General features: G+C 34.0%; 1 pseudogene; it reads right to left on the bottom strand.

Moving 5' to 3' along the window:
• Positions 1 to 71,419: 71,419 nt before the first annotated feature.
• The window catches only part of LOC114891007, a 2,797-nt pseudogene continuing 2,127 nt past the window's right edge, over positions 71,420 to 72,089 (bottom strand).

Genomic DNA, 72,089 nt, shown 5'->3' with positions numbered 1-72,089 from the left:
TTTTTAATTTGATAAATTTATTATATTTTACTTTATTTTATTTTACTTTATCTTCTTTCTTTCTTTCTGTTTTCCTTCCTTCCCTCCTTCCTTCCTTCCTTCCTCCCACCATCTCTCCCACCCTCCCTCCTTTCTTTCTTTCTTTCTTTCTTTCTTTAATTCTTTCTTCCTTCATTCCTTCCTTTCTTCCTTTCTTTCTTTTTTTTCTTTCTTTCTTCCTACTTCTACTAATTCTTTCTCTCTACTTTTTCTCCCTTTTATTCTGAGCCGTGTGGATGAAAGGCTCTTGGTGCTGCAACTAGGAGTCAGTGCTGTGCCTCTGAGGTGCGAGAGCCAACTTCAGGACACTGGTCCACAAGAGACCTCCCAGCTCCACATAATATAAAATGGTGAAAATCTCCCAGAGATCTCCATCTCAACTCCAGCACCCAGCTTCACTCAATGACCAGCAAACTAGAGTGCTGGACACCCTATGCCAAACAACTAGCAAAACAGGAACACAACACCACCCATTAGCAGAGAGGCTGCCTAAAATCATAATAAGTCCACAGACATCCAAAAACGCACCACCAAACGTGGACCTGTCCACCAGAGAGACAAGGTCCAGCCTCATCCACCAGAACACAGGCACTAGTCCCCTCCACCAGGAAACCTACATAACCCACTGAACCAAACTTAGCCACTGGAGACAGACACCAAAAACAACGGGAACTATGAACCTGCAGCCTGCAAAAAAGAAACACCCAGCAGAGTAAGATAAGCAAAATGAGAAGACAGAAAAACACACCGCAGATGAAGGAGCAAGATAAAAACCCACCAGACCTAACAAATGGAGAGGAAATCAGCAGTCTACCTGAAAAAGAATTCAGAATAATGATAGTAAAGATGATCCAAAATCGTGGAAGGAGAATAGACAAAATGCAAGAAACATTTAACAAGGACCTAGAAGAACTGAAGAGCAAACAAACAATGATGAACAACACAATAAATGAAATTAAAAATTCTCTAGATGGGATCAATAGCAGAATAACTGAGGCAGAAGAACGGAAAAGTGACCTGGAAGATAAAATAGTGGAAATAACTACAGCAGAGCAGAATAAAGAGAAAAGAATGAAAAGAACTGAGGACAGTCTCAGAGACATCTGGGACAATATTAAATGCACCAACTTTCAAATTATAGGGGTTCCAGGAGAAGAAGAGAAAAAGAAAGGGACTGAGAAAATATTTGAAGAGATTATAGTTGAAAACTTCCCTAATACGGGAAAGGAAATAGTTAATCAAGTCCAGGAACTACAGAGAGTCCCATACAGGATAAATCCAAGGAGAAATACACCAAGACACATATTAATCAAACTGTCAAAAATTAAATACAAAGAAAGCATATTAAAAGCAGCAACAGAAAAACAACAAATAACACAAAAGGCAATCCCCATAAGGTTAACAGCTGATCTTTCAGCAGAAACACTGCAAGCCAGAAGGGAGTGGCAGGACATATTTAAAGTGATGAAGGAGAAAAACCTGCAACCAAGATTACTCTACCTAGCAAGGATCTCATTCAGATTTGATGGATAAATTACAGACAAGCAAAAGCTGAGAGAGTTCAGCACCACAAAACCAGCTTTACAACAAACGCTAAAGGAACTTCTCTAGGCAAGAAACACAAAAGAAAGAAAAGACCTACAATAATGAACACAAAACAATTTAGAAAATGGGAATAGGAACACACATATCAATAATTACCTTAAATGTGAATGGATTAAATGCTCCCACCAAAAGACACAGATTGGCTGAATGGATACAAAAAAAAGACCCATATATATGCTGTCTACAAGTGACCCACTTCAGACCTAGAGACACATACAGACTGAAAGTAAGGGGATGGAAAAAGATATTCCATGCAAATGGAAACCAAAAGAAAGCTGGAGTAGAAAATCTCATATCAGACAAAATAGACTTTAAAATAAAGACTATTAGAAGAGACAAAGAAGGACACTACATAATGATCAAGGGATCGACCCAAGAAGAAGATATAACAATAGTAAATATGTATACACCCAACATAGGAGCACCTCAATACATAAGGCAAAAACTAACAGCCATAAAAGGGGAAATCGACAGTAACACATTCATAGTAGGGGACATTAACACCCCACTTTCACCAAAGGACAGATCATCCAAAATGAAAATAAATAAGGAAACACAAGCTTTAAGTGATACATTAAACAAGATGGGCTCAATTGATATTTATAGGACACTCCATCCCAAAACAACAGAATACACTTTTTTCTCAAGTGCTCATGGAACATTCTCCAGGATAGATCATATCTTGGGTCACAAATCAAGCCTTGGTAAATTTAAGAAAATTGAAATTGTATCAAGTATCTTTTCTGACCACAACGCCATGAGACTAGATATCAATTACAGGAAAAGATCTGTAAAAAATACAAACACATGGAGGCTAAACAATACACTACTTAATAACGAAGTAATCATTGAAGAAATCAAAGAAGAAATAAAAAAAACCTAGAAACAAATGACAATGGAGACACGATGACCCAAAACCTATGGGATGCAGCAAAAGCAGTTCTAAGAGGGAAGTTTTTAGCAATACAATTCTACATTATGAAACAGGAAACATCTCTAACAAACAACCTAAACTTGCACCTAAAGCAATTAGAGAAAGAAGAACAAAAAATACCTAAAGTTAGCAGAAGGAAAGAAATCATAAAAATCAGATCAGAAATAAATGAAAAAGAAATGAAGGAAACAATAGCAAAGATCAATAAAACTAAAAGCTGGTTCTTTGAGAAGACAAACAAAATACATAAATCTTTAGCCAGACTCATCAAGAAAAAAGGGAGAAGACTCAAATCAACAGAATTAGAAATGAAAATGGAGAAGTAACAACTGACACTGCACAAATACAAAGGATCATGAGAGATTAGTACAAGCAACTCTATGCCAATAAAATGGATAACCTGGAAAAAATGGACAAATTCTTAGAAATGCACAACCTGCCAAGACTGAATCAGAAAGGAATAGAAAATATGAACAGACCAATCACAAGCACTGAAATGGAAACTGTAATTAAAAATCTTCCAGCAAACAAAGCTCAGGACCAGATGGCTTCACAGGCGAACTCTATCAAACATTTAGGGAACAGCTAACACCTATCCTTCTCAAACTCTTCCAAAATATTGCAGAGAGAGGAACACTCCCAAATTATTTCTACAAGGCCACCATCACCTTGATACCAAAACCAGACAAGGATGTCACAGAGAAAGAAAACTACAGGCCAATATCACTGATGAACATAGATGCAAAAATCCTCAACAAAATACTAGCAAACAGAATCCAACAGCACATTAAAAGGATCATACACCATGATCAAGTGGGGTTTATTCCAGGAATGCAAGGATTCTTCAATATACGCAAATGAATCAATGAGATAAACCATATTAACAAATTGAAGGAGAAAAACAATATGATCATCTCAATAGATGCAGAGAAACCTTTCGACAAAATTCAACACCCATTTATGATAAAACCCTGCTGAAAGTAGGCATAGAGGGAACTTTCCTCAACATAATAAAGACCATATATGACAAACCCACAGCCAACATCATCCTCAAGGGTCAAAAGCTGAAAGCATTTCCACAAAGATCAGGAACAAGACAAGGTTGCCCACTCTCACCACTCTTATTCAACATAGTTTTGGAAGTTTTAGCCACAGCAATCAGAGTAGAAAAGGAAATAAAAGGAATCCAAATCGGAAAAGAAGAAGTAAAGCTGTCACTGTTTGTAGATGACATGATACTATACATAGAGAACCCTAAAGATGCTACCAGAAAACTACTAGAGATAATCAATGAATTTGGTAGTTTCAGGATACAAAATAAATGCACAGAAATCTCTTGCATTCCTATACACTAATGATGAAAAATCTGAAAGTTAAATCAAGAAAACACTCCCATTTACCATTGCAACACAAAGAATAAAATATCTAGGAATAAACCTACCTAAGGAGACAAAAGACCTGCATGCAGAAAATTATAAGACACTGATGAAAGAAATTAAAGATGATACAAATAGTTGGAGAGATATACCATGTTCTTGGATTTGAATAATCAACATTGTGAAAATGACTCTACTACCCAAAGGAATCTACAGATTCAATGCAATCCCTATCAAACTACCACTGGCATTTTTCACAGAACTAGAACAAAAAAATTCGCAATTTGTATGGAAACACTAAAGACCCTGAATAGCCAAAGCAAACTTGAGAACGAAAAACGGAGCTTTAGGAATCAGGCTCCCTGACTTCAGTCTATACTACAAAGCTACATAATCAAAACAGTATGGTACTGGCACAAAAATAGAAAGATAGATCAATGGAAAAGGATAGAAAGCCCAGAGATAAACCCACGCACATATGGTCACCTTATCTTTGATAAAGGAGGCAGGAATGTATAGTGCTGAAAGGACAGCCTCTTCAATAAGTGGTGCTGGTAGAACTGGACGGGTACATGTAAAAGCATGAGATTAGATCACTCCCTAACACAACACACAAAAATAAGCTCAAAATGGATTAAAAACCTAAATGTAAGGCCAGAAACTATCAAACTCTTAGAGGAAAACATAGGCAGAACACTCTATGGCATAAATCACAGCAAGAACCTTTTTGACCCACCTCCTAGAGAAATGGAAAGAAAAACAAAGTAAACAAATGGGACCTAATGAAACTCCAAAGCTTTTGCACAGCAAAGGAAACCATAAACAAGACCAAAAGACAACACTCAGAATGGGAGAAAATATTTGCAAATGAAGCAACTGACAAAGGATTAATCTCCAAAATTTACAAGCAGCTCATGCAGCTCAGTAACAAAAAAACAAATAACCAACTCCAAAAATGGGCAGAAGACCTAAATAGACATTTCTCCAAAGAAGATATAAAGACTGCCAACAAACATATGAAAGAATGCTCAACATCATTAATTAGAGAAATGAAAATCAAAACTACAATGATATATCATCTCACACCAGTCAAAATGGCCATCATCAAAAAAATCTAGAAACAATAAATGCTGGAGAGGGTGTGGAGAAGATGGAGCACTCTTGCACTGCTGGTGGGAATGTGAATTGATACAGCCACTATGGAGAACAGTATGGAGGTTCCTTAAAAAACTGCAAATAGAACTACCATATGACCCAGCAATCCCACTACTGGGCATATACCCTAAGAAAACCATAATTCAAAAAGAGTCATGTACCAAAATGTTCATTGCAGCTCTATTTACAATAGCCTTGAGATGGAAACAACCTAAGTGCCCATCAATGGATGAATGGATAAAGAAGATGTTGCACATATAAACAATGGAATATTACTCAGCCATAAAAAGAAACGAAATTGTGCTATTTGTAATGAGGTGGATAGACCTAGTCTGTCATACAGAGTGAAGTAAGTCAGAAAGAGAAAGATAAATACCATATGCTAACACATATATATGGAATTTAAGAAAACAAAACGTCATGAAGAACCTAGGGTTAAGACAGGAATAAAGACACAGATCTACTAGAGAATGGACTTGAGTATATGGGGAGGGGGAAGTGTGAGCTGTGACAAAGCAAGAGAGGCATGGACATATATACACTACCAAACGTAAGGTAGATAGCTAGTGGGAAGCAGCCGCATAGCACAGGGAGATCAGATCGGTGCTTTGTGACCACCTAGAGGGATTGGATAAGGAAGGTGGCAGGGAGGGCGATGCAAGAGGGAAGAGATATGGGAACATATGTATATGTATAACTGATTCACTTTGTTATAAAGCAGAAACTAACACACCATTGTAAAGCAATTATACCCCAATAATGATGCTAAAAAAAGAAAAACATGATGAAGATTTGTTCTATTACTGATGATGTTAACCTTCATAACTTGGGTTAGGTAGATTTCTGCTAGATTTCTCCATTGTAAAGTTACTATTTTTCCCTTTAGGTTTCTTGTTTGGAGATAATTTTTGACAATATATCCTCATGTTTATCATTCTTTGCCCACAATACACAGATGATTAATGCCTGAAATATTTATGAATATTCATTATGATATTGCCTAAAAAATTATAATGACAGTGCCAAATGGTAATTTTATAATTCCATCTTTTTTTTTACATTTATTACTTGGAAATTAGTCATAAGTTAGTCTTTCCTTCTAACTTACCCAACTATTTGTCTATCTAATATACCTATCAACAATTTATTATTCATAATTGTATGATTACATTTGTTCTTATTTTATTCAGTGGGTTATAAAATATTTTGAGTCATATAGTAAGACTATAGAAGAACACATTGAATTTTCTCTTTTTTTAATATTTCGTTTTTTACATTAGGCACCTCATACATTTGGAAATGGATGGTGAGATATATGTGTTTTTTTGAGATATATGGTTTTATTAATTATCTTCTATTTGTCCAAAACACTGTCCAGTTGTCTTAGCATCAATATTTAAAAGTTTATATTTCTCACAGTGATTAGATATTCCACTTTTAAGATACTTTCTCTGTTATGAAAGCATAATATTGTCTCTATATTCATAAAACCTGACATTATTTATGTTGTGTATGTTTTCTATGTTTTATTATTATTTTGTCTACTTAAACAGTCTTGTAGTGAGAGTCCTTGAAGTTCCTTTTGCTTAGTAGAAGTGGATTCTGTGTCATTTGGTTGAAGGATAACCATCAAAATTGTGAATTATTACTCTCAGCATTAAAATATGTATCCTTTGTATGAGTAAGCTATTTCCATTTGAATTACACTTTGTCTGGCACAAGATAACTAACCCTGCATCTTTATTGTTTCCATTTCCCTGGTATGTCTTTGGCAGCCTTTTTGTTCTTAGCTCTCTCTTAATCACTTTAAGTGTATCTCTTGTATAAAGCAGATAATTGCATCTTTTTTCTCAACCAAATTTGAAATATTTGTCTTAAAATGGATGACTTGCACATTTATTATGTCTGCTATGTTTTGTCTCAATTTTGTCATATAATATTCTTTTTCTAATTGAATTATAGTTGATTTACAATGTTGTGCTAGTTTCAGGTATACAGCAAAGTGATTCAGATATGTATATATGTAACATATATATTCCTTTTCAGATCCTCTTCCATTATAGATTATTACAAGATATTGAATATAGTTCCCTGTGCTATACAGTAGGTCCTTGTTGTTTATATATTTATATATAGTAGTTTGTATCTGCTAATCCCAAACTCCTAATTTATCCCTCCCCCTCTTTCCCCTTTGGTAACCATAAGTGTGTTTTCTATGTCTGTGGTTCTGTTTCTATTTTGTATATAAGTTATATAAGTTTATTTGTATCATTTTTTAGATCCCACATATAAGTGATATCATATGACATTTGTCTTTGTCTGACCTACTTTGCCTAATATGATAATCTCTAGGTCCATCCATATTGCTGCAAATGGCATTATTTCATTCTCTGTATGGCTGAGTAATATTCCATTGTATATATGTACCACATCTTCTTTATCCATTCATCTGTTGATGGACATTTAGGTTGCTTCCATGTCTTGTCTATTGTAAATAGTGCTGCTCTGAGCATTGGGGTCCATGTATCTTCCCAAATTAGAGTTTTCTGTAGATATATGTCCAGGAGTGGGATTGTAGAATCACAGGATAACTCTACTTTTAGTTTTTTAAGGAACCTCCATACTGTCTTCCATAGTGGCTGCAGCAATTTACATTCTCACCAACAGTGTATGAGGGTTCCTTTTTTTCCAAACCCTTTCCGGCATTCATTATTTGTAGACTTTTTGGTGATAGCCATTCTGACTGGTGTGAGGTGATACTTCATTGTAGTTTTGATCTGCATCTCTCTAATAATTAGTGATATTGAGTATCTTTTTCATGTGCCTGTTTGCTATCTGTATATATTCTTTGGAGAAATGTCTATTTAGATCTTCAGTTCATTTTTTGAATGGGTGGTTTATGTTTTTGATATTATAAGTGGTTGAACTGTTTGTGTATTTTGGAAATTAATCCTTTGTTGGTCGTTTCATTTGCAAATATTTTCTTCCATTCTGTAGGTTGTCTCTTCATTTTGTTTATGGTTTCCTAAAGCAAAAGCTTTTAAGTTTAAGTCCCATTTCTTTGTTTTTGTTTTTATTTCCATTACTCTAGGAGACGGACCCCAAAGGTATTGCTGCAACTTGTGTCAAAGAGTGTTCTGCCTATGTTTTCCTCTAAAACACTTAGAGTATCAGGTGTTACATTTAGGTCTTTAATCCATTCTGAGTTTACTTTTGTGCATGGTGTTAGAGAATGTTTTAATTTCATTCTTTTAACTGTAGCTGCACAGTTTTCTCAGAACCACTTATTGAAGGGACTGTCCTTTCTTCATTGTATATTCTTGCCTCCTTTGTCAAGATTAATTGGCCACAAGTGCTTGAGTTTATTTTTCGCCTTTCTCTCCTGTTCTGTTGATCTATGTGTCTGGTTTTTGTGCCATACCATAATGTTTTGATTACTGTAGCTTTGTAGTATAGTCTGAAGTCAGGGTACATGATTCCTCCAGCTCCATTCTTCTTTCTCAAGATTGTTTTCACTGTTCATGGTTCATGGTTTTTTTGTTTCCATACAAATTTAAGAAATTTGTGTTCTTGTTCTGTGAAAAATGCTATTGGTGATTTGATAGGGATTGCAATGAATCTGTAGATTGTCTTGGGTGGGATGACCATTTTAACAATATTGATTCTTCCAATCCAAGAACACAATATATCTTTCCATCTGTTTGGTTCGTCTTCTATTTTTTCATCAGTGTCTTACAGTTTTCTGAGTGCCAGTCTTTTGCCTCCTTAGGTAGGTTTATTCCTAGGTATTTTATTCCAAAAATACATTAAAAGGATCATACACCATGATCAAGTGGGATTTATCCCAGGGATGCAAGGATTTTTCAATATTCACAAATCAATCAATATGTTAATCAACATTAACAAATTGAAGAATAAAAACCATATGATCATCCCAATAGATGCAGAAAAAGCTTTTGATAAAATTCAACATCCATTTATGGTAGAAACTCTCCAGAGAGTGGGAATAGAGGGAACATATCTCAACATAATAAAGGCCATATATGACACACCCACAGCTAACATCATACTCAAAGAATGGTGAAAAGCTGAAGGCTTTCCTCTAAGCTCATTAACAAGACAAGGATGCCTGCTCTCTCCACTTTTACTCAACATAATTTTGGAAGGCCTAGACACAATAATCAGAGAAGAAAAAGGAAATAAAAGGAATCCAAATTGGAAAAGAAGTAAAACTGTCACAGTTTACATGATACTATACACAGAAAATCCTAAAGATGCTACCAGAAAACTATTAGAGATCAATGAATTCAGTAAAGTTACAGAATCAAAGTTAATATACAGAAATATGTTGCATTTCTATATACTAACAATGAAATATCAGAAAAGTAATGAAGGAAACAATCCCATTTACTATTACGTCAAAAAGAATAAAATATCTAAGAGTTAACCTGCCATATAATTTTAATCATATGTGATATATTATATTTCTACATAATATATTATATTTATATTTCTATTATATTATATTTCTATTTTTTTGCCCCCATGATATATTTTCATTTCTCTTTCACTTTATTTTACTTTTGTTTACTGCAATAATTACCTTTATTTTTTTCATTTTTTAAATTGAAGTATGGTTGATTTACAACTGTATTTTACTTTGTAAGGAGTACTTGCGTTTTATTTTACTGTTTACCTTTGTACTCATTCCTTTTTCTGTGCAATTACTTTCCTATTTTCTTGTTTAACATTTTACTATCTGGTTTACTAGCTTTCTGTGGTATCATCTGACTCCCATATTTTACCTATTCAACAGGCAGTAAATGAATTCTACTTTCCCATTTCCTTCTCCCATCTGTTCTCATATCTAATTAATTTTTCTACTTTGTCAGAATGTACAAATTTGCATATGATTCTTCTACTTGTGTCCTCAGTTTGTTTAGTCTTAGGTAGAAAATTAAAAATATTAAATGGTCCCCATAATTTATTTACTCATATTTTCCCTGTCATTTTCTTTTTGGATGAAGAGTGTTCTCTAGTGAATTCCTCAAGGAGGACTCAAAAGTAGCAAATTTCCTGAGAACTTATATGTTTAACATTGTTTTCCTATAACTTTGATACTTAATGAACAGCTTGGAGGGATATAAAATCTTTGTTTCACGCTTCCTCTTTTTGAATCTTTTGAAAATGTTATTCAATTTTTTCTGTTTTTTTACATTGTTTTTGAGAACTCTGATATTAGTGAAATTCTTCTATCCATATAAAATACTGTTTCTCTTTTGCCTGGAAGCATTATGGAATTTATTTATCTTTGAAGCAAAATAATCTTACTAGAATTTGTCTTACATTTGATCATTCTGTGTCAAAGTCAAGAACCTTTTGTTTAGCTTCAATATATAGATTTTCTGTCTTTTACTTAGAGAAAGCTTATATATATATATATTAATTGTTTCATACTTTTAAAAATATTTTTCACTTATTTCCTCTTTGCCTATCTTCTCTTTCAGCAGTTTTCTTTCTGATACATTTTCAATGTTTTGTCATTGCCTTCATTGTTTTTCTGCTTTTTCTTTTCTTTAATGCTCCTTACTAAATAACACTCTTGTTAGTAAAACCCTGAGAACTTTGTAAGTCAGTCGTCATTTCTGAGAAAACATTGTAATATTTTTCACTTATTTTCTCATTTCAATAAAATCCCTTTTCATTTTATATTTTTGTCCATTTGTTTCAATTTTAGAGTGTATACTACACTTCTTTTTTACTATCTCCAATTGTGTGAATGAGGTTATGTATTTTATTTTGGAATATCATATTACATTTCTCTTTTAATTCATTATTTTGAAGGGAAAAGAAATATCATCAGCTAATGTGTTTTCAGTGTTATATTCTGTCTTCTTATAGTAGCATTGTATAAACTTATTGTGTGTGTGTGTATGTGTGTATGTGTGGCATTATAGCAGTTGACCACATTCTTAGTTGAATGGTACTCTATTCTTTGAGTAGCAAGATACAATGTCTTCAGTGCCTCAGTGTGTATGTTTGTTTTTTTTTTTTTTTCTGTAGAGGGAGAGGCTTTGTGTCCTCTGACTTTTTGAATCCTATTTCTTACAAACAGAATATTTTTTTCATTTGCTACTTAAATTCTAATGGTAGTCTCATCCTTCCTGGTTAAAGTTTACTCTTACAGAAGTAATGGCTTTAGAAGATGCAACCTTGGATTGTGCTTAGCTTTAAGTTGCTTCACTGTGGTCAGTATATCTACCATAATGTTTTTTGGTATGGACTTTCTCTTTTGGGAAATAGCTTTATAGTAATTTTTCAAAGGCTACTGCCTTCCTTCTGCTCCCTTCTGTGCATTTTTCCCCCAAACTATCCTTATTTGGCACTCACTACAAAGGTTTATCATGGAAATGTAATAGAGAGCTCACTAATATTTGTTCTTTATATATTTCAATATATTTTAATTTTTACTTAAAGGTAATTTGAAGTATGAGCATTTTTTTATGTTCAGGTTGTGATGAGAAAATGCTTTTGTATGATTTCATTTTTTTTCTTATTTTTCTCTATTGTTTTTAGAGTTTATATGTGTATAAATGATTTTAGGCAGCAATCATTTTCCTCAGCTATGTGGAAGATCTTGGCACTGCATTTTTACTCTCTAATCTTTATCTTGGTCATGGTGCTTGAAATTATCCAAGACTCCTCTTTTAGCCTGATCAATCATCCATGGCCTTATTTTATATAGTTTTATTATTTTAATCACATTGTTTCATTTTAAAATATTTTATATGATGGTGTTTTATAATGACTTACAAGACATTTTCATGAAAGACAATGGTACAAATATACAAATAAGTATTTGAAGAAGTAAAATATATCTTAATGAACATGTTTCTTTGTTATGTGACTTAATATATATTTTCTGCTAAAGTAATAAAATATGAGTACATATTCTAAAAAGAACTGACATGGTACATAAGTTGCAATACTACTGTAACAATTCTTAGAGACTATTACTTTTTTTCTAGTATACTTTTGCTTTATTATCAGTGACTGTGTTTGAATACATGATGTTTTTTAGGAAGAGAGAATTTATGTAAGTAAAAGCCAGTCCATTCCAGTGGTTGAGAATTTCAGAAATATGTCATTGAAATGAATAATTCTTGAGTAAAATGGGATAGTTTAGTACTTTGGTGACAACTATTTAAAATAAATGAAAAGAGAATGGATAAATACATACAGAAGACAGAGGATAAAATGTTGATGGGAATTACAGCCCTGTTATTGGAAGTGAAGGATCTGAGGAGCGATCATAGCTGGTAGCTACACAGTCATGTCTATATACCCACAGGACTGTCATGTTGAACATTAGATTAGGTATATATGCGAGTAAAGGTTGTAAAAGGTTAATTGGTGAAGACCTAAAAGAAAATCACTGTCTAATTAAAAAAAAAACCTCAAAATGTGATAGATTCAAAAACAAAGCTACAGTATTTTGTAGCTCCTTCTGAAGTGTTGAACTCTATTTCCCAACACTATGAAACTATGCTGGCCTTGTGATTTGCATTGGCCATAGTATATGGTAGAGATTATGTTGTGCAAGTTCCAGAGCTTAGGTTTAAAAAGGCCTTATAGCTTCCACACCTGACTTCCATGTGATATTGTCCTGAGACTGACAAAGTAAAGGAGCTACTCTTGTTTACTGCAGATTAAGAGGTCACTGGGGATTTGGATTAGAACAAACATGTCACAGCTGACAGCCACTCTCTCTGCACATTTATGAGTGGGGCCATCTCAGATATTCTAGACACGCTGTTCCTCTTGCTGACAGCAGCCACATGAGTGAGTCTAAGCACATTCAATAGATAGTGGATCCAGCCAGCCAGCCAACCCACATAATTTTGAGAAATATTCCACTGTTCTTGTTTTAAGACAACAGTTTTGAGGGAATCTGTATGTCAGCAATAGTTAATTCATGCAAAAAATTTGAGATATTCACAGACAAAATGAAGCATTAAACTTTCAAATACTATTCTCAAGATAGTCTTAAATTAGATACATGCATAGAGAATATAGTTGGATTAAATTACTGTAAGATCACTTCCAAATCTGTAATTCTTTCATAGTGTGAAGAATAGCTTCAAATCATAAGGATTACTTTCTGTAAGTGTTAGCATCAGCTGAAGCTGAAAACATTAAGATTTTACCCCAAATAATACCTTTTTAGGTCCCAAACACCTCGCTTGTCAAAGGAAAGTCTACCTTAGTGATATGAGTAGTGGCCAGTATGGAGAGTGCCAAGTTGTGAAGTAATTAAAACCATGTGCTACTCAGGCCATACCTTTCCTGCAAATATTGTTTCTTTGACAGGAATTGTCTCTCTGGCATAAACTGCAGCCTAAAATGCATTAATTCTTGATTTCTAGTTTAGATCTTTAAAGTGAAGGTAGGTCTTCTTCATGGTTCTTGACACTTACAAAGCAAATTTAGTGGGAAAAAATATCTGAATTATAATATTTACCTTCCCAAACACTTAGTGTTTGCACTCACACTAAGTACGTCAGAATATTATCCAACTTCTCAACTTTGTAAATCATTTCTAAGAACTCAACTAAGTTTGCATAAAACCAATGTTCTCTTCCTCTTCACACTCATATTTAATGGATTTACATAATATTTATTTGAATTAAGTAATTACAGTAACAGTATGCCTGATAAAATCATTTTTTTGGAATAGATACAACTATTGGTATGTAACAACTAATAGGTGTGAGTAGAAGTGTGGATTATAGTAGAGAGTAGTCTAATTCCCATCAGTGTGTTTACCTTACATTTTAGTTAGTAGTTTAAAGAGGGAATGTAATAATCAGTTAATAGGGGAGCTTCCCTGGTGACGCAGTGGTTAAGAATCTGCTTGCCAATGCAGGGGACACGAGTTTGAGCCCTGGTCCGGGAAGATCCCACATGCTGCAGAGCAACTAAGCCTGTGTGCCACAGCTACTGAGCCTACAGACTTAGAGCCCATATTCTGCAACAAGAGAAGCCTCAGTGATGAGAAGCCTGCACACCACAACAAAGAGTAGCCCCCACCCACGACAACTAGAGAAAGCCCACATGCAGCAACAAAGACCCAAAGCAGCCAAAAATAAATTAAATAAATTAATTATAAACAAATTCAGTTAATAGGGCAAAACATTTAAGTGGAGGCCAGGTAAGAAATCTCCTATTGTATTTTTTGTGAAATAGGATAATGTAATTTTTAAAATATAATGTTAATGCTTATAAAGATATAATGTTAAGAACTAAAAAATTGGAGGGGGAACTTACTTAGTGTAAATAGTAATTACATACTAACAAGATTCTTATGTTGACTTAACTACAAGAAACTTAAAAAAATTGACTCCAAATCAACAAAACACTTTATTTTAATAAAGGAAACTATTATAAATGTAGTTAAATAGAAATTGAAAGAACAGTATTTAAAACACTCTGCAAATTGACCAAAGGGAATCTGTCATGGAACAATTAAATTATTGGTTCAATAACTTCTTAAAATACATTTAGGAAAAAACATTTGAAAATTAATATGCCTTATTCTAAAACTTGACTGTGGGAAAGCATATGGACTAACAATAGATATATCTCTAAACAATAGGCTTGGATCATTTATAGATGATATTGTATTAACACTTTACTAATTATATAGTTTAAAAGCTAAATGGGATGTTAATGAAATGTATAGTTGTAACAAAACCCGGAAAATGTTTTATTTTGAAAAGATAGAGCAATAAATTTTAATATAATTGAAAAACACAAAATTACCATCTTGGAAGAAAAAAAAGAAATGAAAGCTATTCAAAAAAATATAATCTTTAAGTAGATGTGTTTAATCATGTGGGGAGTTTAGATTGAGATTAAGCACAAATCAAGTCAGTATTTACAATTGTTTGATGAGACCCACCACCACAATCACACACACACACACAAACACACACTTACACACACATCACAGATGTCACAAAATTCCATTTAACATACTGGTAGTTAGGACACTGAAAGACAAACCCAATTATCTGTGTTACTACATTTTCCTAAACTTAGAAACTATAAAATTCTACTATTTTTTCACAAATTTTGTTATCTTGCACCCTTAAATGTATTATCACAAGGTTCCTTTAAAAGAGTTTTTTTATTTTAATTATAGCTACAATTTAGAGATTATGTAAAATGTGAAATCTGTACTAATTATGCTGTCTTTGATTAAAAGAAAACACAAAAACCTCAATAATACACTTAAACAGTGTAGAAATAGAATAGTTAACTGACATGATGATGGGTATAGGAAGAAATCTAAGAGATATGAAATGAAATGGAATGAATAAATTAAAGGCAAAGTACCAAACAGCATTAAAACTTATCACTAATCTATTATTAAAGTTCTCCTTTGAGAAGAAATAAAACTTTTATTACTGGCTAGATATCTAAAGGCTGACAGGTATAAAGAAATGTAGTGACAGGACTAGCTTGTCTCTTGTCCAATCATTTGCAGTAAAAAGGGAACTTTATAATCTGAAGCATATTTTGCATTTCTGATTTGGGCAATTATTTGCTACAAATGACTTGATTACAATTTTCATATAAAATGTAATATGATATACAAATGCAGGCATGCTGTGACAAAGTGTTTGAAATATCTGAATATGTCAGAAGGTAGGCTGAGTCATTTTGTGAGAAAAGAATTCCACATCATTCATCTGTTAAAGGAAACCATGTATTAAAAAAATTTATAGGGCTTCCCTGGTGGCGCAGTGGTTGGGAGTCTGCCTGCCGATGCAGGGGACATGGGTTCGTGCTCCCGTCTGGGAGGATCCCACATGCTGTGGAGTGGCTAGGCCTGTGAGCCATGGCCACTGAGCCTGCACGTCCGGAGCCTGTGCTCCGCAACGGGAGAAGCCACAACAGTGAGAGGCCCACATACCGCAAAAAAAAAAAAATTAAAAAATAAAATAATTTATAGGGCTTCTTGATTATGATACTCCCTTATTTATATATCACCATAATATGTATTACTTGTATCCAGTTTAACATAAGAACAAACTCAAAGAATGGAAACATGGCAAATTCAGGTAATAAAAAATACAGCTTGAACAGAAAAGTTATCCTCAAATGAATGATACAAATTAATTTACCTGGAATATCATAGTGAGCAGATAAAGAACTTAGTCTTTACGTAAAAAATAAATTATAAAACTTCTATAGAGAAAAAGAACTACAAAGATCTGAATGAAAATTACAGAGTTAAAAAGATAAGGAACAATGCTCTAAAACTGAACCAGTGATGTTTTATAAAAAAAATAAATAAATATTGAACAAGGTTACTTTGTGAAGATGTCACCTCTTTAGAAGTCAAATTTTTTACCATATTTAAATGTCAGTTAAAATATATGCTTTAAGGAATGAAACAGAAGATGAAAACTTCATCACAACATCCAAAATATAGCCTGTTAATGAATCCATTTGAAATATTGGTGAATTTTTACTGATAAAAATAAATTCAAATTTGAATCTCCCATGGCATCTGACACTAGCATATGCTGTTAATGATGTTCCTTTCTAACGACTCACTCCTCTTTTTGTTGTTTACTGTATTTAGTTCTGTGACTCTGAATCTAATTACTTATTGACACGGTCTAGCTATTCAATCTTTTGTATATATCACTTTTTACTCTTCCTCGTGCTCCTCAAATCCCTGCTTTCTTTAACTGGTTTAGGTTCCACTTTCCATCATTATAATCACCCAATCAACAGCGTTTTTGTCTGTTGCTCAAACATTTTACTTAACTGTCAAAAAACCCAACCTAATTAAATAAATTACTCCTCTTAATCCAGGCCTAGAGAAAAATATAAATCCCTATTGATGTCTAATAGAAATTTATGCTTAAATATACCCAAGTAGGCTAAGAGAGTAGAAGTTTGTTCATATTTCTAGTTCCTAAGTTCTTTTACTCCTTTATCTGACTCTTGAAAAAGTCCTCTTTCTCCTTCAGCCTCCAATATATATCTTCCCTGATTACTCTCAAGTATTTACCTTTATTCTTGATTCACTAAAAGAGTAGAAAGAATAAATCATAAAAAGTAGAAATGATCATTATTCCTATATTGTCATAATTTTAAGTCTACCAGCATACCTGTGCCTGCCACCCATATACTTGTCTTCTGTTAAAGCAATGAACGTTCCTTATTTTAACCAAAACCTACTCCTCAATGTTTCCCCCTTTTCTGTATTATTCCCATAAACTTATACAACATGGTATCAGTCACATTTAAATAAAAACATTCCTTGAAACTACTTCCTCCCCCAAAATCTGTCCTCTTCCTCTGTTCAACTTAGCACTAAAATTTTTCAAAAGAATAGTATCAACCGATGATTGTTCTCTCTATTTTCTTTATTCTCATTATTTTATCAATGAATACCCATCAGGCTTTCACCCCACCATTCTATCAAAACAACTTTTGTCAATATCACTAATGACCTTCAGAAGCTAAATTTATGATAAACTCTTCATTTATTGGCAGCATTTGATACTGTTGACATACCTTAAAAAAATACCTCTTCTTTCTTTGAATGCTGAGATTGTCACTCAATCTTGTACCTCCTTCAACCTCACTTGCCTCTTTTTCTCAGATATATGGCTTATTTATAGTCAAATCTTTATGTGTCAAAGCTGTCATGCATCCCATGGCTCAATACTTTGCTCTCTTCTGTATCTAGATACACTCTCTAAATGATATCATCTAGCTTTTTGGCATTAAATGAACTCTCTATATGAATGGCTCTTGCACTTTTATCTCCAGCTCAGACCTCTCCACTGAACTCCTAACTTATATGTTTAAACCCCTATTCAATATTTTATCTAGGTTTTGTATTATTTTGAGTAAAGTCCAAACTTTTGTAATAGTTGGTACCTCAAAATGGAGTTGTGTAAGTATATAAAGTTTACTGTTACTCACATTGCAGTCTAAAGGTGAACAATCAGACTATGCTCCACAATCAAATAAGGATTCTGTTTCCTTCAAAATCATCTGAAGTGTAATTCCCATGTGCATGGTCAAAGCTCTGTTTCTGCCCTGTATAACTGCAAGCATGCAAGATATAAAAAAAGGAAGGACTATGATGAGAGCATCTGTATTTTAATACACAGCCTGGAAGTCCCACAAATCATTTCTTCATACATCTCTGTGGTTATGTGATATCACCTATACTGAAGAGAGGATGGGAAAATTAGCTAAAATATGTGTGTTTCAGGAATTCTGTTACCTAATAATCGTATTAGTTAATTTGAATAAAACTCTCACTGACAACAACTGGAAAAGCTAATAAAGATTTTGAAAATATCTAACCAAAGGAATCAGAAAGTCAAGAAGGCAGTGAAGAATATTATATCAGGATTTAGAAAAAATATATAGGCTCACAAATGTGAACTTGTAGCATTGAGTCTGTGTTTCTTATATGGGGGTATAACAATTCAAAAATAAGGTGACCAGATGCTAAGAAGATATTTGAAACTTTTGAGAGTCTTGTAGGAATAGGAGGAATACAATTAACTGGAGTACAGTAACACCAAATGTGGAAAATTATGAAACTCTCCATGTCTAGTAGAGAACTTAAGTCTAAAACTTAGTATCAAGGGCAAAGGAAACATAGAGAAGTTCATGGAGAGACCAATACCTTGTTTCAATTAATTTCAATCCTGAAACTGCTTTCACGTGATGTTGAATACCAGTGCTTAAGCAACTTGCAACATAAAAATGTAAATTATTAAAATAAAAATATCATAAAAAACCTCTATTTTATCTGTAATTTTAACACCATAACTGGTAAGGAATCAAACCAGGCCCAAGAGGAGAAAGATCATATGAATAAAAAAGAAAGATTTCACAGATAAAAGAGATTCAGAGACAGAGGCTTTAGGAAATGTTGTTAATATGTTCAAGGATATAAAAGATTGAGAAAGTTGGTAGAGGACTAAAATCTATGAAAGAGTAAAACAGAATTCTAGAAATGAAAATATAAGAATTCAGTGAACATGTTTGACAGCCAGGCAGAGCTGGCTGAAGAAAATATTGTTGAACTCGAAAAAATCAGAAGGAAATAACCATAATAAAATCTAGAAACACAAAAAGATGAAAAGTACAAATCAGAATATAATAAATGGAAAATATGTGAATAATAGACTCAGAGAACATGTGGACTAAAAAAAAAGATGAGAGAATAAAACTGATCAAAGAGATAATAGTTGAGAATTTTTTAAAAAATATGAAAAATATAAAGCCATAAATTCAGGCACAGTGAGGAAATAAAATGAGAATTAGAAAATATTTTGGCCTAATGACAGTTAAATATTTTCTTAAAGGCTGATGATACCTTCTAAAGTTAACCTTGGAGGAAAATTGATACCCTTAAATGTATATATATATATATATATATTTTTTTTTTTTTTTTTGCAGTACGCGGGCCTCTCACTGCTGTGGCTTCTCCCGTTGTGGAGCACAGGCTCTGGAAGCACAGGCTCAGCGGCTGTGGCTCACAGGCCAAGCCGCTCCGCGGTACGTGGGATCCTTCCAGACCAGGGCACGAACCCGCATCCCCTGCATCGACAGGTGGACTCTCAACCACTGCACCACCAAGGAAGCCCTAAATGTACATTTTTTTTTAATGTTGAAAGAATGAAATAAACTAATGATTCTCTCAAAAAGAATTAAGAGCAAATTTAACCTAAATAAAAAAATACTAGAATAATATAAGAAAGAGAATAATACAAAAAATTAATGAAAGAGAATATGACAATGTAATAAAGTCAAAAAACCCCAAAAGTTAGTACTTTCAAAACACTAATAAAATTGGTGAGTGAAACTGTGACAAAAAGAGTGGGAATAAATGAAAAATATCAAAAACAAAAAAGGTGACTTTCTACATATTTTTTTGATATTAAGAAGACCACACGAAAATACTAAAGGAAATTTGTGTAAATATCAATGAAAATTCAGATTAAATGAATGTATTACTGGAGAAATACCAAAACCAACATAAAAATATAAATATGTCTGTGTATTTCAAAATTTCAAAATGAAACATTAAATTGAAAATATTTCACAAAGAAAACATAAGGCCTAGGTGGTTTCACTGATGAATTCTATAAAGGAGTAAAAATTCATTATTGTCAATGTTATGCAAATATATCCAAATAAGGAAGAATATATGGAACCCTCCCTTGTTTCCTTTATGAGGCCAGAACAGCATTGATTTAAAAAATTGACAGGAATATCTGGAAAAAAGAATTATATATGAGTCTCATGAAAAAATATTAGATAATATTTAATACATTATAATTTTTATAATATTTAACTATATATATATAATACCTCATGACTAGATTGGTTTTATTCTATTAAAATATTTAAAAATATCAATAGATCTAATTTATCACATTTACAGAATAAAGCAAAAATAGCATATATTCATGTTTATTTTTAAAAATTATATATAGGAAAGATGGACCTGAACTAGGATTAAATAAGGACAAACTGGAATCAATGGTGGCAAACTGGAACTCACTATGGTCTCCCACCACATCAAATATCCAATTTTGACAATATGAGTAACCTTCAGTAGATAGTGGTATTCTTCATCATGGAGCTAAAAATGCACTGGGCAAAAAAGTAAGGCTTGTTATATGCCATGGTGCTCATTTGCACCTGAGGTCAATATCCAAATACTAGAGCTGTCATTGACTATTGCTTTTGAATTCATATATACTATTTTTATTTTCTCTAATGGTACTTAATCCCAGACTCATCATCTTCCCTAGTTTCCACACTAAGTTTGGTTATCAAAGCATTCTTGACTTTTAGTAGAATTTATTGAAGATGAGAAGGATATACTGGGAGGGCATATGCGGAACAAATTGATTTAGAGTTGTACCGTCTTATACTTAATTTTAAAATAAGGAGATTAAAATGATAAAACCTACCTGGAAAAGAAAACAGGAATATATATTAACAAATTAATGTAAGATAGAAAACAGGAGGAGTAGGTAAAAGTTGAAATAGGATTGAGAAATCTACAGCTCAGCATATACTGTGATAAAAATACTATTAAACATGAAGTTATTCTGACTGATGTATCTGAACTAAAATACCAACTATGAGGAGTGATACATGGGAATGAAAAATGTAGAATTAATTTAAAATCTACATTAATATCAGTCAAACACCAAACTGATTTCTCTCCTCTACACGCAGTGCAACTATATATTTTTCTCCAAGCCAGAACTTTTAAAAAATTTTATTTGTTCAAGAGAAAAGCCTGCACTGTGCTGAAAACCAGGGGCCCTCCAGTGTTAAGAATAATTTCCTATCTTGTCACTTGAAAGAGATTTCAGAACAAGGTTAGGGCTCGACTGAGGCAATGAAGCACCTAAGGTACAAAATTTAATAAGATAATCACTTTCAGGTTCACACAAGTGCAACTTTCTTATGATTAGTATTTACATGTTATTACTTTTTACATCCTTTTGTTTATATGTCATATGCTTGGGTTTTCCTTATTTATTCAGTATTACTGTCTCTCCCTTTTATTATTATTATTATTTTAATTAATTAATTAATTTAGTTTTGGCTGCATCATGTCTTCTCTGCTCTGCACAAGCTTTCTCTAGTTGCAGTGAACAGGGACTATTCTTCATTGCGGTGTGTGGGCTTCTCATTGCGGAGCACGGACTCTAGGCACATGGGCTTCAGTAGTTGTGATGCACGGCCTTCATTAGTTGTGGTGCATAGGCCTAGTTGCTCTGCGGCATGTGGCATCTTCCCTCCACATCGATTCCCAGGGATCGAACTCATGTCCCCTGCACTTGCAGGCGGATTCTTAACCACTGCACCAACAGGGAAGCCCTGTCTTTCCTTTTTTTTTTTTTTTTTTTTTGCGGTACGCGGGCCTCTCACTGCTGTGACCTCTCCCATTACAGAGCACAGACTCCGGACGCACAGGCTCAGAGGCAATGGCGCATGGGCCAGCTGCTCAGAGGCATGTGGGATCTTCCCGGACCGGGACATGAACCCGTGTCCCCTGCGTGGGCAGGCAGACTCTCAACCACTGCACAACCAGGGAAGCCCAGTGTCTCTCCCTTTTAATTGAAGTATTTAGTATGTAACTACTGATGGTTGGATTTAAGATGCAATTGCTCTCTTCTGTCTTTTGTTGGTTTTTTTTGTGCTTTCTCTCCTTCTTATGGCTAATAGAATATTTTTAAAGTATCCAATATATATTCATAGGTTGTTAAAATTCTGACAGGCACTTTCTGGATACTTAGAAAAGGAAATATAGTCAAAATGCGGTCTCTACAATTGAAAAGTTTTCAGACTATATCAGAAGTATAATTCATAGAGTGGTATGCCACTATAGGAAGGAGGCATGTTTGCATGGAGGAGTGAAAGGTAAGAAAAACAAAAACAAAACAAACAGAAAAATGTTGCACAGTGATGTCTGACGGAATCTTGAAGTTTAATGTAAATAGTTAGAAAAAGATCCTTAAAAGTATAACAACCCAGGCTTCCCTGGTGGTGCAGTGGTTGAGAGTCCACCTGCCGATGCAGGGGACACGGGTTCGTGCCTCTGTCTGGGAAGATCCCACATTCCACGGAGCAGCTAGGCCTGTGAGCCATGGCCGCTGAGCCTGCGTGTCCGGAGCCTGTGCTGCACAACGGGAGAGGCCACAACAGTGAGAGACCTGCGTACTGAAAAAAATAAATAAATAAAATAAAAAATAAAAGTATAACAACCCACCTGAGTAAGCATTGCTTATTTTTTGTCCTTCTTTATGCTTTCAGAGGATTTTTTTTTTTCTGAATGAGTTTCCATGGTTTTAATATTGAATATTTTCTGATCTCAGGCACATAAACCATGCATCTTGTAATTTATCATTTGATCAATCTCTTATACTTTCTAATTATTAAGGTAAAATCCATCATTCTTTTTCTTCTTGTTGGAATTCTGTGCCTATTTAGACTTATTTTTAAGAGAAATTTTAGATTCACAGCAAAACTGAGCAGAAGATTCAGGGATTTTCCATATGCCCTCTGCCTCCACATATGTATAACTTTCTATATGATCAACGTCCTCCACCAGAATGGTACATTTGTTAAAATTCTTGAACGTGTATCAGCATATCATTATCACCCAAAATCCATAGTTTACATTAGTGTTCACTCTCTGTGTTGTACCTTCTAGAAGTTTGGACAGATTTATAATATGTATCTACCATTACAGAAAAATATAGAGTAGTTTCCTTGCTCCCACTTAAAATTCTTTATTTGCCAATTACTTTGTTCTCAGTTTATACCCTTTGTACTTGCCATTCCTTCTCCCTAAAATATCCTTTTACTAGGTCTGGACAGTCAGGTCTCAGCTTAAATGTGAATATAAGCTGTGAATTTAAGAACTTTTTAATCCAGACATTCTTTTTTCAAATTACCTTCAATGCATATGTTACTATTCAATATCCTTGTCTTTGGTTTGCTTCTTTACTGTCACTGTCTATCTCTGCACACACACACACACACACACACACACACACACACACACACAAAGAGGTCCATAACAGCAGGTACATTGCACAAATTGTTCATCACATCTACTCAAACCTTAGATCCCTGACGCTGCCCAAGATCTGAAAGAACGCTCTCTTCAGTTATATATATTGAGTCCAAAGACTTCGTTTAAATTTTCTGAACTTTATCCATTGGAAATAAATCTAAAAATTATTCTATAATTTGGCTTGCATTTGCTTAGCTCCAAACAAAATTTTCAATAATTTTATATGTAAGTATAATTATTGTGTTAATATTTTATGAGTGCTTATGCTATACATGACACTATACCCCAGTTCTAGCAAACATATATAGTACATACTACTCTTAGCTCTTACATAACTGCTTTTAAAAAGATTTGCATTATAATGGCATTTAAAGAAACCAGAATTATTTGGATATGTATTTATATAAGAAAATATTTCTCAGGAACTGTACAACATACTACTTCATAGTTCCACCCAAAATGTTTCCAGTCATTATAATATATTATATTTATACAATTTCAACTTCATAAAGATTACAGTGAAACAGAGACTCATCACCACAGAACATATCCTCATCACTGGGAAGATACTACATACGTTAAAGCACAGGGAACCAATGTGCTTCTTCACAGAATGTTTTCAAACCTATTTTTATAAAGTTAAGAAAGATTAGAGAAAAAATTAAGTTATGTAGGTTTGTGAACTGCCATTTTAAAAACAGTTTTTCTCACTGTGGGATGGTGTTTTCTATTTCTGATAACTATAATTACAAGATGACATTATTTTTTGAATTTTATATAATTTATAATTTTATACAGCAGGTTCTTATTAGTTATCCATTTTATACACATTAGTATATATATATGTCAATCCCAAACTCCCAGTTCATCATACCACCCACCCCGCCACTCACCACTTTCCCTCCTTGGTGTCCATAAGTTTGTTTTCTACATCTGTGTCTCCAATTCTGCCCTGCAAACCCGTTCATCCATACCATTTTTCTAGGTTCCGCATATATGCATTAATATACGATATTTGTTTTTCTCTTTCTGACTTACTTCACTCTATATGACAGTCTCTAGATCCATCCACGTCTCTACAAATAACCCAATTTTGTTCCTTTTTATGGCTGTGTAATATTCCATTGTATATATGTACCACATCTTCTTTATTCATTCATCTGTCAATGGGCATTTAGGTTGCTTCCATGACCTCACTATTGTAAATAGTGTTGCAATTAACATTGGGTGCATGTGTATATTTGAATTATGGTTTTCCCTGGGTATATGCCCAGTAGTGGGATTGCTGGGTCATATGGTAATTCTATATTTAGTTTTTAAGGAACCTCCATACTGTTCTCCATAGTGGTTGTATCAATTTACATTCCCACAAAGAGTGCAAGAAGGTTCCCTTTTCTCCACACCCTCTCCAGCATTTGTTGCTTGTAGATTTTTTGATGATGTCTATTCTAACTGGTGTGAGGTGATACCTCATTGTAGTTTTGATTTCCATTTCTCTAATAATTAGTGATGTTCACGTGCTTCTTGGCCATCTGTATGTCTTCTTTGGAGAAATGTCTATTTAGGTCTTCTGCCAATGTTTTGATTGGGTTGTTCGTTTTTTTAATATTGAGCTGCATGAGCTGTTTATGTATTTTGGAGATTAATCCTTTGTCCATTGATTCGTTTGCAAATATTTTCTCCCATTCTGAGGTTGTCTTTTCATCTCATTTATGGTTTCCTTTGCTGTGCAAAAGCTTTTAAGTTTCACTAGGTCCCATTTGTTTATTTTTGCTTTTATTTCCATTACTCTAGGAGGTGGATCAAAAAACATCTTGCTGTGATTTACGTCAGAGTGTTCTTCCTAGGTTTTCCACTAAGAGATTTTTAGTGTCTGGTCTTACATTTAGGTCTTTAATCAATTTTGCATTTATTTTTGTTTATGGTGTTAGGGAGTGTTCTAATTTCATTCTTTTACATGTAGCTGTCCAGTTTTCCCAGCACCACTTATTGAAGAGACTGTCTTTTCTCCATTGTATATCCTTGCTTCCTTTGTCATAGACTAGTTGATCATAGGTGCGTGGGTTGATCTCTGGGCTTCTGTCCTGTTCCATTGATCTATATTTCTGTTTTTGTACCAATACCATATTGTCTTAATTACTTCAACTTTGTAGCATAGTCTGAAGTCAGGGAGTCTGATTCCTCCATCTCCATTTTTTTCCCTCAAGATTGCTTTGGCTCTTCAGAGTCTTTTTTGTCTCCATACAAATTATAAGATATTTTGTTCTAGTTCTGTAAAAAATGCCATTGGTAATTTGATAGGGATTGCATTGAATCTGTAGATTACTTTGGGTAGTATAGTCATTCTCACAATATTGATTCTTCCAATCCAAGAACATGGTATATCTCTCCATCTGTTTGTATCATCTTTAATTTCTTTCATTAGTGTCTTATTGTTTTCTGCATACAGGTCTTTTGTCTCCCTAGGTAGGTTTATTCCTAGGTATTTTATTATTTTTGTTGCAATGGTAAATGTGAGTGTTTCCTTAATTTCTCTTTCAGATTTTTCATCATTAGCATATAGGAATGCAAGATATTTCTGTGCATTTATTTTATATCCTGCAACTTTACCAAATTCATTGATTAGCTCTAGTATTTTTCTGGTGGCATTTTTAGGATTCTCTATGTATAGTATCATGTCATCTTCAAAGTGATGATACTTTTGATGATAAAAGTAACAGTTTTACTTCTTCTATTCCAATTTGAATTTGTTTTATTTCTTTTTCTTTTCTGATTGCCGTGGCTAGGACTTCCAAAACTATGTTGAATAATAGTGGTGAGAGTGGGCATCCTTGTCTTGTTCCTGATCTTAGAGGAAATACTTTCAGTTTTTCACCATTGAGAATGATACTTGCTGTCGGTTTGTCATATATGACCTTTACTATGTTCAGGTAGGTTCCCTCTATGCCCACTTTCTGGAGGGTTTCTATCATAAATCAGTGTTGAATTTTGTCAAAAGCTTTTTCTGCATCTATTGAGTTGATCATATGGTTTTTATTCTTCAAGTTGTTAATGTGGTGTATCACATTGATTGATTTGCATATACTGAAGAATCCTTGTATCCCTGGGATAAATTCCACTTGATCATGGTGTTTGATCCTTTTAATGTGTTGTTGGATTCTGATTGCTAGTATTTTGTTGAGGATTTTTGCATCTATATTCATCAGTGATATTGGTTTGTAATTTTCCTTTTTTGAAGTATCTTTGCCTAGTTTTGGTATCAAGGTGATGGTGGCCGCATAGAATGAGTTTGGGAGTGTTCCTTCCTCTGCAATTCTTTGGAAGAGTTTGAGAAAGATGGGTGTTGGCTCTTCTCTAAATGTGTTATAGAATTCACCTGTGAAGCCATCTGGTCCTGGACTTCTGTTTGTTGGAAGATTATTAATCACAGTTTCAATTTCATTACTCGCAATTTTTCTGTTCATATTTTCTATTTCTTCCTGGTTCAGTCTTGGAAGGTTATACCTTTCTAAGAATGTGTCCATTTCTTCTAGGTTGCCCATTTTATTGGCATAGAGTTGCTTGTAGCAGTCTCTTAGGATGCTTTGTATTACTGAGGTGTCCATTGTAACTTCTCCTTTTTCATTAATAATTTTTTGATTTGTGTCCTCTCCCTTTTTTTCTTGATGAGTCTGGCTAAATGTTTATCACTTTTGTTTATCTTCTCAAAGAACCAGCTTTTAGATTTATTGATATTTGCTATTGTTTTCTTTGTTTCTGTTTCATTTATTTCTGCTCTTATCTTTATGATTTCTTTCCTCCTATTAACTTTGGGTTGTGTTTGTTCTTCATTCTCTAGTTTCTTTAGGTTTAAATTTAGATTGTTTATTTGAACTTTTTCTTTTTTCTTGAGGTAGGCTCATATTGCTATAAATCTCCCTCTTAGAACTGCTTTTGCTGCATCCCATAGGTTTTGGATTGTCATGCTTTCATTGTCATTTTTCTCTAGGTATTTTTTGATTTCTTCAGTGATCTCTCGGTTATTTATAATATATTGTTTAACCGCCATGTGTTTACAATTTTTATGGTTTTTTTCCTGTAATTGATTTCAAATCTCATAGTGTTGTTGTCAAGAAAGATGCTTGATATGATTTCAATTTTCTTAAATTTACTGAGGCTTGATTTGTGACCCAAGATGTGATCTATCCTGGAGAATGGGCCATGTGCACTTGAGAAGAAAGTGTAATCTGCTGTTTTCGAATGGAATGCCCTATAAATATCAATTAAATCTCCCTGGTCTATTGCGTCATTTCAAGCTTATGTTTCCTTATTAATGTTATTTCTGGATGATCTGTCCATTGGTGTACGTGAGGTGTTAAAATCCTCCGTTATTATTTTCTAACTGTCGATTTCCTATTTTATAGCTGCTGGTATTTGTTTTATGTAGTGTCATGCTCCTATGTTCAGTGCATATATATTTATAATTGTTACATCTTCTTCTTGGATTGATCCCTTGATCATTATGTAATGTCCTTCCTTGTCTCTTGTAACATCCTTTATTTTAAAGTCTACTTTATCTGTATTGTTACTCCAGCTTTCTCTTGTTTTCCATTTGCATGGAAAATCTTTCTCCATCCCCTCACTTTCAGTCTGTATGTGTCCCTAGGTCTGCAGTGTGTCTCTTGTAGACAGCATATAGAAAAGTTTCTTTAGCTATTTTTGGAGAGCTGGTTTGGTGGTGCTGAATTCTCTTAGCTTTTGCTTTTCTGTAAAGCTTTTGATTTTTCTGTCAAATCTGAATGAGATCCTTGCTGGGTAGAGTAATCTTGGTTGTAGGTTCTTCCCTTTCATTACTTTAAATATATCATGCCACTCTCTTCTGGCTTGTAGAGTTTCTGTTGAGAAATCAGCTGTTAACCTTATGGGAGTTCCCTTGTATGGTATTTGTCATTTTTCCCTTGTTGCTTTCAATAATTTTTCTTTGTCTTTAATTTTTGTCAATTTGATTTTTATGTGTCTCAGGATGTTTCTTCTTGGGTTTATCCTGCCTGGGACTCTGCACTTCCTCGACTTGGGTGGCTATTTATTTTCCCATGTTAGGGAAGTTTTCAACTATAATCTCTTCAAATATTTTCTTGGGTCCTTTCACTCTCTCTTCTCCTTCTGGAAACCCTATAATGTGAATGTTGTTGCCTTTAATATTGTCCCAGAGGTCTCTTAGGCTGTCTTCATTTCTTTTCATTCTTTTTTCTTTATTCTTTTCCATGGCAGTGAATTCCACCTTTCTGTCTTCCAGGTCATTTATCCATTTTTCTGCCTCAATTATTCTACTATTGATTCCTCCTAGTATATTTTTCATTTCAGTTATTGTATTGTTCATCTCTGTTTGTTTGTTCTTTAATTCTTCTAGGTGTTTGTTCTTTAATTTGGCTAGGTCTTTGTTAAACATTTCTTGCATCTTCTCAGTCTTTGCCTCCATTCTTTTTCCAAGCTCCTGGATCATCTTCACTATCATTCTGAATTCTTTTTCTGCAACGTTGCCTATCTTCACTTCATTTAGTTGTTTTTCTGGGGTTTTATCTTGTTCCTTCATCTGGTACATAGCCCTCTGCCTTTTCATCTTGTCTGTCTTTCTGTGAATGTGGTTTTTGTTCCACATGGTGCAGGATTATAGTTTTCCTTGCTTCTGCTGTCTGTCCTCTTGTGGATGAGGCTATCTAAGAGGCTTATGCATGTTTCCTGATTTGAGGGACTGGTGGAAGGTAGAGCATGGTGTTGCTCTAGTGAGCAGAGCTTAGTAAAAGTTTAATCCACTTGTCTGCTGATGTGTGGGGCTGGGTTCCCTCCCTGTTGGTTGTTTGGCCTGAGTTGACCAATACTGCAGTCTACCCAGATCTTTGATGGGGCTAATGGTGGACTGTGGGAGGGCTCACACCAAGGAGTAATTCCCAGAATTTCTGCTGCCAGTGTCCTTGTTCTCATGGTGAGACATAGCCACCCTCTGCCTCTGCAGGAGACCCTTCAACACTAGCAGGTAGGTCTGGTTCAGTCCCCTATGGGGTCACTGCTCCTTCCCCTGGGTCCTGATGCACACTCTACTTTGTGTGTGCCCTCCAAGAGTGGTGTCTCTGGTTCCCCCAGTCCTGTTGAAGTCCTGTAATCAAATCCCGCTAGCCTTCAAAGTCTGAATCTGTAGGAATTCATCCTCCTATTGCCAGACCCCCAGGTTGGAAAACCTTACATGGCTCTCAGAACCTTCACTCCAGTGGGTGGACTTCTTTGGTATAAGTGTTCTCCAGTTTTGTGAGTCACCCACCCAGCAGTTATGGAATTTGATTTTATTGTGATTGCGCCCCTCCTACCATCTCATTGTGGCTTTTTCTTTGTCTTTGGATGTGGGGTATATTTTTTGGTAATTTCCAGTGTCTTCCTGTTGATAACTGTTCAGCAGTTAGGTGTGATTCTAGTGCTCTCACAAGAGGGAGTCAGGATCACTCCTAAGCACCAAACATTTTCATTGCAATACTCTAAAGAGATGTTTTTAATGGCACATTAATTAGAAAAGTATTCACCTAACTTGAATTTGGAGACAAAATATAATATCTTCAAGGAATACAAATTTTTAAAATATATGATATTCTCATTCATGACTATGAAACTTTCTAAACACTGAAATCAATATATGCCTGCTTAATGAAATATTTTATGTTTACCAAAATCAGTTTGAAGAAAGAGTGAGAAATACAAAAGTATCTCCATATTTCAATCTAAAAATTTGAGTACACTTTTTAAAAGCTTTATCTAAGATATAAATCTTATTCCACAATCAAAATTCTAACTTACTGCCCAAATATTAAATGCTTGCTTATATTTGTAATAACCAAAAACTATAAGTAACCAAAATCATGCTACCTATTGAATGGATGAACCATGTTTTTTTAATGTCCATACACTGAAATAATACTCAGCAAGGAAAAGAAACAGACAATTGATATAGGCAACAATATAAATGAATATCTGCACCTTTGTACCTCTGAAAGAAACCATAAATAGTAGAATACATACTAGATGACTACATTTAAATCAATCTCTAGAAAAGAAAAAAAATATCTATAGTGATACAAAGCAGATCAGACATTGCCTGGCCCTGAGATTTGGGTGTAAGTATTGATTGGGATGCATCATGAGAACACTTTTGCAGATACCCGAAATATACAAAATCTTTCTTGTGAGAGTAATTACATGGATATATGCATTTTTTTCAAATCTAATTCAACTAGAAACTTAAAATTGTGCATTTCATTGTATATAAATCAAAAAGTTGATTAAAAAAGCATAATAACATAACATGCACACACGTCAAAATAGTTAAATAGAATTAAAATACCAAACAAATGAGATTCTTGCAGATTGATGGTGAGAGTATAAATTAGTACAGCCACTGTAGAACTATTTGGCTATGTCTAAAGCTGAATATGACTTAAAATTTACATTCCTTAATATATGCCTAATAAGATTGAGTTTATATATTCACCAAATGACATGTAAAAGGATGTTTACTGTACCACTAATTTGCCAAAATGTAGATATACAGACCAAATCTATGTGAACTTTGAATAAATAAATGCATTATGATATAGTCAATGGAAATTAATATCATAATACAATTAGAATTTAAAAAAACTGCAATGCTACCCAACAGGATATAAGAATATCACAAACATAATGGGGACTGATAAAAGTCAGATACAAAGTAATAAGTAGCATGTTGAATATATTCAACTTATATAAAGCTCAAAAACTATTTCATAGTCTTTTGAATCATTGTTATGCACACTACAGAGATAGTGACTACAGGTGGTCACAGGAGCAGTTGCTGGATGCTGTTCTGAGTAGAATTAAACAATGCATTTATTTTGTGAAGATTCATAGATATGTACATGTATTAACTATACACTTTTATATATATGTTATACTTCATACTTCAATAAAAAGTTTAGTATACAATGGAATATTACTCAGCCATAAAAAAGAATGAAATTGGGTCATTTGTAGAGATGTAGATGAACCTAGAGACAGTCATACATAGCAAAGTAAGTGAGAAAGAGAAAAACAAATATCATATATCAATGCATATATGTGGAATCTAAAAATATGGTATAGATTATCTTATTTGCAAAGCAGAAATAGAGACACAGATGTAGAGAACAAACATATGGACACCAAGGGGGGGAAGGGGGGATGGCATGAATTGGGAGACTGTGATTGACATATATACACTATTGATACTATATATAAAATAGATAACTAATGAGAAAAAAAAATTACTTCATACAGTTAGCAGTGCTTTAAACATTCAAAACAAAGTAAGTCACTTCACTTCACTGTGTTTTAGAAAGATAATCTTAGAATGTGATAAGTCCACTAGAATGTGTTAAGTCCACATTCTAGTGGACTTTATTTTCCAAAGTATTTGAAGAAAAATTAGTAAATGTCACTCCAGAAAATTATTTCATTGCATATTATTTGGGGACATTCTAAGTTAAACTTACATTTGTTTATTTACTGCAGAATTTTAACATGCTTAATAGTTAATATACATTTAGATATTAAGTAGGAAATGCATTTATTCATGAAAAATATTTTCCAAAGAAGCCTTCATTTAGTGTAAATATATACTGTAAATTGCTGTTCTAGTCTTTTTCTATATCTGGTCTTAAATGACTTAAATAGATATAACACTATAAATTTCATTTAGAATTTAGTCTGTCACATCATTCTCCAAATTCAATGATAAATTTTGTTTTATTATTATTGATAATAATGAGAGCTAAATAGACTTTTATACACATTGTTTGCATTAGCTATCAGAAAACTCTATGTTAAAGAAATCATAAATCATTAAATTAAAAAAAAATAAAAATACATTTAAAAAATGGGCTTAATCCTTGCATGGACAAGTAAGGGATACAAGCATTCTTCTAATTATTTACTGTAGAAAATATATGTTATTTTATATAGAACACTTGTACCATGAGCAGTCCCTTGGAATTTTATTGCTGTACTAAATGTTAACTGTATCTGGTGAGGTATTTTTGGACTATAGTTGATTTACAACGTTGTGTTAGTTTCAGGTGTACAGCAAAGTGAATCAGTTATACATATACATATATCCACTCTATTTTTTAGATTCTGTTCCCATATAGTTCATTAGAGAGTATTAAGTAGAGTTCCCTGTGCTATACAGTAGGTTCTTATTAGTTATCTATTTTTTATATAGTAGTGTGTGTATATCAATCCCCATCTCCCAATTTATCCCTGTCCCCCCTTTCCCTCTTGGTAACCATAAGTTTGTTTTCTACATCTGTGACTCTATTTCTGTTTTGTAAATAAGTTCATTTGTACCACTTTTTATACCATTTTTTAGATTCCACATATAAGCAATATCATATGATATTTGTCTTTCTCTGACTTACTTCACTCAGTATGAGACAATCTCTAGGTCCATCCATGTCTCTGCAAATGGCATTATTTCATTCTTTCTTATGGCTAAGTAATAAATGAGTTTCAAGTGTAGACTTCCCCAGTAACCTGTTTCTAAGATCACACAGAAAATGATGATGTTTCTGGAAAAGGAAGGTAAAATATTCCTGTTGGTTACAATACTGAACAGCTCTAACTAAATTTTTTTCTTGTAGAGAATAAGGAATGAAGAAACTGGACTCTTTTATTCAGTTACAATGGAAATTTAATCTGTGAGAATCTAGTAAAATGTTATTTTGGAAGCCTTCTGGGCCATTTGGTTTATGCTATTAAATGAGCAATAATTGTTTCTAACTGAAAATAATTTGAAAGCTGGAAACAAAATCAATGTGTTAACCATCATTATGCCAGTTTTTGCCACAAATATGTGTATACCTCTTCTAAAACTGAAAAAAACACATAATTATTGAAACAATTTCTATCAGTAAAAGTACTTTGAATAATAAACCATATCTGTTTCAACATATCAGGTAATTTTCATAATTTTCACAAAAGTATCCTCATAATAGTTTGGAGATAATTGAAATATGGAGAATTCCACACAAACTTAATTGTTTCTATTACTTTTTTGCATAGGGTGAGGTGATAAATATTTTATGTTACTCAGTTACTTTCCAGAAAACCTGTATTTATTTTACAAGTGAATGAGGTTTTAACTGTTTTGTCAGAATTCAGATTTAAATCTGAAAAGACAAATTAAATACAAATCATCAGAATAGACTTTTTACAGGAATAAAGAAAAGATTAGTTTTCTTGGCTACCTCGTAATGAATGTGGCAGTGTAACATTCAACAGAAATAAAGAGAAGATAACATAATAATCATTAAGAATTTTTTTCCTTCCTGAAGTAAATAATCCTGGTAATTTTATTTCAAATATTGTAAAAGACAAACATTAAACAATGACATGAGAATTGAAAATATTTATATAGACAAATAGCATTTTTGTTCTTTGAACTGTTTTTCAGAACTCTAAAGATTAACACTGAAATACTCTATAATAGCATCAAAAATAATTAAATTTGACTTGAATAAATTTAACAAAAGATTTGCAGGACAAGTATACTGAAAAGCACAAAACATTATTGAACAAAATTAAAGATCTAAGTGAGTGGAAAGATATCTTGAATGGAAAACTTAATATTGTTTAAGTGGAAATATTCCTCTTCTTACATAAAACACAATTTATATATCATATCTGAAAGTATGAAAAAATAAGAGTATGTCTTAGCTTTTCTAATTACAAAACTATCAGAGAAATCTAATTTGTCCAGTGATTATATTAACACTAGAACCCCTCAGTTTTCTCTTTATCTGTAAACTTAATTTTAAAGACTTAATTTTTTTAAAGAAGTGCTGAGATTGCTGTTCTCCTTTTTATTTTGTAACTTAGTAACCAAAACCACAAACTTAACTTAGAGATTCAGCTACAACAGAAGATTTTTTTGGAAGAGCCAATTCATTTAACACATATTGGGTGTTGCTGCAACCTGGTGGTATTTTTGATTTTTTTAATTTAAAATTTATGGAAATGCAGCCTCTATGAAAACCAGCATGGAATTTCCTCAAAACATTAAAAATAGAACTACCATACAATACAGCAATTCCACTTCTTGGTGTTTTTGCAAAGAAAATAAAAACACTAATTGAAAAAGATATGTGCACCCTTATGTTCATTGCAACATTATTTACAATAGCCAAGATATGGAAGCAGTCTAAGTACCCATCAAGAGATAAATGGATAAAGAAGATGTGAAATACATACATCGCACAGCCATAAAAAAGAATGAAATTTTTCCATTTGTAACAACATGGATGGACTAAGTGAAATAAGTCAGAAAGAGAAACACAGATACCCTATGATTTCACTTATATGTGGAATGTAAAAAACAAAACAACTAAACAAACATAACAAAATGGAAACAGCATCATAGATACAGAACAAACAGGTGATTGCCAGAGGGGAGTGGGATGGGGAGATGATTTAAATATGTGAAAGAGATTAAAAGGTATAAACTTTTGGTTACAGAATAAAAGAGTCATGGGGATGAAATGTTCAGAGTAGGAAATATGGTCAATAATCATGTTATATCTTTGTATGGTAATAACTAGACTTATTTTACTGATCATTTTGTAATGTATTGAACTATCTAATAACTGTTGTGCACCAGGAATTTACATAGTGTTTTAGGTCAGTTATACTTCAAAAAAAATGAGAGAGAGAGAGAAGGAAATGAAGGAACAAACTATAGGAAAATAGATTAGATTTGTGATTACTAGAGGCAGGGATAGGAAGGGTGGGGAGTCAAAAGCTACAAACTTCCAGCTATAAGGAAAATATGTACTAGGGATGTAATGTACAACATGATTAATATAATTAACACTGTGTATGTTATATATAAAATTTGTTAAGAGAGTAAATCCTAAGAGCTCTCATCATAAGGAAAATATATTTTTAAATTTTATTTTGTATCTATATGGGATGAAGGATGTTCACTAAACTTACTGTGGTAATCATTTCATGTTGCACATAAATCAAATCACTATGCTGCATACCTTAAACCCATGCACTGCTCTACATCAATTATATCTCAATAAAACTAGAAGGAAAAATTCTTTTTAAATAAAATAAAATTTAGGGAAATGCTTAATAGTTACTATATATAAATTAGCACATAATCTGAATATTTTAAGAGATTTTTATAATGTGAAAGATTATTTTATGTTGGGTAAAATTATCTTGACTAGATATTGCTATATGGGCACATGACGACATATATATTTCTTATAAGCAATTACTCTCCAAGTTTCCAAAGAGAAAGAGTAACAGAGGAAGCTTGTTATAAACAGATTTGCAAAAAGTCAAAGCCCACTGTATAGACCATCCCCAACTTAAGATGAGTTGACTTATAGTTTTTGGACTTCATGACAGTGTGAAAGCAATATGAATTCAGTAGAAACTGTACTTTGAATCTTGAATTTTGATCTTTTCCTGGGCTATGGATTTGCAGTTGAATACTTTTTCTTGATGCTTGACAGCAGCAGCTGAGCTGTATCTCAGGCAATCACAAGGGTAAGCAACCAATACACTTACAATCATTCTGTACCCATACGACTATTCTGTCACTTTCAGTACAACATTCAATAAATTACATAAAGTGTTTAACACTTTATTATAAAATAAGCTTTGTGTTAGATGCCTTTGCCCAACTGCAGACTAATATAAGTGTTCTCTGCATGTCTGTGGTAGGCTAGGCTAAGCTATGATATTTGATAGGTTAGATGTATTAAATGCATTTTTGACCTAGGGTATTTTCAACTTTGGATGGTTTTATCAAGAGGTCACCTTATTGTAAGTCGAGGAAGATCTGTAAAAGGCTAATTATATTTCCTTTGAAAGAAGGGGAGAAAGCTTAGTTGCAGAAAATTTTGTTACACAAAGTTGAGAGTCACTGTAGCCAGTTTCTAGTGGCAGTTGACACTAGAAGAGTGTCTTAGGCTCTTGACAATTCCATAAAAGCCAAGAAATAACCCTAACTATATTAACCACTGAAATATGGAAACAAAGATTTCCTATGTTAGTCACACTAATGGTCTCTCTTTTAGGCAGTCAGAATAGAATTGTCCACATGGACTCAGGGCAAAGTGGTTGCCTCAGACAGTACATGCTACTCTCACAAAACCCATATACCTGCTATATCACTGAGAATAGCAGAATGGTGATATAGATTTAATGGTATTGTCTAAGCCTTATCAAGATTATGACAATCAGGACAAAAAATAGAACAAAAAGATAATTAATTGTATAAAATGAACATAAAGGAAGATAAAAAGTGTTAGTAAAGCAGAGGCTTATCTATTGAGATCCCTAAAGAGCCAAATCAGAGAAATAATCTCAAAACTGTCTTCTTAATTCTCAGTGAACAAAATTAGTTCTGCTAAATTTAGTATCTGGGGTGTAAATATTGATTGGTATTCAAATTATTTGACATGAAGGGACAAAGGGAAGTTGAACCATGAATAAAAAAGGCTTCTAGAATATATACTGTCATGTAGGAAGTCCCAAGGTTCTATTTGGCAAAGATTTCCAAGTTAATATCTACATAGACTCTTAAAACTGTCAATTCATAAGTCAACCCACTCTTAAAAACAAAAACTGGATTGAATTCTTGCTTGGACAAGGGAGAGGCACAAACAAAAGTGCAGCCTCTAACCAAACAAAGGAAGAAACAAGAGTTTGGATTTGGGAAAAAGGGGAGTTTAGGTAAAATTGAAATGAAACAGTGTTTTGATTGGGTCAAAGCAAAGCAGGACTATGTATAAAGAGGGTAGTCTTCATCCTAGGCTATGAAGTGTATTGGAATCCTAATTCTTGGAAACCATGGAGTTAAGATAAATGCGGGTCTCATGTTGAGTTTCAAAATTCCTTATCTGAATCTTTTCACCTGCTTGGATTCAAAGTTCCTTCCCTGTAATCAAAGTGATTGGTTTTAGATCAGAATGTTTTTAGGACAAGGTCCATGATGTTAATTAATCAAAGTCATTTTTACTGGTTGACATATGCTTATTCTAAATTCAATGATTGGAACTAAGTTCATCAAAATCTTTGTATTTTGTTGGCATGTTTTCTTGATGTACTGCTTGATACTGACCTCTTGCTGTGTGTTTGAACATTTTCATAACATCTGCAGAAATTCTGAGGGTACCTGTGCTCAGGGGCAGTCATTTAGACTGCCATTGGGTACATATGGATCTTACCTACCTATGTTTTTTTTTTTCTCTGCAAAGACAGATCTCAAGGAAAATTCAATACAAATAAGATTTTAACATTTTAGGGTTGTTTAGACTGCAGCAATGACCACCTTGAGTCTGGACAGTGAAGTATCATCTTCCACAGCAGCTCAGGTTTGTAGGCATAATTTTTTTTTTATTTTTTATCTGTTTGATTGTCATTTTATTAAAATGTCCTTAGCAGGTAAACAATCCTTTCTCCTCCTCCCTTTTTCTGCTTTCTGTATCACACTTTTTTTTTTCTCTCTCTTGAAAGGCTCATACTTATTTAGTATTAGCTCATTGTAGGGAGGTCTTTCTCATTAAAATTATTATTTTTTTATCACAATGGAAACGTTTTCTTTGATGGGACATGATAACATTTGCTTACAGAATCAATAAAATTGAAATATTTGGATCCAGTTCAGTGAGCATCTGCTCTATGCTAAAGAGCTATTAAAGAAATGATCAATTATAATCCTGTTTAACTCCTGCTGTTTTTTAATCAGTGAAAGAATGTAGAGGTAAGTCAAAAGGAGCCCATAGCAACTCATTAGTGAGAAAAGTTCCCTCATTTATTTCTTCAAGTTTTTATTATTTTAGATACTTACTTTCATAAATCATCATCATCATCATCATTCCAAACACTTGTCTTCCTCACTGAGTCCCTTTTCATTCCATTTACTTCCTTTTTTCAAGTGTTTTTTTTTTTATTATTATTCTTTTATTTGTTCATTTGCGTCTCTTTGTTTACTGCTATATGCTGAGAGTTTAGGACCATTTTTTTTTTTTTGCGGTACGCAGACCTCTCACTGTTGTGGAGCACAGGCTCCAGACGTGCAGGCTCAGCGGCCATGGCTCACGGGCCCAGCCGCTCTGCAGCATGTGGGATCTTCCCGGACCGGGGCACGAACCCGTGTCCCCTGCATCAGCAGGCGGACTCTCAATCACTGCGCCACCAGGGAAGCCCCAAATTTAGGACCATTTGAAACACTTGGTAGGTGCCTGTTATTCAAAAGACAGTTATGTATTTTAACAGAACCAATAAGGAATATCTGGTAAATAAAGGAAAGAAAAAAGCATCAGAGATGAAGAGTAGAAAAGGCATGGGTTTTGAAGCTAGATAAATGTCAGATTAAAATATTTTTCAATCTTTCTGTTCCTTATTTTCAAAACAGGGAATGATATATATCATGCATGAAATTTATGAAAATCAAATGAAATTATTTTCAAAAATAGCTGACAAACTGTTATACTGTTCTTAGTAAATCTGGTAAAGAACAACGCAAGAATTACAATAACAGCAAGATACAATATGATTTACCATAATTCCAGTACTTAGATATGACGTTTGAATATTTCCATTACTATTACTTTTTTCTCTATCTATATTTTTTGGCTTGGCAAAGAGCATTCCATAAGCAAATATATTCTTCACTTAAAATTTTAAGTATAGACTCAAGATATTTTTTAATACTCAAGATATGTACTATAAAGTCTTGTTGAAAATTTTGGAGATTTCTAATTTTTATTATAAAAGAGGAAATACTTTTATGAAATGTTTTATTCTGACAGAAAAACACAAGAATGCCTGTTTTGTGCAATATGTATGGTTTTAACAATCAGTTGCAAAAGATTTCCTAATGAGCAAACTTGCATTACTATTTTTCTTTTAGTATTTTGAATATATTTCAAATATTATTACTCATCTATATTGTTTTTTTAGTGAATAGGCTGTTCATGTCTTTTGCCAAAATGCTTTTTCTAATTTATTTGTATGTACCCATTGTATTAAAAATATCAATCTTTTATCTTAATTTGATTAAATTTTTTTTATTTTATTGGATGTATTTTAATTATATTTTCAATATTTAGAAACTTAAATTATATGCAGTTTCATTTATTCATAATTGTTATTCTTCTTTGTTATGTATCCCATGGCATTACATGTCCAAAGCTGATACTAATTCAAAAAAAGTTCAGGTTTACTGATGTGTAACATGAAGAAAAGATCTGATTGGTTTACCTACTTTTTTCTTTAAAAAATACTTTCATATCAATGTTGATGCATCATTATATCAAATGTCATTCCTTTTATTACAGTTTTCTGTAATAGTTTGAAGTTTAATTTTATATTACAATTAATTGTTTAATCATAGGATTTATTTTGATTGTTAGAATAAGGTGAGGACTTATTTTTGTTATCTTTATAATGTTTTTCCATGTCACCTTGTTATTCATTCTTTTTTTTTACAATCATATGTGGAAAATGATATAGATATCTCATGCAGTTTTATATTCACTTTGTAGTTCAGTATTCAGAGATTGTAAGAGTAATAATTAAAATAACTAAGCAGTGTAGGATAATAACAGTTTTGCCTACTTCAACTGGGAAAATATCTAATTAGACTCCCTAGAAAGTATACAGCCATTATCCTAATCAGAAAAGCTCAAAATGTATGAGACACATTTGACTCATATTTTTTGCTCATTATCTACATTCACACAGTTTTAAAATTTTTAAGTCCTTCATAAGCAATATTTTTCAAACTGATCAATAAATTCCATCCATTCTCTTTGTCACCTCTGATTTAGATTTCCTTATGTCTTACCAGAATAGGGATAATATAGCCTCTTACTATTTTCCTGATATCTTTTTTCTCCGTACTCCAGTCTTTTATTCTCAATGCTGCTACCTTTTGCTTTTAATGCAGATTTCTGATTATATTTTCTTTACTGAAATGTAAGTACCAGTACTGCATCGCTCACTGAATTTATTTGAAATTTTAAAAGTTGGACCATGCACACCTCAATCCCCATTCTAGATGGCTACATAATATTGATCCAGTTTTAACTTCCATTGTGACCTAGATCAAACTGACTTTTTCTCTTTTTGTTCTTCATTTTTCTAAAATGTTTATACCTTCCCATTTTCCTCTTCTATGAAATCCCTTTCCAAATGCTCATTATCTGTTTAATCACAGTTTGTCACCTCCTATAATTTTTCCTAACTCAGTTATAATAATCTCTTTTAGCTTCCTCTAGAACATATATTTTTTTAAAATTTTATTTTGACACTGTTATTTCAGCTTGTTTTATGGGCACTTGATATTTTCTTTTTGTTTATCTTCAATTGTAAGTAATTTGGGTATAATGCTGAACATTAGCTTTTTATTCTAAAACTTTTTTTATAATTTTATTATAATATGTTTAGCAAAAAATAAATATCTAATGTATGCATTCCAAAATCATATTTTCCTTGTTTAAGTTTAATTAGAATCTTTATTTTTCCTAAAAAACAAAATTTTGAAAATTCCATTACACTCTTAGTGTTCTAATTTTAAGAAAAAAATCAAATAAATGAAATAGTATTTGTAATGATTACAAAATTTTAAAATTTATACTAATGCAGCAAAAATGTTTATACAAATAAATAAGGAAAAGTAAACAGTAGGTCGAAGTGTTCTAATAAATATTTAATAAAATGTGTAGCCTATCTGAGGAGTATTTGAACTCATAGTATAAAAGTTCCATGCACATTTTTAGGATAAAGGGCAAAGCATTTGATTGTTTTAGCCCTTATTAGTTGTAGTAGAGCTCATTTAAACAAAGCCGTTTCAATAAAGGAAATGAAGACAATAATTAAAGAAGAACAGGGAACTTTAAAGATATGTAAGGGGAAGGGAGAGATAAATCAGCAGAGCATACAGGATTTTTAGGGCAGTGAAAATACTCTTTATGTTATTATAGTGATGGATGTATGTCATTATACATTTGTCCAAACCCATAGAACGTACAACACCAGGAGTTAACCCTAAGGTAAACTATGAGCGTTGAGTGATTATGATGTGTCAATGTCCTTGCTAAAAAAACAGTCTACTAACTCTGGTGAGTGAAGCTGATAGTAGGGGAGGTTATGTATGTGCAGGGGCAGGGAGTATATGGGAAATTTCTGTCCCTCCCTCTCAATTTTGTTGTAAACCTAAAACTGGTCTAAAAGAAACTTTAATGAAAAAAAAGTATGCCAAAATAAAGCATTCCAAAAGCCAAATTTCTCTCAAGCTTTCTTAGTAAAGTATTATTAATTACAGTGAATCAGAGAAAAAACATTGGTTTATAAATATATAAACATTTATAAATTGCATTGGAATTTTAATTAATAAAACTAATCTTTTTTATAATTTAGATATGGTCAAATATATTTTTGAAATTTTCTACTGTGAATATTCTAATTCTGATATTCCAAAAAGTTGAGATAAATAAGCAAATAAATCTTGATATTATTTCGACTTAATTACAAGGTTATCATCAAATAAACGTATTGCTACCCTTCTAGGTCTATACATTTAAGTAGTTTCTGCTTCACTTTTGTTAGAAATGTTATATGCATCACATATGCTATCAACGTCTGGTTTTCAAATCTCAAATAGTTCAAGTATGTTTACCATGCAATATATCAAGGAAAACTGATTCATATACATGATTATTCATTTCCATTTAGTAGTGCTGTTGTTCAAGTTAAAATATGTGGTTCAAGTTAAATGTCATATTTTTTTCAACTTCTAATCTCTAAAACAATTCTATTGAAACTCACATCCAGAGTACACACTGTATACATGTTTCTTTATCTTATGCCAAAACCATAGTGTCTTAATTGCTGTATCTTTGTATTATGTATTGATCTCTGATACCATGAGTTCTCAAATTTGTTTTTCTTTATGATTGTTAGGCTTTTATGGGTCTTTTATATTTTCCGCATTAATTTTAGGATCAAATTATTTCTAAAAAACATTCTGAGATTCTACTTGGACTTATATTAACTCTGCATAACAATCTGAGGTGAGTTGACATCTTGTTACTGAGAGTGGTACTAGAGGAACAGAATCTTAGGATGAGTTTTCTGAATTGATTCTGGGTCCCTGGAATTGTTCTCTAATCTGTTTAGACTTAAATGCAGTAATGACTCTATTTCCATTATTAAGGAGAGTGCTGATAGTCCATGATGTCATGTGCAATAGAAAAATGCAAAATATTACCATTGGACACTCCTAATCAAATCTTATAAGAGGAAATTCTCCCCCCAGACTGCCATCAGACTTGAGGTGCGACATCATCTTTTCTTGGATCTCTAGCCTGCCAAACTGCTCTGCAGATTTCAGACTTGCCAATTCCCATAATCATGTGAGTCAGTTCCTTAAAATCTCTCTCTCTCAAATTATGTATAACATATACAAATATACATATTATGTATCATATATAAATTCATATATCTTATTGTTTCTATTTCTCTGGAGAACCCTGATTAATAGAGATTTTTAATCTTCCAGTGCATAAATATATAAATCCAATATCTCTCCATTTCTCTAGGCCTTCTTTAATTTTTCTCAATACTTTGTAGTTTTAATGTAGAGATCTAGCACATTTTTGTTAGTTTTATAAATTAATGATACCTTTCTAATTGTTAGCTCTTAATATAAAGAAAGGCAAATATTTTTGTATATTGCTCAGTGACTTAGCTAAATTGACATTAATTTCAAAAGTTTGTAGATTCTATTGAATTATTTTATTACAAAATAATTTCGTTTGTAATGGAAGCCTAAATACTCATTCTTCTTTTTCATTTTTTTATATGTATTTTTCTTCCTCCTTTATGGCATTCAGTATAATTTGAATAGAAGTAATAATAATCAACATCTTGTCTTGTTCATGAACTCAGGGAGTAGAGTTCAGTATTTCACAACTAAGTATTATATTTGCTATAAGCTACTTTTATATTGATTCTCTTTATTAAATTAAGGATGTATCACTCTATTCTTACATTTTCTTTATGAACAAGTGTTTACTTTGGTCAGCTGTTTATTTACCTATTGAAATGTGCTTTTTTTTAAATTTATCTATTGATGGGATTAATTGCCTTGATTCATTTTTATTATTATTCTACATGTCTGGATTTAATTTTTTAATTATTTTGTTCTGAACTTTTACGGCTAGTTTATGGAAGATATTGCCGTATAATTTTATTCTTTTGTAATGTCCTTTTTCAAGTTTGATTTATGAGGCCTGAATTTTGCATGGTCTCATAAGATAAAGTAGAATCTACTCCCTTTTTATTTATTATCTAGAAGAGATTGTATAAAATTGATAATATTTAGTCCTAAAAGGTTAAGGAAAAATTGACCCTTCTGTGCCTGTAATTGCTTTGCAGAAAGTTTTTAGATGTAGATAAAATTTTTATAAAAGATATGTAACGATTCAGTTTTTCTATTTCTTTACGTGCTATTTTGGTAAGTTGGAATTTAAGGACTTAGTTCTTTTCATGTAAAATGTGAAATTTATTGGACAGAGTTGCTTATCAGATATTCTTACCATCTTTTTAACATGAGACTCTATTTTGATGGCTCTTTTTTCATTCCTGATATTGATAGCCTGTGTTTTCTTTCTTTTTTTGTTTTGTTTTTTCTTTTTTTTAACTTGAACAATCTTCTGGGGGTTTATTATTTTATTATTATTTTTAAGAATAAACTTTTTAATTTCTCAGATTTTTCTTATGTTTACTTTCCTTTTCTTCCTCCTACCTTCTTTGATTTTAATGTGCTATTTTATTTCACCTTTTTACATTGATTTTCTACTGGAAATCTTATATTTTAAATGCTGGAATCAAAGCTCTAAATTTACTTATAAATACTTCTTTAGCTACATTGCACTAATTGAAACTATTTTCTCATTTCCATTGCAAATCCTTCTTTATCCTTATATCATTTATGTTCTCAGGAAATAAATATTAAATGATTATTGGGCAGTGTTCGCATTTTACACACACACACACACACACACACATTTAAATATAGTGTTGTTGTTTAGGAGTTTGCAAATTTAGAACAGTCAAAATCATATCCTGGATTAGTTCCACAGAGTAAATGAAGACATATGTTTACACTTATACTTGCATTATAGGGAAACAGAATTATATGTATATTGAGAAGACAGTACAATAGATATCAAAAACAGTTTTTCATATCAATCATTATCAATTTTTCTTAATACTTAATTCACACTAAAAGAAATGTGATTTTTTTCTCCATTTAAAAAGCTGTAGATGGGCTTCCCTGATGGCGCAGTGGTTGAGGGTTTGCCTGCCGTTGCAGGGGACACGGGTTCGTGCCCTGGTCCGGGAGAATCCCACATGCCGCGGAGCGGCTGGGCCAGTGAGCCATGGCCGCTGAGCCTGCGCGTCCGGAGCCTGTGCTCCGCAACGGGAGAGGCCGCAACAGTGAGGGGTCCGCGTACCGCAAAAAAAAAAAAAAAAAAAAAAAAAAAGCTGTAGAAACAAATATTAGGAACAGTTTTAGTGTCTTAAATTAATAAAAAGTCTGTAATAAGGGATTTAAAATGTTGTTTTACCATTGACTGGAATTGTTGATCAATTCTGGTAAATTGAGACAACTGTAAGTTGATTTCTCCTCTCCCCTACCTTTGCTTTCTGGATATTTAGAGACCAGAACAGATTGACAGGTGTGCCACTGTACTGAGAAACACTGTGATATTTGTGCAGTAAGTTTTTGCAACCCAGGAAGTATGACTATGCAAATACTAGCAGATGGCTATGTAAATGTAAATATAGTTATTCTACTAAAGCTTGACATAGTGACACACTTAATTAATTTTAAATATATTAATAATTTTTCCTGAAAATTTATACTAAGAAATGTTTTAGAGACTTTTCATCCATTGCAGAATTCTTCTTACCTGTTAGTTGGGCTGTTAGGCATTGTGAAATCTTGGCAGAACATTTTATAGTTGAAAGATTTCAATTTCTGAGAGGATTACATGGCAGATGGCAATGTAAAGGAACTACTCAACTATCTGAGTGCTGTGTTTACATAGCCATCTGCTGGATATTCTTTCCCCTGGGCTTCACAATTTACTTGGAGGCTAGGAAGAATGCTTACAGATACAAAGTGTTTTAGGATCCAAGTACTAATAGATATATATATGATATATATATATGAAATATTTAAGAAAGTATGTTTGTTGCTATATAGATGCTTCCTAATTTTAAATGGTTGCATAAGACATTTTATTGAATTTTCTAAATAGATACATGTCCAGTGTCTCATTTAGTCTTTCAACTGAAAAACTTGAACTAGAATCTACCAGTATTAAATCTTAGTCCAGTAAATTTCCCTGCAATGTATTTAATATTACATTTGGAAAATTAATGTTTTATAGATGAATATATTAGATGTATATTTTGTAGAGGAGTATATTTAATTAATAAAATAATAACAATAATTTACAAGGAGACATTAAACCAATAGGTTGAGACATAATTGAAATATTGTTTCAGAAATTTTTTTGATTTACCATATTTTTATTTTCTTTTTCTATATCTCCCTCCCTTATTGAGTTTTTGAGTAAAATACAAATTCAGTTATCAATCACTCGCATGGGAACTGTTATTTAAATTGGAAAATATTTATTCAAATACACATATTCTTGGAAATAGAAAGTCCATAACTGTGTATTGACCTTATACTAAAATAATAATCTAAAATACCTTTGACCCTTTTAAAAAGTTTACAGACTCTTATCTGTGGTAATTGAGTTAGAGTTTTCTGTCATTACTGTAGTGATTGAAAGTTTTTGATATATAATTTTCCCTTCTTTATGATTGAAAGTTTTCTGATATTAATGAAATTCTGGAAAATTATTTCAAACTATAAAAATTACTTTAAAAGTTTTATGTCTTAAATTATCATATTACTAAAGTAAAACAGAATTTTGTGGGATATATTTGAGATAAACATTTTCACCAATAATAAATATGGAGAACAACAAACACTCACTGAAGAAAAGACGGTATGTTTTCTGTAAATTCAGGATGGTACCCCTCCAAATCTCCAGGATCATGGTCAATTGAGATGCCCAAAGAATCAGTCCACCCTTATTTCTAGGGCAATAGATGACTTATTTAAAGGGTCTGAGATGAGTTATACATAAGTCTTTTCTGAATAAAATGAACATATAAGATTAATAGTTTTGTAGGAAATTTAATTTGTAAATGTGAAAGTAGCCTGCTCCTCTGTAGACCAGTTTGAGTAATACCATCATAGAAAATTTTTACTTGAATACTTTGTGTTAGCAATTATTGATGTACTCAATGTCTAAGGTTGTTTTCTGATAGAGAATCATCTTACTGAAGCTCCTGGAATGCTCTCATGGGTTTAATTCCCAGGACATCTCTGAAGACTGAAATCCTCTAGTTTAGCCATTTTTGCCAAGTAATTAATACTCTTCTGATCTTTGGTAAAGAATTAGTTCCAGTTAGTAGTTTGAGGAATCCAAAAGGAATCTGTCTTAATATTAAGTTGTCTGATTTCATAAAGTAATGCTGCTTGGGGAAATAAGATATTTTATGTGCCATAAGAAAAAAACACAGTAAATATTTTAACAAGTAACAAATTTAAATAGTCTTCTTTATTCCAGCTGTACTTGAAATTCAGGTAATAAATGTGCTTTAAAATGGAGTAAATTGTCTTATTGTTCATTAAATTGTGAAGTAAGAAAGACTTGAAGATGTCATTTTTAATTAGATATCTGGTGTGTTCATTTAGAAAACTCTATTTGTCTTTAGTATTCCTTGGTTAGTATATGTGATCAGTGCTTCAGAAATGTTTTCTAGGAAATTTATATTTTTCTCACCTTATATAAGCTGCACTGTGTTTAAATAGTTTTGTAATATATTTTATGCAATATTATTTATAGGTATCCTAATCAACTCAAGTGACTTCTTTAGTTATTCCACTGGAAAGTTACAACTGGAAATCAGCAATATTTAATCTTAGTTAATTTCCTTGCAAGTGTATTTAAATGTTTGAATATGCATTTTGAAAAGGGGCATTTCAGAGATGATATATGCAAATGATATATATATTTATATACATATAATAATAATTTAGAAGATAACATTAAGCCAGAAGAGATGAAGCACATAATATTGTCTCAACTTTTTGTTCACTTCTTTACTTTTTTGTTTCTTTTTATTTTACCCCCATCTCAGGCTGTTTTTTTCCAATAATTCAAAGTGTTGTTGTCATCTACTCAGATGTTAACTACATTATGAATATTGTGTATGCTCATATTATTAGTATTGTGTGTTAATATTTTAATATTGTATATAGTTTATTAATAATAATGATATACTTCACTTTCTTGGCTACAGTCAAAACTTCTAGAGATGCCCACTCAATGTTATTTCTTAATCTTCACTGCACATCTAGAGATATAGTATGTGTCCAATAATGTATTTATTGAATTGAACTGTTTGAGATGGTAAGTAATACAAGGTTTCTTCATTAGCCATTCCCCCACAAGAATTTGAAAGTTCCACAGTTGCTTAAGCAATTAAATCAAGGAAAAAAAACAACAAAAAACAGGCTTAACAGTACAGTCATAATTATAGCTAATCTTAGGCAGGGGGATGTTCGAGACTACAGGTACTCTAAGTAATGCACACTGTTCCAGTGGCATCCATGAGGTGAAAAGTTCCTACATCCCTATTCATCCTATTTATTTTCATCAAATGTTGAAATACCCAGGGACCCTATGAGGGTAATTTTTTGGCTAATCTGAATATATAGTGATTCCTGAGTATCAAAATAACCGTCTTAATTGAAAGATGACACTATAAATATGCAATGTTTTGGGAAGGCAAATAAGCAAAGGAACTAAGTTATTGAGTACCCACAGACATCAGACACTACCTCTTTATTTTCTAGGACTCCGTTAGAGGAAGCAAAGGAGACACCTGATTTAAGTGAACTAGAAATCCATTAATTTCCTAAAATCTTAACTCAATATTAAAACAGAAAAATGATTACAGTTTGTCGTAGAAGTCTTAGATAAACAATGACTGACAGTTTTCTGTTAATCTCAAATTCAGATTGTTGTGTAGTCAGTCATTTTTATACTTACATTTTCAACTGAAAGTATATATTAAAGGAGGAAAGACATGTCCATGTATTTTAAATGATGATTCTCTGAATAAATTGCTCCCATATTAATGAGTTCCATGTATTGTCTTTCTATGTTATTCTTCTGAAATTTATACAGTATTATATGCCTTTTCAGTGATGATTTAAAAACCAGAACTGTTTATAATTCTATTATGTGAATTTCACTACTATAGGTTGCCCATTTATCGAAATCTCTTTTCAGAGATAATTGAACCTAACTTTGATATTTGACATTTTCATTTCCGAGAGGATATAACCTTTATCCTTTATGCTAAGGCAGGTTGAAGGTGATATATATGACAGCCCTATTCCTTATCTTAGATGAAAGAGGAAACTACAGGTTCAATTTCAAGGTGACTGTGCATTAGGATATATTGCATTCTGTTGGAAAACAGAGAGATTAAAAAGTTATTGAATAAAATATAATGTGTCCATCTGGCCTTGTTTACTGATATTTGACTCGTGTTAACAAAGAGAAGTTTTTTTAAATGCAAATTGGAAACAATTTTAGCTATAGATGTACTGAAATCATTATTTTTAAAACTCTTTAATAACAGAGAAAACCAGTTTTGGGGAGGTTCTCTTTAAGAAAAATAAATACAAAATTTAAATTACAAAAGTATATATAAATATGAATATTTAAAATGAAGTGGCATAAATTACAAATGGTAAAAAGGTAATAAATACCATAAACCTCACAAAATCCATAAAAGTAAGATATATGAATTATTTAATAGCTTTCTATATCTCTAAAATACTTCTTTACTATTTTGACAAAATGTTATTAGATATTATATTATCTATAGAGAAAAGAGACACATAACATATTTTCCTGTAGCATGGATGATCAAAAAAAGTTTTATTAGTAGTAAATTAGAAAAGTATTTTTCATCCTCACAACACATTATTAATAATTTAATGCAAATTGTTAAGACTTATGCAGGTTTGGAAAAAGTATAAAGTTTCTTTCATACATAGACTGTAATATTTGGAAAAAAATCCCATATTCTATTTTCTGACTCCCTCTATTTCAAATCTCATCTATCTTTCACAACCTGCATTATCTGTGTCCTGGGTAGTAACATCTACTGATTTTATGTTTTACTGAGTGATAAGGATTAATTTCTCTAAAATTCATCCTCTGTAGGAAAGGAGCAAGTAGCTTAAAAAGCACGAAGGCAACCATCTAGTCCTTGCCAACCATGACACACGAATGTTGGTACCTCTACCCTACACGTTATCTCTAATTTTGCCAGGAGATAAGGAGATGTAGCAAATTCTACCACTATCTTGTCAGAATATCTTCAAGACACCAACCCCTTATCACAACACAAGAATATTGCTATTACCAGTCATGTACTGAGTATGCAGGATGGGGGAAAACCAAGTTTTTATCAGGTCATATTTCTCTTGCATTCTTACCCATGCTCTCAACAGCAAGAAAAGCCAATGCTTCCCAATCATGCCACTTAAGATGCATATATCTCAATGTTTGAGATCACTCTCCCAGAGTCCTATTTGATTTGCCAGATTGTTATGGTCGAAAGTGGGTTAACTGCTACTGATCCTGTGTCCATAAGTTTCCTCCAGTTAATGCCACTCCAGGTGGCAAGGTGTGTGTGCTGCTTGGCCATCTGTTTTATTTGGGTCATACCTATTATTTCAACATTGTCTTTGATGACTTGGAAAGGGGAAATAATCTTCAAAGTTAGCAGTAAATAACAGTTTTACATAAAAAATTAACCTTTAAGATAAAGAGCCCATCACTTTTGTACAAAAGTAATATAATATGAAATAATTGTAATACTGACTTCTGAATGAATTGCTTCCACCAAAGAATCTATTCATTCATTCAAATATTATTATTCCCAGGACACCATGATACACACAGTAATTATCAACAAATTGCCTGCTTTCTTGAACTTTGATTCTATTGGAGGGATACAGAAAATAAATATATGGAATGTAATATATGTTGATATGAAGCTAAATGAAGCAGGATAAGGAGATTAGTAGGGCAGAATAGGTAATGGAGTATATATGAACTGACAGTGGTATTGAAGGTAACTCATATGTTAAAGTGAATAGTCAAATGGTAAATAAATAATTTACAGTTCTGTTCAAAGTTGCTAGTATTTTTGCTGGCAAAATTAGAGTGTTTCATGAGGTAAACCTTTAGTTTCCTAAATTGTGTTTTTGTTTTATTTTTTACATGCCTTCTGCTTTATTTTTTATTGAGGTATAATTGACAAATTACATTAGTTACAGTTGTACAACATAATGATTTGATCACCACAAAATGTCTAGTTAACAGTACTGTAGTCTAATAGTTAACAATGTCTTGTTAACATCTGTCAATGAACATATTTACAATTTTTTGGCTAATTTGTTTTTAATTGTATATTCGGACCAGCAGCTTTGGAAGATAGAAACATATTTTTGGAAATGCACATTTGATATTAAGAATAGGAAGTATGATTCCATATATATTTGTTTGCTATACACACTTCTAAATAATAATTCATATATAATTTTTAAATATCTATAAAGAAGCAGTGAAAATATCAGAATACTTTTGAAAGGTATTTCAAAGTCCATAATAGAAGACTTCTATTATTTGGTCTTTTTCTATTTTATCCCAAAGTGGCTTCAAGTAGTTTCTGCATACTCTATGTCTTTCTCACATCATTAGTCTAGAGCTACTGCTGAGAAGTAGCATTATAATATCAGTTTCCACTGAGAGGCTATTTACACCACCGGAAATTATGGAAATTTGGAAGTAGTGACAGGTGTTTCTAAAAACTCTTCTGAATTATCATGTTTTCCTGCTTGGTGATGTTGTTCAAAGTTAGTGCCTTTAGTTTTCATGATATGTTAAGAATAGTATTTATTGGTTTATTAAACCCATGCTATCAATTAAAATATAGTCTACCAAATGTCAATATAAGTAAATACTAAGATAAGAGTAGAGGAATAAGTATTGGGAGAAAATGTGGGGAATAGGTACAGGAGAATGAGTTTCTAGCACATTAAAATTACAGTTTCAGAAATGAGGTTGATGAAGCAGTGAGGATAATAATCTGAGAATTCCTATAAAAGTTAAAAAAAAAAAGAAAAAAAAAGCATAGTTAAAAACTAGGCTTTGAAAAACAAGTGCCCAATGACTCAGAAACACTGCTTTTTGTATATATGCCTGGGGTCATAATTATAAAACTCTCGTGTGTATCAGTGAGTGCTATGGTACTATGTTAATAGGAAAATGGTCTGTTTACTTCATTTTAGATTATTAATTTCAAGTCCTTATATATCTATTCTAGAAGAAGGTAAACAGCAATAATTATAGTTGAATAAAAGTAATTCTTAGAAGCAACTGTCTATTATCACAAAGATAAAAATCCCCTCAATAGAAATGAATTTGGCCAATGTGAGGAATATCAATCTACTTAAAGGCCCTTGGGAGGCTTCCCTGGTGGCGCAGTGGTTGAGAGTCCGCCTGCTAATGCAGGGGACGCGGGTTCGTGCCCCGGTCGGCAAGGATCCCGCATGTCGCGGAGCGGCTGGGCCCGTGGGCCATGGCCGCTGAGCCTGCACGTCCGGAGCCTGTGCTCCGCAATGGGAGAGGCCACAGCAGTGAGGCCCGTGTACCGCAAAAAACAAAGGCCCTTGGGAGGTCACAGAAAGAAGACTGCACCCTAATGATTTTTATTTTGACTAAATAAACAGAATATAAAAACATGACCAATATAAAGCTCAAACCACTGACATGTTAATTACAATATGCAGATCACAAACACAGCTAAGGTCTACTAAGAATTGTAATATTTGATATATTGTTCAATATGGGTAAAAATTTTATAAAAACCCACAAGAGAGTGTAAGTGGCTTAAACTTCACAATCTATAGAAGTGGGGATGTTGCTACATAAATTGTAATCCTCTGCAATTTGTCCTTTTTAAAAATTACATCATGGCTCTTCCCTGGTGGCGCAGTGGTTGAGAGTCTGCTTGCCGATGCAAGGGACACGGGTTCATGCCCCGCTCTGGGCAGATCCCACATGCCGCGGAGCGGCTGGGCCCGTGAGCCATGGCTGCTGAGCCTGCGTGTCCGGAGCCTATGCTCCACAACAGGAGAGGCCACAACAGTGAGAGGCCCGCATACCTTAAAAAAAAAAAAAAAATTACATCATGAAATGACTAATATGTAGAATACTTGGCAAAACTTTGTAATCAGTAATACCTAGTTGTCCAAATGTAACATTTTCATTGTTGCATGAATTGAAGCATAAGCCCTCAAAGTTCCTGAGATCATGAGATTTATCAAATGGGTAAACTGAGTCAACGTTATCGAGATGCTCTGTACAGAAATTACACAGGTCAGCTTAGATATCAAGCTCAAAAGGATCGAATCAACCTATATTTTCCCAGATTCATAGATTCTCCACATTTAGTAAGAGAACATGTATGACCTTGAGAGGCTTAGTAGTTCTGAACTGATTAGGATGATGTCCAGGAATTACTGTAAGAGTTCTTAGGATCTGACATCAGCTGTGCTTGAGTATTAACCTCTGGGACAAGGAGATTGTTAAATTGGATTTCAAAATTCAAAGATTAATCAGATAAATTTAGGTTAATGGTAGTCTATCTAATTTGCTGTGCTGTTTGGTTTTGTTGAGGGAGATATTGACTTTTTGACCTCAACAAACTTTCTTATATTTCATCATATACTTGTCAGAAAAAATTTGTCAGGCTTTGAAAATGTTTATTTGCCTCTCAGGCTGTATTGCAGATGCCCTAATTCCCTAGGAGAATATGTATTCATTTCTCTTTCGTTATCAATTTTATGTCTAACAAATGCTATATTTCTAGAAGATGCTATGCTGGACATTCTGTGACTTGCACTTAGCATGAAGCAAAGTAATACACTGTTCAGAACACTATCCTTTGCACACTTTGACAGAAACATAATTACTGCAACTCTAAGTATATTAGATTCCTTAATGGAATAACTTTTCCAAAGTCAACAGCAGCATATTTAAAATTGAATAAGAAAAACTGCTTAAATGCCTGAATATGTGAAAAACTTCGGTTTTTTTTTTTAAGGAAGTCTTGAATTTAACTAAAATTTTTATTTTAAGTGTTTATATTTTTAGAAAGCCAAAATTAATTGACTAGTCCTACATTTCACAATGAATATTTTAAGGATGTGCATTCTTTTATTACTTATTAGGTTTTATTTTTAGACTTTAACAGCTCTCGCTCCCTTGTTTTTCAGAGTTACAATTAACTCTCATTCGTATCAGCAAACCTGCTCTCTCATTGGCCTTATACTTCACTCTTTCCAAATATGATCATGATCTATCTAATCATAGAATGCTACAGAGACCTGTGAGAATATCCTTAAATTTTGTGTCTGAAAATACTGGTCAGTTGATTTATTATTGTCCTTTTGTGCTAGGAATAGAATAGATTATATGAAGACCTGAGTTAAAATATGGTTTTTGGCTATCCATGCTTTCACCTGAAATTTGTATGAAAATCTCCCTCTTGACAGTGGTAGATAATGTATATAAAGTGGACGGTGATCTGTCCTTTGGGTCGTTATATTTAAATATTTTTTCCTTAAAAATATTCAGAAACGGGCTTCCCTGGTGGCACAGTGGTTGAGAGTCCGCCTGCCGATGCAGGGGACACGGGTTCGTGCCCCGGTCCGGGAAGATCCCACATACTGTGGAGCGGATGGGCCTGTGAGCCATGGCCGCTGAGCCTGCGCGTCCGGAGCCTGTGCTCCGCAACGGGAGAGGCCGCAACAGTGAGAGGTCCGCGTATCGGAAAAAAAAAAAAAAAAAATATATATATATATATATATATATATATATATATATATATATATCTCCAAAAACGTATAATTAATATTTCTTGCTTTTGAAAGCTCCTTGGCACAAAACAGAAACTACTTTGGAAAAGTGTTGCCAGTGCTTAGACTGTGATGATAAAGATGAATTCAAGGACTAACTCACAAGGACTACCTTCTAAATACAGTTACCTGGCCCCAAGCTCAAGCCTTCATAATAGCATCACAAATTTAAATGGTACTCTTTTATTTTTCAAAGAACTCAAGGAAATTTTACAAAGATTATTGAGAATATTCTTATTCAATCTCCCAGCATCTCTATGGGTATGAGTTCTCTTATTATTCTTATTTTGCAAATAGCTAAGGTGGCTGTAGCCTGTATGTTTAAATAAAGTCCTTCTCTGAGCTTTTAGGAATGTTCAAGGGATAACTATATAATGGAGACCTTAGAGTTTAGTTTTGTGTGGTCTTGCCCTTCCTATGCATTCCTCATTTCTTTTTGAAGAATTGAGTAGATTCTATTACAAAAGCATTTGAAAATAGAATGTTTCTACCATAATACAACCTTCTTGAGTGCAATGTATTATTCAACCTTATTCAGTAAAATACAACATATCAAGCTGGACAAAAGGAGTGTATTACCTGAGGAAAATACATAATATTCTAATATATTAATTTTAAACTGAGGCTTTTCACACAAAAAAGTGAAATTGTTTTTGCTTTTTCCTACCTTACAAAGGGATTCTGACTATTATAACATTCAAGTGAGAAAGCAATAAATACAAACACACACACACACTCATGAAGTTGAAATATTTATTTTTTGCAATTTGTCAAACATAACAGTGTGTAGTATCTGAAAAATAAGTAAAATTTAAGACCCAGATCAAATAATTTTAGTTAATTAAACCAAGTTCAAAGACATATACTTTGAATTAAGGCCAGGCTTTGGAAAGAGACAGGTAAACATACATACATACGCGCACACACACACACACACACACACACAAACTCGTGCACATATTCACAGGTACACATATGTAAACACATAGAAAAATATTTCAGAACTAGAATAAAAATAAAGACTGACAAAATAAATAGGGCCACAGATTGAAAGAAGCCTGTAATATCAACTCCAGAAGAGCAGGGACTTTGTTCTGTTCTTTGCCGTATGCCCAGAATCTAAAACAAGCACATATTTAATATACATTTGGTGAATGAAAGAAAAAGGGTAGAAAGCAGAAACCAGCCCGTATTTCTATACAATGAGATACTGCCTGTAAATACTGTCAGTAATGGGGCTCAGTATTATGCATGGTCCATATTACTCTTGTTTTGAGAAATCATAGAAAATACTACAGGTTTTCAGAAAGAAATAAGGAAATGCAATACCTCAGAAAACTAAACTCTGAACTTTACATGATAGGCAGTTCTGAAAACCTTGAGAAAGGTTTTACTTAAATACACCAACCACAGCAACCTTAAACATTTGCAAAACAAAAATAATCAACAATACCTCAATTTTTAATGAAATAAATAATGAATATTTTATTAATTTATTTTGTTTTCAAACGAACAGGCAAGCAAAAAGTTTTTCATTTATCAGGTTTTTTAATGTCCTCAACATACACATGACATTATAATATTAACAAACATATTAGGGAATTTTTAAATTTGAAACTATGTCATTAGATTCAACATGTGGGTAACACTTTGCTAAACTGAGATGGGGGAAAAGTTTATTTTTATCAATTTATGTGTCATGCATTAATAGGAAAATAAATATCATGGAATTCTATGTAGATTGTATAGCAGTAAAAGACTATTCTTTTGCTTGTTCTTATAAAACATTTCCTTGAATATTTGCTTCATAAAAATTCCTACTTGTATCAATTGATTAAAGCAAATATTCAAATTTTTATAATCAATTATTTTTGGATTTGAGATATCCTATGTTAACTGAATTAGTGACCTGTAACTTCGTTGCCTTTTCTCACTCTGACTCCAGGTTTAATCTTGAGACTTGCTTTGGAAATTGCATATTAGCAGACTCAATGCCAGCAAAGTCTTGGGAGAGTACTTGCATGTTCCTGCTTGCTCTCTTGGGCTTCTGCAGTCACCTTGAGAACACACTCAGTCTAGTCTGCTGGAGGGAAAGGTAGAAAATATCAGAGTCAAGCTGCCCCAGTTGTCCCAGCCAATGCCAGCTTAGATCCACTGACAGCCAGACACATTGTTCAATCACAGCTAAGACTAGCACCTAGATAACTGCACCAGATAAGTAGACAATTTATTGTTTATGCCACTGTGGTCTTATGAGGGCTTGTTTTTGCTGTTCTTGTTATTTCTATGTTGCTCTGTAGTGTCAACTGATAATGGATATCAAAGTAGTCACACAGAGAAAGTTTGGTGTTGATTTTATTTTATTTGCATGTTTCTTCCTTCTTTCAGGAATTTGCTAACCTTATACTATTAAATTATGAATACAGCATTTTTCTAAAGAACTTGGCAATAATTAATTCAAGCTCAATTCACCTCTATTAAACTATCTGAAAAAAACTCTGGCTATGAGAGAATCGGTAGTGTCCTTTCTGTGTCCTCATGTTGAACCAAAATTTGACCTCATCAGCTATTCTGTTGATAACCCAGATGAATTCTCTGAAGTATTTTCCCTATGGCTTTCTCTTCAGTTTGTTCTCGAAGAGTTTTTAGGAATTCATTAGCAAATAATAGAGAAAAATCTGCCTATTTTCACTTGTGGTGCCTGACTTTATCCTGATAATTCCTGACCCCTTAAACTTGAAATTCATTGAAAAAAACAAAAAGACATAAATAAAAGCTTCCCCACTCCTTTTCCAAAGTTGTGTAATATAAAAATGTATCTGCTAACTCTAGGAGTATGCTAGGTCACTATAATTTCCTCCAAAAATATATATCCATCTTTCTGAATTTCATGATTAATGCCATTTTCTAACCTTAAAATTTTGAAAATATGTGTGCATTTTTTCCTCAAAAAGTCAGGTTCAATGCAATGGCCTAGTAAGTAATATAATTAAATTCTGAAATTGCAACAACTTATTAAATTATATGAACTTGAGTACCTGCTACTGTATATATGCTTGTTCTATATACTGGGATGTTGCAGGCAGTGGAAAATTGGTCACAAAATATGTGCACATCATAATCCCGTGAACCTGTGAGTGTTATCTAATATGGCATGAAAAGGACTTTGCAAATGTGATTAAGGCAAGCATCTTGAAATAGGGAGATAATCTATTACTGATGTAATCACAAAGGTCCATTTTGGAGCAAGGCAAGAGAATCAGAGTCAGAGGTGAAAGTATGCAATGTCAGAAACAGAGATTGGACTGATGCACTTCGAAGATGGAAGATGGGACTACAAGCCAAGGAATACAGAGAGTGACTAGAAGCTAAAAAAAGCAAGGAAACAGCTTCTCTAATTAAATCCTCCAGAACAAACCAACCTTGTTGACCCTTGGATTTTACCCCAATAAAACCAATTTGGTACTTCTGACCTATAGAACAGTAAGAGAATACATTTGTGATGTTTTAGTTCACTAAATTTGTAGTACTTTAATTTGTTACAGCATCAATAAAGAAGTAATACATGGATCTAGTGAGTTTATAAGTGTATCACCTGCTGTTTTAAGTCAGTGTTTAATTTTGTTTCTTTATTATTCTTCCAGGCCTTGTTTGCCTCTGCTTCTAACATTCCATGTTGAGTTCACAAATGTTTGGACTTGAAATCGATTCTTTTTTAATACTTATGTTTATAAACTGATAAATATAATTTAGCATCTCCTCACATGGCTGGATCATGGAGTTGTAACAATTGAGTCTGATCTAAATATGGTTCTTGAAGCTGCAAATAGTATTGCTGTAGCAGAAACTACCCTCATTATGTTAGCCCTTATTCAGCCCATTCAACTGGTATTCTTTCCACCCATTCAACTGGTCTCCTATAGATGTTTCCCCCCCGCCCTTTCTTGCTTAACTGCACTCTGAAAATGATTGCCCTCTAGTTAAAGTTGTACTATGCACCTGATATTTATGTCTCCAAGACAACACTTCCTAACACTCATTTCCTTTGCTAGCATTCTTCATTCCAGAAAGAAGGTCATGGAACGATAACCTTGAGGACCACCAGAACCTGTTCCGGAACCACCTAATGCCAGCCCTAATGATCTCAATGTCTCTTGGAGGAAAGAAGAATGCAAGACTATATCAGCCTGGATCCTTACCTACAGCTCTATTTTCCACCGTGAAACTATAAGACCCCTTCCTATTTCCCAGGAAGGGAGGCACAGTCTTGAGGGTGTTAGCCTGCTGTGGCCTCCTTTGCTTGGCAAGGTAATAAAGCTACTCTTTTCTGCTCCTCCAAAACTCTGTTTCCACGTTTCTATTCAGCACCAGCGAACAGAGGCCGGGTTTTCAGTAACTATTTCTTAGAGTTCTCCTAAGAAGCAGGGTGACGGAGCTTCGTTAGCCTCCTTGGGAGTAACCTTAAGGTTTAGGTTTGTTACATATTATAGTAGTTAAAAGATTATTCCCTATTATTCATAGTTTTATTCCAATTCTTTTATGTACAAAGAAATTTCCTGTCCACATTTGCCATGAATTTGCTCTTCCTACACATTTTATCTAGCAAAATTTTTGTTTGTCTTGAATGTACTTTAATCTTTCTTCAGATTACTCATCTTGATGTTATTATGCTGTTATTTAGCAAAGAAGCCGTGTTCTTCTACGTATAAAATACTTTATGCATATTGACCATTTGTCTTCTCACCCTTATCTTTACTAAACCAGAGTTAAACGTTTTCTGACTGAAATCATAAGCTTCTGTTTTCCCATACTTTTGTAGAGCCCTTAATTGTGACAGAGTGGCAATTCATCCCTCTGAGGAAGCACTACTGACTTTCTGGTATTTCCCTAAGGAGAGAAGAGAGTGACCATATTTTCATGTGCTACCATGGGTAGCACCCAAAAATAACTTGGGAGAGATAGCTTGCTGATTTGACAGGTATTCAGACTGTGTAAGCATGTGCTGCCAGGAGATGCAGAATGGAAGGTAAAATTTGATGATAAGATGAGGATAAGATTTTTTCAGTGCTTGATTGTGCAGTGAGGTGAGGAGAGATAAGAATTATAAACAACCTTGTGTTTAGCTCTGGTGATGTAAGTTTGTAAATTTGTTGACTTTCCAGAGACCAGACACATCTGCCTGATCTTATAATGTCATCTCAGACAGAAGGATGAGAAGGAAAAAAGCAGTAGACTTTGAACTTCAGATTGAATGTTTCACATTGAGGAAAAGTTCCGTTGTTTCTATTTAAGGAGTCATATCTAGGAGAATTCAATTTAATTTAATTTAATTAATTTATTTTTTTTACATCTTTATTGGAATATAATTGCTTTACAAGGGTGTGTTAGTTTCTGCTTTATAACAAAGTGAATCAGCTATACGTATACTTATATCCCCATATCTCTTCCCTCTTATGTCTCCCTCCCTCCCACGCTCCCTATCCCACCACTCTAGGTGGTCACAAAGCACTGAGCTGATCTCCCTGTGCTATGATGCTGCTTCCCACTAGCTATTGGTTTCACTTTTGGTAGTGTATATATGTCCATGCTATTCTCTCACTTTGTCCCAGCTTACCCTTCCCACTCCCCGTGTCCTCAAGTCCATTCTCTAGTAGGTCTGCATCTTTATTCCCGTCCTGCCCCTAGGTTCTTCATGACCGTTTTTTTTTGTTTTGTTTGTTTTTTTTTAGATTCCATATATATGTGTTAGCATACGATATTTGTTTTTATCTTTCTGACTTACTTGACTCTGTATGACAGACTCTAGGTCCATCCATGTCACTACAAATAACTCAATTTCATTTCTTTTTATGGCTGAGTAATATTCCATTGTATATATGTGCCCCCTCTTCTTTCTACAATCATCTGTTGATGGACACTTAGGTTGTTTCCATGTCCTGGCTATTGTAAATAGAGCTGCAATGAACATTTTGGTACATGACTCTTTTTGAATTATGGTTTCTCAGGTTATATTCCCAGTAGTGGGATTGTTGTGTCATATTGTAGTTCTATTTTTAGCTTTTTAAGGAACCTCCATACTGTTCTCCATATGGCTGTACCAATTTACATTCCCACGAACAGTGCAAGAGGTTTCCCTTTTCTCCACACCCTCTCCAGCATTTATTGTTGGTAGATTTTTTGATGATGACCATTCTGACTGGTGTGAGGTGATCTCACTGTAGTTTTCACTTGCATTTCTCTAATGATTAATGATGTTGAGCATTGTTTCATGGGTTCATTGATGATCTGTATATCTTCTTCGGAGAAATATCTATTTAGGTCTCTGCCCATTTTTGGATTGGGTTGTTTGTTTTTTTGATATTGAGCTGCATGAGCTGCTTGTAAATTTTGGAGATTAAATTTTGTCAGTTTCTTCATTTTCAAATATTTTCTCCCACTGTGAGGATTGTCTTTTGGTATTGTTTATAGTTTCCTTTGCTGTGCAAAACCTTTTAAGTTTCATTAGATCCCATTTGTTTATTTTTATTTCCATTTCTCGAGGAGGTGGGTCAAAAGGATCTTGCTCTGATTTATGTCATAGAGTGTTCTGCCTATGTTTTCCTCTAAGTGTTTGATAGTTTCTGGCCTTAGAGTTAGGTCTTTAACACATTTTGAGTTTATTTTTGTGTATGGTGTTAGGGAGTGTTCTAATTTCATTCTTTTACATGTAGCTGTCCAGTTTTCCCAGCACCACTTATTGAAGAGGCTGTCTTTTCTCCATTGTATATTCTTGCCTCCTTTATCAAAAATAAGGTGACCAGGGCTTCCCAGGTGGCGCAGTGGTTGAGAGTCCGCCTGCTGATGCAGGGGACACGGGTTTATGCCCTGGTCCGGGAAGATCCCACATGCCGCAGAGCGGCTGGGTACATCAGCCATGGACACTGAGCCTGCACGTCTGGAGCCTGTGCTCCGCAACAGGAGAGGCCACAAAAGTGAGAGACCCGTGTACAGCTCCCAAAAAAAATAATATGGTGACCATATGTGCGTGGGTTTATCTCTGGTATTTCTGACCTATTCCACTGATCTTTATTTCTGTTTTTGTGCCAGTACCATACTGTCTTGATTAATGTAGCTTTGTAGTATAGTCTGAAGTCAGGGAGCCAGATTCCTCCAGCTCCGTTTTTCTTTCTCAAGATTGCTTTAGCTATTCGGGGTCTTTTTTGTTTCCATACAAATTGTGAAAGTTTTTGGTATAGTTCTGTGAAAAATGCCGGTGATATTTTGATAGGGATTGCATTGAATCTGTAGATTGCTTTGGGTAGTAGAGTCATTTTCACAATGTTGATTCTTCAAATCCAAGAACATGATATATCTCTCCATCTGTTTGTAACATCTTTAATTTCTTTCATCAGTGTCATAGTTTTCTGCACACAGGTCTTCTGTCTCCTTAGGTAGTTTTATTCCTAGGTATTTTATTCTTTTTGTTTAATGGTAAATGGGAGTGTTTCCTTAATTTCACTTTCAGATTTTTCATCATTTGCATATAGGAATGCAAGAGATTTCTGTGCATTAATTTCATATCCTGCTACTTTACCAAATTTAGTGATTAGCTCCAGTAGTTTTCTGGTAGCATCTTTAGGATTCTCTATGTATAGTATCATGTCATCTGCAAACAGTGACAGCTTTACTTCTTCTTTTCCAATTTGGATTCCTTTTATTTCCTTTTCTACTCTGATTGCTGTGGCTAAAACTTCCAAAACTATGTTGAATAAGAGTGGTTAGAGTGGGCAACCTTGTCTTTTTCCTGATCTTAGTGGAAATGGTTTCAATTTTTCACCACTGAGGACGATGTCGGCTGTGGGTTCGTCATATATGGCCTTTATTATGTTGAGTTAAGTTCCCTCTATGCCTACTTTCTGGAGGGTTTTTATCATAAATTGGTGTTGAATTTTGTTGAAAGCTTTTTCTGCATCTACTGAGATGATCATATGGCTTTTCTCCTTCAATTTGTTAATATGGTTTATCACATTGATTGATTTGTGTATATTGAAGAATCCTTGAATTCCTGAGATAAACCCCACTTGATCAAAATGTATGATACTTTTAATGTGCTGTTGGATTCTGCTTGCTAGTATTTTGTTGAGGATATTTGCATCTATTTTCATCAGTGATATTGGCCTAGAGTATTCTTTCTTTGTGACATCTTTGTCTGGTTTTGGTATCAGGGTGTTCATAGTCTCGTAGAATGAGCTGGGGAGTGTTCCTCCCTCTGCTATATTTTGGAAGAGTTTGAGAAGGATAGGTGTTAGCACTTCTCTAAATCTTTGATAGAATTCGCCTGTGAAGCCATCTTGTTATGGGCTTTTGTTTTTTGGAAGATTTTTAATCACAGTTTCAATTTCAGTGCTTCTGATTGGTCTGCTTATATTTTTTATTTCTTCCTGGTTCAGTCTCAGAAGGTTGTGCTTTTGTAAGGATTTGTCCATTTCTTCCAGGTTATCCATTTTATTGGTGTAGAGTTTCTTGTAGCAGTCTCTCAGGATCCTTTGCATTTGTGCAGTGTCAATTCTTCTCCTTTTTCATTTTAATTCTATTAATCTGAGTCTTTTCTCTTTTTTTCTTGATGAGTCTGGCTAATGGTTTACCAATTTTGTTTGTCTTCTCAAAGAACCAGCTTTTAGTTTTATTGATCTTTGCTATTGTTTCCTTCATTCCTTTTTCATTTATTTCTGATCTGATCTTTATGATTTCTTTCCTTCTGCTTTGTGGTTTTTTTGTTCTTGTTTCTCTAATTGCTATAGATGTAAGGTTAGTTTTTTATTTGAGATGTTTCTTATTTCTTAAGGTAGGATTGTATTGCTATAAACTTCCCTCTTAGAACCTATGCACCCCATAGGTTTTGGGTTGTAGTGTTTTCCTTGTCATTTGCTTCTAGGTATTTTTTTTTATTTCCACTTTGATTTCTTCAGTGATCTCTTGGTAATTAAGTAGTGTATTGTTAGCCTCCATGTGTTTGTATTTTTTACAGATTTTTTTTCCTGTAATTGATATCTAGTCTTACAGTGCTGTGGTCAAAAAAGATACTTGATACAATTTCAATTTTCTTAAATTTATCAAGGCTTGATTTGTGACCTAAGATATGATATATTCTTGAGAGTGTTCAATGAGCACTTGAGAAGAAAGTTTGTTCTGTTGTTTTTGGATGGAATGTCCTATAAATATCAACTAACTCCATCTTGTTTAATGTATCATTTAAAACTTGTGTTTCCTTACTTATTTACATTTTGGATGATCTGTCCATTGGTGAAAGTGGGGTGTTAAATTCCACTACTATGATTGTGTTACTGTTGATTTCCCCTTTTATGGCTGTTAGTATTTGCCTTATGTATTGAGGTGCTCCTATATTGGGTGCATAAATATTTACAATTGTTATATCTTCTTCTTGGATTGATCCCTTGATCATTATGTAGTGTCCTTCTTTGTCTCATGTAATAGTCTTTGTTTTAAAATCTATTTTGTCTGATATGAGAATTGCTACTCCAGCTTTCTTTTGATTTCCATTTGCATGGAATATCTTTTTCCATCCCCTCACTCTCAGTCTGTATGTGTCCATAGGTCTCAAGTGAGTCTCTTGTAGACAGCATATGTAGAGGTCTTGTTTTTTTATACATTCAGCCAGTGTATGTCTTTTGGTTAGAGCATTTAATCCACTTATATTTAAGGTAATTATTGATATGTTTGTTCCTATTACCATTTTCTAAATTTTGGTGGTTTGTAATTGTAGGTCTTTTCCTTCTCTGTTGTTTCCCGCCTGGAGAAGTTCCTTTGGCATTTGTTGAAAAGCTGATTTGGTGGTGCTGAATTCTCTTAGCTTTTGCTTGTCTGTAAAGGTTTTAATTTCTCCGACAAGTCTGAATGAAATCTTTGCTGGGTAGAGTAATATTGGTTGTTGGTTTTTCACTTTCATCACTTTAAATATGTCCTGCCACTCCATTCTGGCTTGCAGAGTTTCTTCTGAAATATCAGCTGGTAACCTTATGGGGATTCCTGTGTATGTTGTTGTTTTTCCCTTGCTGCTTTTAATATTTTTTCTTTGTACTTAATTTTTGATACTTTGATCAATATGTGACTTGGCATGTTTCTCCTTGGATTTATCCTGTATGTGACTCTCTGTGCTTCCTGGACTTAATTAATTATTTCCTTTCCCATATTAGGGACGTTTTCAACTATGATCTCTTCAAATGTTTTCTCAGTCCCTTTCTTTTTCTCTTCTTCTTTTGGGACCCATATAATTTGAATGTTGGTGTGTTTAGTGTTGTCCCAGAGGTCTCTGAGACTGTCCTCCATTCTTTTCATTCTTTTTTCTTTATTCTGCTCTGCAGTAGTTATTTCCACTCTTTTATCTTCCAGGTTACTTATCAGTTCTTCTTCCTCAGTTATTCTGCTTCTGATTCCTTCTAAAGAATTTTTAATTTCAATTATTGTGTTGTTCATCATTGTTTGTTTGCTCTTTAGTTCTTCTAAGTCCTTGTGAAATGTTTCTTGTATTTTCTCCATTCTATTTCCAAGATTTTGGATCATCTTTACTATCATTATTCTGAATTCTTTTTCAAGTAGGCTGCCTATTTCCTCTTCATTTGTTTGGTCTGGTGGGTTTTTACCTTGCTCTTTCATCTGCTGTGTGGTTCTCTGTCTTATTTTGCTTAACTTACTGTGTCTGGGGTCTCCTTTTTTGCAGGTTGCAGGTTCAGAGTTCCCGTTGTTTTGGTGTCTGCCCCCAGTGGGTAAGTTTGGTTCAGTGTGTTGTGTAGGCTTCCTGGTGGAGGGGACTAGTGCCTGTGTTCTGATGGATGAGGCTGGATCTTGTCTTTCAGGTGGGCAGGTCTGTGTTTGGTGGTGTGTTTTGGGGTGTGTATGACCTTATTATGATTTTAGGCAGCCTGTCTGCTAATGGGTGTGTTCCTGTCTTGCTAGTTGTTTGGCATAGGATGTACATCACTGTAGTTTGTTGGTCGTTGAGTGGAGCTGGGTCTTGGCATTGAGATGGAGAACTCTGGGAGATTTTCACCATTTGATATTATGTGGATCTGGGAGGTCTCTGGTGGACCAAAGTTCTGAACTCGGCTCTCCCACCTCAGAGGCACAGGCCTCACATCCAGCTGGAGCACCAAGACCCTGTCATCCACACAGCTCAGAATAAAAGGAGAAAGACGAAAGAAAGAAAGGAAGAAAGAAAGAAAGAAAGAATAAAAGGAAAAAGGAAAGAAAGATAAGAAATAAAAGAAAATAAATTTATTAAAATTAAAAATAATTATTAAAAATTTAAAAATTAAGTAATTAAAAAAAAAAAGAAATAAAGAAGAGCAACCAAACCCAAGAACAAATCTACCAATGATAACAGGCTCTAAAAACTATACTAAATAAAACAGACAGGGGCTTCCCTGGTGGCGCAGTTGTTGAGAGTCCGCCTGCCAATGCAGGGGACACGGGTTCATGCCCTGGTCTGGGAGGATCCCACATGCCGCGGAGCGGCTGGGCCCATGAGCCATGGCCGCTGAGCCTGCGCGTCCAGAACCTGTGCTCCTCAACGGGAGAGGCCACAACAGTGAGAGGCCAGCGCAAAAAAACAAAAAACAAAAAACGGACAGACAGAACCTTAGGACAAATGGTAAAAGCAAAGTATTACAGACAAAATCACATGCAGAAGCATATACATACACTCACAAAAAGAGAAAAAGTAATATATATATATATATATATATATATATATATTATTGCTCCCAAAGTCCACCCCCTCAATTTGGGATGATTCGTTGTCTATTCAGGTATTCCACAGATACAGGGTACATCAAGTTGATTGTGGAGATTTAATCCACTGATCCTGAGGCTGCTGGGAGAGATTTCGTTTTTCTGTTCTTTGTTCACACAGCTCCCGGGGTTCAGCTTTGGATTTGGCCCCGCCTCTGCGTGCAGGTCGCCTGAGGGCGTCTGTTCTTCACTCAGACAGGACGGGGTTAAAGAAGCAGCTGATTCGGGGGCTCTGGCTCACTCAGGACGCGGGGAGGGAGGGGTACGGAGTGCGGGGCGAGCCTGCGGCGGCAGAGGCCGGTGTGACGTTGCACCAGCCTGAGGCGCACCATGCGTTCTCCCAGGGAAGTTGTCCCTGGATCACGGGACCCTGGCCATGGCGGGCTGCACAGGCTCCCAGGAGGGGTGGTGTGGATATTGACCTGTGCTCGCACACAGGCTGCTTGGTGGCCACAGTAGCAGCCTTAGTGTCCCATGCCCATCTCTGGGGTCCGCGCTGATGGCGCTCTTAATCCCCTCTCCTCACGCACCAGGAAACAAAGAGGGAAGAAAAAGTCTATTGCCTCTTCAGCAGCTCCAGACTTTTCCCCGGACTCCCTCCTGGCTAGCTGTGACACACTAGCCCCTTTCAGGCTGTGTTCACACTGCCAACCCCAAGTCCTCTCCCTGCGCTCCGATCGAAGCCCGAACCTCAGCTCCCAGCCCCCGCCCGCCCTGGTGGGTGAGCAGACAAGCCTCTCGGTCTGGTGAGTGCTGGTTGGCACCGATCCTCTGTGCGGGAATCTCTCCGCTTTGCCCTCTGCACCCCTGTGGCTGTGCTCTCCTCCCAGCTCCGAAGCTCCCCCACTCCGTCAGCTGCAGTCTCCGCCCGTGAAGGGGCTTCTTAGTGTGTGGAAACCTTTCCTCCTTCACAGCTCCCTCCCACTGGTGCAGGTCCCGTCCCTATTCTTTTGTCTTTGTTTATTCTTTTTTCTTTTGCCCTACCCAGGTATGTGGGGAGTTTCTTGCCTTTTGGGAGGTCTGAGGTCTTCTGCCAGCGTTCAGTAGGTGTTCTGTAGGAGTTGTTCCATGTGTAGATGTATTTCTGATGTATTTGTGGGGAGGAACGTGATCTCCAGGTCTTACTCTTCGGCCATCTTGAGGCTCAAGGTCAATTTAATTCTAAAATATAGAAGAGAAATCAAAACATGTTACTTTTTAGATATTTAAGTTTTTTAAGGAGAACTGGAATTGGGAGAAAAAGTCAATATTATAGCTCTTAAAATAGGTTACTCGGCAAAAATCCTGTAAGAGTATAAGTTAAATATATTTAAATGCAGATGGGTCTAGTTAATAGTTAATTGTTATATCTCATGCTGTTTCACTTATAAATTATAAGCAAAACAATATTAATAGAGCCATTAGAAATCACGTACAAATAACATGACAATATTTATTTTAACATTAGCTTATTGAAAATTAACTTGTATGGCCTAAATAATATGGAAAAGATATGAGTCTAGAAGCTATTCTATTGGGCTCTGTTCTTAATTCTCATATTTCCTTTTAGTAATTTTCTACAGGGGTTACAGAATATACTATTTATTTCCATGATCCATCCACCCTACTCTTGTTTTAGTTGTTACTTATCACATTGATAATTATTTGAGTTTCAACATGTACTATGCCTTCTAATTTTTCTACTGCATGATTGCTTTTGTGACTTTTAGTCAGAGACCAGCTACTGAGAAGGATATAAAACTCTGGAGATCCTATGTTTCAGCATTATAGGAATAGGATTATCTCCAGACTTTTGTCACCCACTGCTAAACCAGGAGCTGAGCATGTGTAGATTAAGTCAAGAGAAAAGCTGCTGACCCTCACGTGAAGAGCTTGAAGAACCAGATATGGGGATTATAACTGAATAATCTGTTTTTTCCATGATATTTTTCATCATATAAAAGGCAGAAGATATATATATATATATATATGCAATATATTCTTTTTTGAGAAGCGAATATGTGAATCTAGTGATATTCCTTATAGTTTGACTATAGTTACAGTGGTCAGTAAGACATAATAAGGCTTTTTCCATCATGGTTCAAGAGCTAATTTTGTCTGGTCTTACAGAAGAACAAAGAACAGTTATCCAGATTATAGCTCATGAAGTGGTTGCTTGAGCAGGTGTTACAGAAAGGATACCACATACATATTGATAATAAGACTAACTATATGCTTCAGTCTCTTGCAGTCATAACCTATATCTGCTTATAACAGATTCTGAGACTGATTTGATGTCTCTCAATTAATAGGAAAGTCATCACTATCTCCGAAAAGGAGAGTCTGTGGACCCCACATGGGGAAGAACATAAAGCCAGAGGAGAATCTTTTGTTCAGGGCAGTACAAATATATCTGAAGTTTAGCTAGTTTTAAAATTAGAATCCTATTGGTTTTCCCATCTTCCTAGAAGATTTAGGATAATATCAGCAGTGATGAGCATGTATGTATGATAAGGCAGAGTAAAAAAAGGAGATTTTTGGTCTAATCATGCAACAAAGTTATTTTATAAAAAGCAGTCAAATTTCCTGAAGGAAAATTTTATTTCCTTGATTTTTCACTTTGAAAATTAGAATTATTCTATCACTAAGCTATACATACACTTTTGCTTCCCCTGATTGGGATAACACTTTGTGATACTGCCACAATTCCCTCCTTGGTATTCACAAGGTTTCCATTAATAGAGGACTGTCACCTTGTTGGAAGTTCAGAAGTAGAGGAACAAATTTATATCACCCTAATGACAAGACTGGTAGGGAGCATTGTGTAGTTGTATAATGATTATACTACAAAACAGCAAAATGAATAGCTCTGAGGTCTATCAAAGAGTCAGGTGGTTACAATCAAGATGAAATCTTAATTTGGAAGGATTTACTGCTTTGAGCATTAAAGGGACTGTGGTGTCCTGGCCATCATAAGTACTAAGTCATTCTGGTACCAAGGGTAAAGGAGAAAAAATTAGGTGGCAAGCCTATTATCTATTGCACTTCTTTATTCCAGTAAGTGAATTCTGTTATAAGATTCTTTTTGTCAGAAGTGCTAAATATTATTTATAAGTCAGGCATGAAAAGTGGAAGTTTTAAGGGTTTTATGTTCTATGATTTAGAACTACCATGCTTTACAACTTCAAATTTAAAAAGTTAATTTTGTAAGAGTATATATCTGCTTGTTTTAGAAATAATTATACATCTGCTGAAAATAAATCATACACACATAATAACTAGGCTTGTTGCCATAGTAAATACAGTAAAACTGACAGTTGCTTTTAGAAACAGTTGATATTCTTCTAATAGAGGATAAAATAAAATGTTTTTCCTCCAAATATTTAGAAATAAGTCATTAAATTGAACTTAATGTCATAAGTAAAATTTAGATTACCACAAATAATTATTTATAATTGTAATATGAGAAGGTATTATAAATATTTTATTGGAGTAATTATAAAAATCAAGGTGATTAAAACCTTGTTGTAAACAGGAAGATAGTACTCCTGATATACATGAAGCATAATTTTTCTAATTTGAGAATTACTTTTTGGACAATCACTAAACCTAGTTAAAATAAAGTGCATTGCATTGGGCTTATTTTATCTTTTATTTTTTCTCATTTAAAAACATGATTTTAATTTACAAAAGACAAAGTGGGTATATATTTGTAAACATTTATTCTCTTGAACTAAAAAAGGCTTGCATCAGCACACATTGTACAGCCTTGTAAATTGAAAAACAGGTTCCTTGTTCATAAGTGCAATGAATCTTTGATGTCCAGTGATCTGCTGCAAACAATGAAAACACATTTTAAACCACTTAAGAAGTTTCCAGCACTCATCAAATGCATTTCCTCAGGTGACAAAAATTCCACAAGGAAGGGAATGAAAATAAGTGGCATTTAATTATTGGAGGGAGACTTAAAAAAAAAAATGGAAGTATTTTCCTGCCTAGAATGATTCCTATTCCCCTTTGAACCTAAGTGGTTTGATTAAGAGGTGTTAAGAACAAAATTTACTTTACACTTAATGTTTATATGACCTAAGTGAATAAGGAAAAGACCCTATGAGGGAATTCTATATTTTTGGGAAATTGTTTCTGTGTTTAGAGATACAGGGGAAGAGTAATCTTCTATTTGTGGGATCTCCATAGTCACTCTCCAGCCCCCCAAAGACAGTACACCGTTGTGACTTGGTTATTACACTCCTGCATTCTTTTCCCCCAAAATTCTATGTTGGATCACACTGTGCTGGCTTCAAAAAAAGAAATACAGGTTGCAACTGGTTGTAATCATTTTGAAGAATAATTTGCTGTACAATAGAGCTGATACAAGAATTCAGAAATATAAAACAAAATAACTATAAAAGTTAGGAGGAAATTGAACAGCATTTCCTCAGAAAAAGCTGCTAACTCTGTATCATTCCGATGTGGATTCCTACAGTCATCTGGGGTGAAATGTGTATTCCCCCCCACGCCTTTGCTGGATCACTGGCCTGTCTTCAGAAGTTGTAATGCCACGACCACACATCCTAGGAGTCTCATGTTAACAGAAGCTCCAAATACCAAGCCAGTTAAAGATGGGTGAGGACAGGGGAATCACAAAGGCCATGGGTCCAAAGTGGCTGTTACTGAGAACTTGCTCTTTCCAAAATGTGAAAGTCATAATGCTTCTTGCTCATTCTCAGCTTAAACTCGTTAACTGAGTTAATTTGTTTCTTCAGAGAATTCTGTGCAGCCGAGATGGAGGGGAATGTGGCTAAGACAGTGTACATGGAGGCCAAGTCACTAGGTTTAGAGCTTTCGGGGTTGACAGTGCTGTCCCCACTGCCACAGCAGAGGAGGTGATGACGCAGCTGGGGCTGGGACTGGGGTCCCAGAGCCACCAGATCTTGGTGCCAATTTTAAAGAGTTCCCCAAAAAGCTTCTCAGCTTCCACACAAGTTATTCCATCTGGTAGTTCAGTAATTTCCAAGACCTTCCCAACAACTGCTTCTCCTGCACCAAGGTCGGTGGATCCAGCTTTTTTAGCTTGTTTCCTTCCTCGGTTTCCATGCCTGTTGCCAGGCTGACCCTGTTGGGCTGGAATGTGTCTGTGCAGAACAGCAGGAGGGTTGTACTGCAGGGGTTGGCCAAGTAACGGGTATCTGGCATCTCCTGAACAATATTGTCTCTACTGCTAAATTCCATACACTTCTGTCCTCTCTGGTGATCACCGTAATATTTGTTTTGTTGCCACTGTGGGGGTGGATGGGCACAAGATTGTAGATTGTTTGGTACACTGAGCTGCATCGTCAC

The sequence above is a fragment of the Monodon monoceros genome, unplaced genomic scaffold (genome assembly GCF_005190385.1).
Source record: "Monodon monoceros isolate NGI ecotype Baffin Bay Population unplaced genomic scaffold, NGI_Narwhal_1 Super_Scaffold_11, whole genome shotgun sequence".
Taxonomy (NCBI): Eukaryota; Metazoa; Chordata; class Mammalia; order Artiodactyla; family Monodontidae; genus Monodon; species Monodon monoceros.
The sequence above is the reverse complement of the archived record's forward strand: the minus strand, read 5'-3'. Positions and strand labels throughout refer to the sequence as shown.